This window comes from Nicotiana tabacum, chromosome 19 (assembly GCF_000715075.1).
Source record: "Nicotiana tabacum cultivar K326 chromosome 19, ASM71507v2, whole genome shotgun sequence".
In the NCBI taxonomy this organism is placed as follows: domain Eukaryota; kingdom Viridiplantae; phylum Streptophyta; class Magnoliopsida; order Solanales; family Solanaceae; genus Nicotiana; species Nicotiana tabacum.
In genome coordinates this window covers 50,367,958-50,435,919 of record NC_134098.1, presented here as the reverse complement: position 1 = coordinate 50,435,919, position 67,962 = coordinate 50,367,958, and the positions used below count along the sequence as shown (strand labels likewise).

Here is a 67,962-nt window from a genome sequence, read left to right as displayed (position 1 = left end):
CTGCGAACTTCCTCCTCATAGACCTTTGGACTCTGAACAGTAAAGAGGTGAGTCCATTTTTGGAATTCGCAGATTTCAACCAACTGCCTCATGCCTGACTTGTCAAGAATGTCAGTATCAAAAACTCTACCCCACGGGACTTTTTGCTTCTTCAGCTTTGCTTTCCTTTCAATTTCAGACACATCAACTCTAGCCCTCTTTGAGAAACCAGGTTCCTCACTGCCGCTTGGCTTTCTCTTGTGAGACTTCTTCTTCCCAGCACCTTTCTCCTTCCCAGCAGGCTTTTCCTTCTCACTAGATTCCTCCTTCTCAGCACTTTCTTCCCCACCAATTTTCATAACCTTTACAGATGATACCTTCACTACTAGAAATAAAATCTTTTCCACAGAAGAATCGGCGAAAAATCTGTGTGAAATTTAAATATTCCCACAACATTCCCAGGGGAGATGCTCAGTGAAAAAATGGCTGGTGGAAAAATAATTTCCCAGGACATTTGTGGGTAATTCCCAGAAAGTTTCTCATAGAATATTTTACGAGAATTTGGTGGGGTCACATAGAGTATTTTTCCTGACTGTCATGGAAAAAGTAAGAAAATATAATAATTTAATTTTGTTAAGTTTCCCACCGAATCTGTGGAAAGTATTACAAATAATTTAGATTTTTTTTTATTTTACCCATGGAAGCAACGGGAAATATGCATAACCTGGAAATAAATATATGAACATTTCCACAAAAATCAGTGGAAAATATTAAAATTCTTAAAAAAAATATGGACAAAATTCCCACGGAGTCGGTGGGAAATCTGAAAAATATTTTCATGGCCAAATCTGTTTTTAGAGCTACACCACCTGCCAACAGAAAGTACAACCAACAATACAAGACTAAATACAATTAAGCATTCAAATACCAAATTCAACATTCAATCCAATTCATTTCATAAACAACATCTAATTCAATCTATTTCATAAACAATATCCAACTAAACAGAGAGTAGAACAAAAACTCAAAAAATCCAGCATTCAGTATTCAACATCGAAATACCATCCAAGACAAATTAATAAAAGAAACTACTCATTAGTTATTATCAGATGCTGTTGGAGAACGGGGCATAAGAAATGCACTAGATGCTAAATGGGAGTTTATCTGAGACTTGAGACTTTTAACATCACTCGTGACAAGTCTTAATGCATCGTCCTTTCGCCTCATTTCTTCCTCCCTTCGCCTATCTTCTTCCTCGCTTCCTACCTTCAAGACTAATTCCATTTTTATCCAAATATTATACACATCAAGTACCTCAATATTTGCTTCTTTTGGTAAAAGAAAATGACCCCTTCGATCAAAATCAGATTCTCTCACCTTCAACCGCTAAAGAATCAAATACCTATAAACAATGAAAATTCAAATGAAAATGTTAAGCTAAGACAAGAACTCAAATAATAAAATTATTCTCAAATAGACACATTCAAGCACTTAATGAAATAAGCCATGAACTCATTAATTTCTCCTCTTTAATTATGAAAAATATTAATAACTTTTGTAACAAATGTTTGCAATAATAATTTCTCCTCTTGTGCAATGATCTTTTGTTGATGTATTGTAAAGAATGAGTTCTAAAACTTCATCAAGAGTAGCCTTGCTACTCAACTCATTGCCACACTATATATACTACATATATGGCTAATAAATCCAAAATCATTTCTTATTAAGAAAATCACAAAAGATTACTTGATATTTTCTTTATAGTTTTTAATTAAAAACATAAGTTCATAACTTTTGCACGACATTGATATTTTCCTCTGAATTAAATCTCCTTAACCATTTTCACATTTTTTTTGTAAGATTTAAGATCTCTAACACCTAGACCGTCAAGTCTTTAGGTAAATATTTGGCAGTAAGGGTAAGACAATTATTATTCTTAACCAATCTCCAAATGTTGTGCCATCTAGATATACTATTATTAGCACATAATGGATCAGACTTAATAGAAGTGACAACACATACTCTACCACCTAGGAACCTAGATATAGTATTATAACCACAGAAGCATTATTATGAATAGAAAAGGATAATCAAACCCTAAGCTCTCTTTCCTTAGGAAAATCTTACAGAGATGTATCTCCAGGAGGTTGAAGGCAATAAAATTGAGCTTCAATAAAATTAAGGAAACACATCCTTTGGAGCTTTAGGAATCATTTGGGTAGATGATGCTTTTGCAAAATGGAGCATTGAGGAAAAGGATGCTATGTTCATTCGAGGGAACTCCCTAAACAGGCAGTAGGAGACAGTATAGCCTTATTTACCTTAGAGTAATTTATCTTTTAGTGAAAGTTTACAAAAAATCATAAACAAAATCACCTACTAGAAGTTCATTTTTTCAGATTTCAAAGCATGAAAAAAAATCCAATTGTTAAGATTCTTGCAAGGCTCAATACAACTTATTTCAATTACACTCAAACTGTATCATGATTCCCCATTTAATAATGTAAACAAATAGCTCTCAACCATATTGATTCATAATTCCACTAAAAGATAACTTACACGAAAAAGGACTCATTTAATTCAATCTGTAAGACATTCAAAACCCACTAAGTGCAAAGGGTCAAAAGTTTCAAGAACCATTAATTCACGCTACAATTCCAAATATCCATATAAAAAAAATAGATCTGAAAAATAGACCAAACAAACAAGAATAAACCAACCCAATATTGTCTTTTAACAAATTAATTATTTCTAAGATGAAACAAATAAAGACTTAGGGTTTAATTAGACCATATATGCGCAAGAGAACAACATTAGTTTTTTAAACCTAGGGTTTGAAACTATAAAATCCCTAAGTTTCGAAGATTTTTGAGGAAAATCAAAAACAAAAAAGGAGAGGGTGAGTGAGTGAGAAGGGGAGAGAGAGAGAGAGAGAGAGAGAGAGAGAGAGAGAGAGAGAGAGAGAGAGAGAGAGAGGTCGACTTACCTGGGAATGGAGTGAAATGAGAACTCGTCCGTGGAGTGAGAGAGACAGAGGGGAAAAACACAATGTGAATAGACTGAGAGAAAACTTCAACGTTATGTGAATAATAATAAACTTTCCCACTACTACCGTGGGAAAGCTCCGTGGGAAATATTTTTCATAATTATAAGAAAAATTTAAAAATTCAAAAAAATTCGTACACACTGAGTCTGTGGGAATATTAAAAATATTTATTTATTTATTTTTTAATTTCCCACTGTCTTCCCTGGGAAATTTTTTCAGTTTTATATAATTATTTTAATGAGTTTTCCAACAGAATCAGAGGGAAGTAAACAACGCGCATTTTTGCGCCAAAATATTCCCATGGATAGTCAATGTGAAATGTTATTATTTTTTCTAGGAAAAGAAATTTTAGTTTTCTCATTGAATTTCGGTGGGAATTGCCACTGATAATTTTTTGTGGGAAAATGCTGTGTTTCTAGTAGTGCTCTTTTTGTTTCATAGACACAGTCTTCTTAGAGGATTTACGAACAAAGGAAGCAGGTTCCTCATTCACCTCTTCATCCTCAAATTTCACACTATTGGTCGGAGTCATATTCTCCTCATCAACTAATCTACTCTTCACGAGTTTTCTTCTATTCTTTTTCTCCTTATTCTCTTTTAAAATATTTTCAAGGGAAACTTTCTTTTTCTACCTAGTGGTGGGTATTTTAAGAACAGACTTTTTAGAAGCTGTTCCACCACTCCTAGCGGTGATCAACCTGACTACATGCGCATTGCCATAGTCCTCCTCACTTTTATCTCCTTCTTCTTCTGACACAAACTTCATCTCAGGATACACAAAGTCTAAAGGGGTTGCATCAAGGTGAGGGGAAGGAGGAGGGACAGTACTGTCTAGGGGCTGTTTAGTAGAGCATGGAGTTTCATCCCAAGTAGGAGCAGAGAACTCCTCTTGGACAGAGGGACCAGGTCCCTCTGTTGCCTCCCATGTAGTACTGACTGGTGCCAAGTTACCTTGAGGCACCAGGTCCCCATTGCTGTCCCCATTCCCTTGTTCTTCCTCCTAAACCCCAACACTCACACAACCGGACTGCCTTTAGCAGCAATAGACAATATATTTCTAATAACTTCTTTTTCACCTAAATTTTCCAACAATGCAGAATCAGTAAGAGCGAGTGGAGCATTACCTGATGAAAGATATAACATTCAGATCAAAACTTTGAACAGTGGGGGTGTCAAACACACCAGATGCTGACACATCTCCACCAAGACCAGTGACAGCCACTTGGTCCACACTTTCTTCCTCAATCCGCTGACTCGAGACCTCTGTACCTTCTTCTCCTTCCACCAGTCCTTCTACTTCCATTTTTTCTATTATAGCAGAAGGAAAGGTCGAAGCAACAACCTTCTTAGGAGTTTGGCTTTTCCGGCTACAATGGGAATTAGAACTCGATGGAGTAGGGGAGAACACAGTGGGTGGTGGTTAGTTGGAGATATGGGTTTCAGTAGGTAAAGGTTCGGGATACGATCCTGATGGTTGTGCTTCATAAGACGAAGACACAATAGGGATTTCAGTGGTGGCCTTTGGAGACTCTGATTACTGTGAAGACATGGTAAATATTTAAGAGTGAAGACATAGAAGAGAGGGTTTTCAGAGAGAAAGAGAGAGTTTGATGGCTTTGATGTAGACAATTATGTGGGAGACTTGTCTTTTGGGGTTATTTAGAGGGAAAAGGATGGACCGGTTACAAATAGACGTGATTCAACGGGTAGACGGGTCGATTTGTAATGGGTGTGACATTTGGATTTAAGAGATATGGGAAAGGGCAGAAACAATTAATGATGTGGCATACTAGCAGTGTAGTACTGACTAGTGTCGTGTCCCTTGCAATTTCCATGTGTGTTTACCTGACTAATTTTGCAAATATGAGCACCATCCTTCTAACAAATTGTAATGTCATTAGCTGCTTGTTTGTCCTGTAATTGCCATGTGTGTTTACTTGTAACGATATAGAAGTGAGTTAGAAGTTGCCAGAAAATACTTTTTAGCAATTCACCTTACCATCCTTTCATAGCCAGTCACTGAGGGACCAGGTTCTCAGTTCAATTTGATCAATCCCAACTCCTGTCGATTCTTTTCAAAATGCTCTCTGCTTAGTGCTTTGGTGAAGATATTGGCTATATGGTCCTATATTTTGCAGAACTTCATACAAATGAGACCCTTTTCAACATTGTCCCTCAGGAAATGGTGTCGCGCATCAATGCGCTTTATCCTCTTATACTGAACCGAGTTCTTTGCCATATTTAGGGTAGTTGTGTTGTCACACACCAGTGGCACAAAGTCAAAAAATATACCAAAATCTTCTAATTGTTGCTTGATCAACAACAGTTGAGCACAACATGAGGCAGCTGCTACATATTCAGCTTATGCAGTGGAGAGGGGCACATAATTTTATTTCTTTGTATCCCATGAAATTAAGCATGATCCCAGAAAACGTGCCAAACTAGATGTGCTCTTCCTATCCACCAGATAACCAGCATAATCAGCATCAGTATAGCCAATTAAGTCAAAATAAAGGACCAGTTCCTGTATTCCTTTGAGATATCTCAGAATTCTTTTAGCATCTTTCAAATGAGATTTTTTAGGACTTGATTGAAATCTATCACACAACCCAACGCTGAGCACAATGTCAGGTCTGCTGGCTGTTAGGTATAAGAGAGAACCAATATACTCCGATACATGGTTTCACTTATAGGGGAACCAGGTTCCTCCATGTCTAGACGAGTGGCGGTGGCAATAAGAGTATCAATGGTCTTTGAACTTTTCATCTCAAACCTCTTCAGAAGCTCCTTAATGTATTTTTGTTGACTTATCACCGTTCCCTTAGAGGTTTGCTTAACTTGCAGTCCTAGGAAGTAGTTCAGTTCCCTCATCATACTCATCTCAAACTCGCTTCCCATAAGCTTGGTAAACTCCTTACACAAGGAATCAATTATTGCACCAAAGATGATGTCGTCAACATAGACCTGCAAAATTAGCAGGTTCCTCCCTCTTTTCTTTAGAAAAAGAGTGTTGTCAATTTTCCCTCTAGTGAAGCCATTCTCTAGAAGGAACCTGGACAATCTTTCATACCATGCATGAGGGGGCTGCTTTAATCCATATAAGGCCTTGTCAAGCTTGAATACATGTTCCGGATGCTCATGGCATTCAAAACCATGTGGTTGTTTGACAAAAACTTCTTCCTTCAAATATCCATTTAGAAATGCTCTCTTAACATCCATTTGGAACAATTTGAATTCCATATGAGATGCAAAAGCAATAAGAATTCCGATGGCTTCCATTCTTGCAACTAGAGCAAAAGTTTCATCATAATCAATTCCTTCCTCTTGATTATTGCCTTGAACCACCAGCCTGGATTTATTTCTTATTGTATTACCAAATTCATCAAGCTTGTTTTTGAATACCCACCTAGTTCTAATAAAAATTCTATCTGAAGGCCGAGGAACCAGGTGCCACACAGTGTTCATCTCAAATTGATGAAGCTCTTCTTGTATAGCAGCAATCCAATCAGCATCTTTCAATGGTTCCTTGATATTATTTAGCTCAATTTGAGACAGGAAAGCCGAGAAAGCAAACATGTTTTTTTGTCTTTGATCTAGTCTAAATTCCTGAATCCAGAGGGGTGATTACATTTTGGAGAAGATGTGAGCTTTTGTGCTTCCAGTTAGACACCTGAGTCTTAGGGTGTGAGGGACCGGGTTCCGCCATGTGAGACCCATCATTAGCATCCATGGAAGTGTGAGTACCACTTCTCTGCTCAGCATCAGGGGTGCCTAGCACAACATCAACAACTCTATTTTCAGCTTCAGTTGCTCTAATGGAGGGACCAGGTTCCTCTGAATCAACTAGATGTTCTGTTGCATCTTCTTCACTAGATTCCTTGACCTAACTCATTAGATCTTCCTTCCCGTTTACCATATCAATGACCTCTCCAGGGACCTTTGAATATTCTCCATCTTGATCATTTTTATCATGTGAATCCTTCCTACATAAGTGGTGTGATTCATCAAAAATTACATGTATGTTTTCTTTTTCGCATTGAGCCCTTTTGTATTAGACCTTGTATGTTTTACTTTGTGAAGAATAGACAAGAAAAATTTCCTCATCACTTTTAGCTTCAAATTTTTCCAACGCTTCCTTACCATTATTGAGAACAAAACACTTGCAACTAAATGCTCTCAGGTAAGTCAGCTTTGGTTTTCTACCGTTTAGCAATTCATACGGGGTCTTGTTTAGGAGAGACATTATCATGCACCTGTTTATCATATAGTAGGTAGTGTTCACTGCCTTAGCCCAAAAGCTCTTTAGTACGCCACTGTCAATTAACATCGTCCTTGCCATATCTTCACGAGTCCTATTTTTCCTCTCCACAACACCATTTCTTTGGGGTGTTCTGGGAGCCGAAAAATTATGACTTATACCATTTCAGCACAGAATTCATCAAATTTTGCATTGTCAAACTCGGTACCATGATCAGATCTTATGCTCATAACATTATGGCTAATCTTCACTTGAATCTGCTTCACAAAGGCAGCAAAGACATGAAAGGTTTCATCCTTGGTTATGAGGAACAAGGTCCATATGAATCTGGAATAGTCATCAACAATAACGAAGATGTACTTCTTTCCTCCTCTGTTGGACATCCTCATAGGTCCACACAGATCCATATGGAGAAGATCCAGTGGTCTTGAGGTGCTTACTTCCTTCTTTGGCTTGAATGAGGATCTGACTTGTTTCCCTTTCACACATGCATCACACATCTTGTCATCTTTGAACTTTGACGTTGGCAGCCCACGAACCAGGTCCTTCTTGATCAACTTGTTCAATAGAGAAAAGCTTGTATGTCCCAATCTCCCGTGCCAAAGTTCAACGTCATCATCAACAACACTCAAACATGTAAGATCACCACTGTTCAGAGACTCAAAGTATACAACATATAAGTTTCAAAATCTTTTTGCCACCAGAACTACTTCACCAGATACAAGATTGGTGATAGTGCACGACTTTGATAAGAACTCCACTTTGTTTCCTTTTTCACAGATTTGAGAGATACTCAGCAAGCTGTATTTCAAGCCATTCACATAATATACATTTTTAATTGAATGAGTGAATGTCTTCCCAATTTTTCCAACTCCCAGAATGTATCCTTTTTTGCCATTTTCAAAGGACACACTCCCACCTTGCAGGGCTTTGAGTGAAAGGAAATCATCAGTATTTTCAGTCATATGTTAGGAGAAGCCACTATCCATGTACCATCTTTGGATGTTTCTTTTCACTGCTGCCTGCACAATGAAATCAGAGATTAGACTTAGGAACCCAAACAAGTTTGGGTTCCTTGTAGTGAGAAAATGGGCGAATTAAACTTCTTTTTGTCCAAGTAGACATCACACATTTCTTTTTGAGAGAACTAGGTTCCTTAGTAGTAGATACTTTTTCAACAAAAACTTTATTTTTTGTTGGGACTAAAACCTTGCTTTACAAGAATCTTTGAAATGGCCAGTGTTGCCACAATGGGTGCAAATTCAGTTATCAGACACAATAACATACTTGCTATGTGGGTTGTAGGGAGCCTTTTCTTTTTGGAACCCGATTCCCTGCCTGTTCCCCCCTATTAATTTTATATATATGGAAGTGATTGTCTCAGAGGACCATGTCCACTTCAAAGATTTATCTAGGTCATTTTTAACCCTGCTTAGATCTTCCTGAAGTTTTCTATTTCTTTCAAGTTCAGCACAAAGACTCAATTTTGCCTTTTTGAGTTCATTTTCAATCTTAAGGTGTTCCTCACTCGTCACTTCCATTCCTTTGAAGAGTTAATGCAATTTTCCATTGAAGGTTTTACAGAATTATTTTCCTTTTTTAAATCCTCTATTGTCTCCTTCAGATCCACGACTACTACCAACAAGTCATCTTTCTCATGTCCTATCTCTCTAATTCTCTCACTTAGAACATCTTTTTCTTTCTTTAACTCCTTTATTGTTTCTTTCAAATCAACAATTATGACCAGTAAATCATCTCTCTCATGTTCTATTTCTCTTATTTTCTCAGTTAAAGTATTTTTATTATTGATGATATTGTGGTAAACATCAACTAAGATATTAGCTAAAGATCTCAGCTTCTTTTGAGAATAAGACTTCAAATTTCTTTGAACGTCTAGAAAGTTTACCTCATTATCATCATCATCTTTATCCTCATCAGATTTTGCCATCAGGGCAAATATAGAGTCATATTCAGCTGCTTCACTTTCAACTGCCATCATGGAGGTATCACCCTTATTCATCATCATCCTCAGATTCACTAGAGAAATCTCCCTATGCAGCAAGAGCTTGTTTTACAACGTTATCAGTGGCATCTCTTCTCTTAAATATTTTGTTGGGGATCAGGTTCCTCTTAGCCGTCTTGCCTATGTTGTGCTTGTAATGGTCCTGCTTGTGGAGAGGACAATCTTTGATGAAATGTCCTGGCTTCTTGTATTTGTGACAATAGTCATAACCTTTTGTGTTTCTGCTAGAGCTGTCCTTTTTGGGAATGCCTCCATTTCTGCGAACCATTTTCTGAAATCTCCGTGTAAGATAGGCCATGTCAGCATCATCACCACTAGAGTCACTGTTGTCTTCCTTGACAACTAGGTTCTTCTCCTTTTCTGGTTATCTTCTTTCATGATATTTCTTCTTCTTCATTTCGTAAGTCTTCAGATTTCCAATGAGTTTGTCAATCGTCAGCTTTTGCAGATCTTTAGCTTCCGTGATAGCATTGACTTTGCTCTCTGATGAACCAAGTAACACACTGAGTATTTTTTTGACCAGTTTGTTCCTTGGGATAATCTCTCCTAGAGAATGAAGCTCATTGATGATGAAAGTGGAGCGAGTATGCATGTCCTGAATAGACTCATCCTTCTTCATCTTGAAGAGTTCATACTCAATAGTGAGCATGTCGATTTTGACTGCTTGAATTGAGTGGTACCTTCATGTGCAGTTTGGAGAGCTTCCTAGATCTCCTTGGCATATTGACAAGCTAAGATTCGCTTGTACTCGTCTTGTCCGATACCATAGAAGAGGATCTTCTTTGCTCGAAAGTTTTTCTCAATGGCTTTACGATCGACATCATTGTACTCCTTCCTTGTCTTTGGGACTGTGACTGTTGTCTCGCCAATGGTCTTGATAGGGACGAAGGGTCCATCACAGATGACATCCCAAAACTCTGAATCTTCAGCCATGATAAAATCATTCATTCTTGTCTTCCACCAGCCATAGTATTGTTCATTGAATTTTGGTGGTCTGTATGTTGATTGGCCTTCTCCAAAGTTTTGTGGTGCAGCCATGTAGATCCTTTATAGGTGTTATCCTTATAGAAAGAACCTGCTCTCATACCAATTGATGTAAACTAAGAGTCTACCAAACCATGACCTATACTCATAGGATTTCAACTTCACTAACCGAGCAACTTTAGATTACAATCTATTGTAACCTAGGAATTAAACTCTTAATCCCTCACCTACTTACAATAACTATATTGCAAGCCTCTTTGTAATAACTCTATTACAAAGCTAACCACTTTGACTAACTCTATTCAAACACAAACACAAGATTTATAGTTTACAAAGATATCGTACGAGATGCTTCTAAATAAGCTGAGTAGGAGTTACAAGTGAATAACATAAACAAAGACACAACAATATTAAGGACACATGATGTAATCAATGCTGGGATCTGGTCCTTTGTTATATTGCTGCTTTGTTCTTCAATGCTTTGGAGTCAAATGAAGGCGGCTGCACACTTGAGAGTGAAATGTGTTTTAGGGTTTGCAAGTGTATGTAATCCCTTGCCTCATGTTGGTAATATACAAGTGAGGTCACCAAGGATGATGCAAGCAAGTTTCAGGTATACAACATGCTTCAAAGTGACTGATGCACTGTTGCGTGTGCAGTTCAACAGCTTTAACAACTGTAAAGAGTTGACTTGTACTATGATAGAAGCAACTGATATCTATCTGTTCCCTCTGCCGTTCCCTTAACTGATTTCATTTAAACTTGTGGAAAACATTTGACTTGTTGTTCTGAGCACGGGGAGGCTTTGTATCAGGTTCCCTATTTGCTTCTCATACGAAATTTGTTAAATCATCAAAACAAAAAGGCACATAACTTATCATTGGTGATGTTGCATATAATCTTGTTAATCGAATAGGTGATTTTGGATTAGCTCTCGATTTAGGACGTTATTTTTCTCCCAGACCTTCAAATACCAGACATAATGCCTTCCTCTGATTCTTGGAATGAGAGTGAGCTTGCATCTTCAATGTCGTAGTCTTAGTCTAGGAATGCGCTAGTAAACTGTAGCGAACTCACCAGAGATGTTGTTTTTACAATAATTCATAAGCGATAGCAACCAACAGGTATATGTGGACATATTAAGAGCGATTTGATGGATTAACTTTTATTACTGTTCATTTTAGCTTTTAGTTATCTTCAAATCTTGATTCATAGATACTTTATAATTAAGAAGTTCTCTTGTCTTGATTACGTAAAATGAAGCAACTGCTATTTTCAGCAAGACTTGAAGAATTTGATTGCTCTCTTCTCTTGTCATCAATCCAAATCTTGATTATTTCCCGAAAAACAATGGATCACGGGAAATATAATTGAAGATCGCTTAGCTAGCTCGTATAGACATGAGCGGATAATTGTCATTTGGAATAAGTTATTAGTAAAATCTTGATTATCTTTATTAAAAAATATTTGTGTCGGATCCTCAAAAATTAAAAAGAGGGAAGCAATCATTGACCAAATTTTAGATCTAGAATGTCATAAATGTATTAATAGCTGAAGAAGAAAATGGGATGAAGCAAACTCCATGTTATGGCGTTGCAACTGTGGAAAAATCCTATTCGCATAACATTTTCCTTTTCCTTGATTTATCTATAGATGCATACAGTGTACTTTCTGTCTTTTCGTATACAATTGTCAACTTTTGGAAATTTCAGGAGTCTTTTTCTCCTCGTTGATTTCACGTCATCTCTAACTAATAGCTTTTCATTTAGTATGACGATGAGCTATGAGTATAATAAGTCAAATACCTTTTAAATATTTTGAATTTTTAATTATTGTGACTTATAATATTCTTTTTTATGTAGTTTTTAGATGTGTAAATTTTATTTTAAAAAACTTCAAGAATCTATGTTCAAATTTACTATCAAAATTAAAAAGTTTGATTCTTAAAATCTAAAAAATATCATTCTTTTTGGACTGGGGGAGTACAAGAAAAAAATAATAATACGTTTGTCCTCGTAGGAGGCTTTCGCCTTTTTCTTTTCTTTTTCTTCTTTTACAAGATTATAATATGGGCTTATAATTTGAACCGGAACGGGCTAGATTATCAGTTACGAATTCAGATGAATTCAATAATTTTTGCTTAGATTTATTTTGTATAAATATTAAAAAATAATATATATAGTCCATTAATTAAGATGAGCTATTAGTATGATAAGTAAAATCTATAAACTTAGCTAGACGCCCAAACGTGACATAGCTAGACGCCTTAATAAAGAGTTAAAGACGAAGAAGTGAGACGTAGCCATCCCTAATTCGGATGTGACAGTTTTTTTCTTGAAATGGCAGCAGTATGATGTGATGGAAATGCAAATTCCAAATGTCAATTTTGATAATAATATGTGGGGATTCGTTTAACACGTTTGTTGGGGTAACTCATAAGTTAATCTCCACATATAAATCAATATAATTTTTTATAATTTATGATAACTTAATTATCAATATTCACTACAATGTTTAGTTTCATATATTTTTTTTCATAACAAATACCTGCATATGTTATGTGAAAATTTATGAATTATTTTATGCGAAATATATGATGGAATAAGAATATATGAATTAATAATAGATAGATTAAATCAACTAAATGAAAAATAAGCTTTCATGTTAATAACAAACCAATAAGTGTTAACATTTGGCAAATTAATTAATTTCGTACTTGGATAAGAGAAGATGATTGCAATAAGCTAACGTCAAAAATAAAAATACTCAAATTAGTAATGTAACGGCCAGTTCGTTTTCTCTTAAATTAAAACAAGCCACCTTTATTATGTTGCCCCCATAATTAACAAAAAGTAAACGAGAAGGAAGGCTATATACACCATAGTTTGGCATGTCAAACTCAAATTAAACGTGTAATGCTTAGCTAGTAAGCAAATGAAATTGACATGAATAGTATTATGAGATACTATTCATATAACGAACCCTAATTACTTTTGGGTGAATATTATGGCTATTGATTGCTGCTAAGATGGATAGAAACAATTCTTAAATGGGACAAGGCCCAAATTTGCCCCTCTATTTTCTAAAATAGTCTATATTTAACTTTTATTATACTTTAGGGATAAAAATATCCCTACCGTTAGCAAAGTTATTAAAAATACTCCTATCTTTAAACAGAACTCCAGCTAGGACGGGAAAAAAATTTAAAAACATATTTTTGCTGACATGGCTACTTATGTGACCATATATTTTATTTTTATTTAATATACCACTTTTCTTCTTCCCCAAATTCGGCTTCCTCCATGGCTGGGCCTCAAGCTTCTTCTACAACAATTTCAGAGAAAGAAGAAATTTGATAAAACAGATATTTAGGACAATAAAAATTTGTAAGCAATCAAATGCAATAAAAATAAATGTCGAAAAATATAGATACCGGTTAACTGCGATTTTCCTCTGGTATCTACCAAGCTGATAAACTTGTGCTTAATAGAAGAGAACACAGAAGACTTACTTCCATCATTGCAATTGTTGACTGAGAAAATCTGACGTGGCACCTTCTCAGGAAGAGTTTCAATTCCCAAAATCTCCTCCTTAAGCTCTATGGTGGAAGAAATCAGAGTATTTTTGGTAACAATATTTTGATTTGAAAATTTCTGGCCATTGAGTATCTTACTACAAGAGCTCTGGTCCTACGACAAAGGTCTCATGAGGAACGGGAGCATTGATTTGTACCGCTGCATTTCAAATTGGTGAGGTTGTAGGGGAGAGAGAGAGAGACATCGAGGATAATTGACGGGATAGAAACTTGTTATTTTTAATTTTAAAATATATAAATCTCTCAAAACCTGAAGCGATCTGAGTTGTGTATTTGATGTTTTTAATTTGTAATGTGATGCCTGATTTTGTTCTTTGTGAAGGCATCTGACGTACTTGAAAAGATTTTCTCTAAAATTGTTGTAGAAGAAGCTTAAGGCTCAGCCATGGAGGAAGTCAAATTTGGGGAAGAAGACAAGTGGTATATTAAATATAAATAAAATATATGGCCACATAAGTAGCCATGTCAGCAAAAATATATTTTTAAGTTTTTCTTGACGTCCCGGCTGGAGTTCTATTAAAGATATAGGTATTTTTAATAACTTTGCTAATGGTAAGCATATTTTTGTCCCCAAAGTATAACGGAGGTTAAATGTAGACCATTTTAGAAAGTAGAGGGACAAATTTGGCCCTTTTCCCTTCTTAAATTTTCCAAGTCCCCCCACCCTCGTGTTTCCAAGTGTTTTTTTTTCGGTTTCTCATATTCATATTTGTCATATTTGGTCCCGTTTGACCAAAAATATAGATCTTGGTTTAACTAATTAAATTTATACAAATGAGGGTTAATCTTGGTTAATAATAATATCCTAAACATAAAATTTTCGATAGTGTGATAAATAACACGTAGATCTATTTCAAAAGGTATAATGATGTACAATAATCAATATTTAAGAACCCAAATAGAAGTAATGTAGCATTAAATAATTATGAATAGCAATAAATGACATTTATGCAAATAGAACGAATGAGTCACCCGAGAAAGGATGAAATCAACGGATGTTCTTTCTGACAATGATTAATGATGGATAAGCCCTTGAATATCCGAGTTATTCACGGATCCAGTGGAAAAGTGTGGACAAGAATCTTAGTGAAAAGGTTATTTTTGTAGGCTTGCAATAAGACCAGATTCTTCCTTTAAAGTCAAAGTGTATTTTACAAATGAATATCTCATGTTCTCTATCATTGTGTCTCTTTCTATTTATAGGGAACATGTTCCTAGAAACCTTAATAGTATAAGTGCAGAGAATATCCACTAGAATATTCTCTTTAGTGTCCTATCTTGAAACTAGCTGTTATAACTCTGTCAAGGGTATTCGACCTCGGCCTCGATCCTTGATGACTCCTCGACTTCAGCTCTTGCTGACTCTTCGACCACAACCTTCATTATTTCTTAGATCATTTCGACATGTGGCGGCCTGAGAATGTTTTACTAATACCATTTTGACTTGAGTATTCTAGAGATAGATTTTGACCCATATAGTTAGTCCCTCCACTTATTGAGGCCGGCTTCACGGGCGGGCTCGATGAGTGAATCGTGTTGTTGGTGGTCGAGCTAACCAAGCGGACTACACGGGTCGTGGTTGTTGCGGCAAGCACGCGACGTGGCCCTCTATAGGCCGCACATTTCAAATGCTTCGAATTTTTCAGGTGATTTGCTAGAGTTATGTTGTCCATAGGTTAAGATGACGTCATGATGTCAAGTGTCATTATGATGCATATTCGTGTGATCTTTGATTAGACCTACCGTTTCGGTCCCGGTGCCAATCATGATAAATCTTTTTCAGTTTCAGTGCCATGACTTTTATAAATAGAGACCCTTGAATCCGATTTTGGAGTTTTAAACCCTCTAACATTTCGAAACGCCATACCTTTCTCTTGCTATCTTTTTCTCTGAATTTCTTTTCTTTGTTTTAGTGACCTATCTTGTTCTTAATTTCTTCTCGTTTGTTAATCTCCTCCACTACGTTGAATCATGTCTAACGCATTTTCTGATGCTAGTGAGGGGAGTCGTGTTGCTCCCTTGGCAGTGGTGTTTCCCTCCCATGGGGAGAGCATTTCCACCATTATTAAGGATGAAACCTTCCCATTGGTGGTGGAAATAGTCCAGCTTAATCCTGAATCCAGATCCGACCTTACCAAAGTACCAGACGTCACGCCTGGAGTCTTTAAATCAATGATGATGCCTAAGGAATTGGCGGAACTTAAGGCCAAATTTGGCCTTCCAAACCATGTTGAGCTGATTCTGGCTGAGGGGGACGTAGTACAGGTCCATCGTCCTTGGCACTACGCTCTTTATGCCTATTCCTTTCTCATCGGCTATTCTTTCCTCCTCCTCTGTTAGTGGAGGAATTATGTCATCATTATGGCGTCTGCCAGGCTCAGCTTGCGCAGTACGTCTACAAGGTGATTAAGATGCTGACCAAATTTGCCGAGCTGGCCGAGGTCGAGCTGACATTACGACACTTGATACATTTATTCATCCCTGGCTTTTATAGGGGGACAATGCTGAACCTTCATCACCGAGGAGCAAATGTTTAGTAGTGAAGATGGACGACAAAGCCAATCGTCAGTTTTGTCTTAACTTCTTCTTCGTCAGGACCGAGTACATCGTGGCCAACTTCAACGGCTTTCCTGAAGCTTGGAACTACACTCGTGAGTGCCCACTTTATTTTTTTTTCTCTTTTTTTTTTGCGTTTATTTTTGGTACCGAATTTTAATGTTTTTACTTTTCTCCTTTGCAGCTAACGACCAATCTCCTCCTCTGGTCTCTCATATCTCTGACTGGGTTGAGCGACTCCTCCCCCACATCGTAGGGATCTGTGATTGGCCAAGTTTTTTCAAGAAATTCAAGCCTGCTCTCTCTTCAACTGGTGATCTCCTTTCTTTAATCGTGGCCGCTTCATTTCCTATTGTGCAAGGAATCATTTTCTAACTTAATGTTGTCTTTTACTCAGGCAGGGGTTCTTCGAGAAGTCGGGCCACCAGTGCCCTCTTTCAGAAGGGCGACTGTTGCATCCTCGGCTTCGGCTCCTGTTGCGCCTACTACGTCCTCCATTCCAGTCTCAACCTCAGTTGTCGTAGTTCGGGAGCCCGTCTCCGTTCCATCTGCAACTTCTGCTCCCCAACTCTATTCGCTGGTTGATGAGGATGATGTCTCTCCTGATGACGGTGGTTTAATGCCTCGTAAGAAGAGAGGCCGACAGCCGTTGATGTGGGAGATTGTGGCTTTGTCCTCCGAGAAACTGTCACAGTGCATATTGGAGAGAGCCCCGAGGCCCCTCACTTGGAAGAAACGAGCATGTGTCCTGTGGGCGACACGGTCGAGGGTGTAGTGCATAATGACAACCCTGCACTCCAGAGGCGCGAGTAGGCCTCATCTTCCGGGGTCTCTGGCGAACGTGCCTTCTTCGACTGATGACAAAAGGAAGGTTGTCGCTGAGGAGGATGATGGGTCGGACTCCGACATGGATATGGACGAATTAATAATGATCAATGAGGGACTCACTCAACTCGAAGTGAGGTTGGATGTAGGTTTAAGGACTATTGTGATCCCGATGGATCATAACCTACTTGTAAACAACGAGGGAATAATCCCCGCCCTTGGTCCTCTTTGTCCTGAAATTGAGGGTACGACCCTTGATATGATAGATGACAACACTCTGTCCAATAACATTCCTGGCCGTGCTCTCCGAGTAAGTACAACCATTGTCCATTTTTTTCTTTATGTTTTGCTTTCTTTTGTAAACTCTAATTTCCTTTCTTTGTTTTGCAGACGGTTATTTTGGAGATCTAGAGTGCTCGTTAGGAGAATAAGCATAAAGAAATTTACGTGAAGTTGAAAGACAAGTATTTCAAATGTCTTGAGAATTACCAGGAGCTCCGGTGTCGGCTCCATGAGGGCGGTGATGTGCAACAGCTGAGGGAGGATTTGAAGGAGCAGGACGAGGAGTTAATGTGGGTCATGGAGAAATATCGCGCCTTGGAAGGGACGTTGAGTGAAAAATAGGAGGAGCTCGAGCTTAGCAGGGAGGTAGAAGCCAAATGCAGTGATCTCCAAGCCCAAGTGCTCTTGCTGCGAGGCCAACTCGAAGAATGTTAGTTTAGGGCGGAGGCTCTTAGTGGCGAGGTCACCGAGAATCAAGATGAGCTAGAGAAGGCGGAGTCCTTTCGGTCGGAAGCTCTGAGGAAGGCGGAGTCCCTTAAAGTGGTGATCCGAACTCTCCATTCCGAGTGAGAAAATGACTTGTCAACGGCAAGGCTTAAAGAAGAGCGGTTTCATGAAAGGATTGGGGAGTTGGAGAAAGAGACCTCTGATCTTTATGATCGGTTGCTACTCTGGAGGCCGAGAAGGCCAAACTACTTGAACGACCTTCTTCATCTGTGGCTTCTGGCTTCCCCAACATTCCTTGTGAGTTGTACGAACAATGGATTCATGTTGAAGCCCGACTGGATGTGCTTCGTGAGTTGCATGTAGCGGGCTTCATTTATGCTGCAGACTTCGAGGGTGCTCGTGTCAAGGCTCGGATTACTTGTGGTTATGATCTGACAACTTCTCGTCCTGGTGATAAAGATGAGGGCGATGAGGATGATATAGATCGCCTCGAGGACGAGGCATGGTATGATTCGATATACCCTCTGGGCGAGGATGGAGAGGGCGCTGAAGGTCATACCGACGAGGGTGTTGCGGGGTGTGATGGTAGTGATCAACAATAGTTCTTTTTTTTTGCTTTTTCTGAAGTTTTTGTGTATTTTCGTTGGCATCTTTGCGAGCCTTTGCAAGAAACCTTTGTTTATAATATATAGTTAGCTTTTGCTTTATTTCACACCTTTCTTATTTGCTGTGGTTTGTTTCTGTACTTTGTGTGTTTTGATCCTTCACGTTTTTGTCGTTGTTCTTGTATATATCAAGGTTTGTCGGAACGAGGCTGAAGCTTAATAGGCGTTATTCAAACTTGGTCGAATCTTTACCTTTTTAAATCGTGACCGATGGCCGGTAGGTGTTGTTCGTACTTGGTCGAACTTATCTTTTGATAATCTCGAGCAAGGGCCGGTGGGTGTTGTTCAAACTTGGTCGAACTTAACCTTTTCATAATCGTGGCCGAGGGCCGGTAGGTGTTGTTCGAGTGGAGTTGAACATAACCTTTTCATAGTCGTTGCCGAGGGCCGATAGGTGTTGTTCGAGCGGGGTCGAACATAACCTTTTCGTAGTCGTGGACGAGGGCCTATAGGTGTTGTTATCGAGGTCAAACATAACCTTTCGTAGTCGTGGCCGAGGGCCGATAGGTGTTGTTCGAGCGGGGTCAAACATAACCTTTTCGTAGTCGTGGCCGAGGGCCGATAGGTGTTGTTAGGAGGGTCAAACATAACCTTTTTTGTAGTCGTGGCCGAGGGCCGATAGGTGTTGTTCTAACGGGGTCAAACATAACTTTTTCATAGTCATGGCTGAAGGCCGATAGGTGTTGTTCGAGCGGGGTCGAACATAACCTTTTCGTAATCGTGGACCAGGGCCGATAGGTGTTTTTCGAGTGGAGTCGAATATAACCTTAACACAAAAACGGTGTCCTGATAAACGTACTTTTCTTATTATTTTGACATTGTTGCTTTAGTTACATAATTAGAGAGAGTTATAGATTTTGGGTGTTGGCTAGCGTTCCAGTCACAGTCCCAGTCTACCTAGTCCCTTCATTGTTTGGCTTGGAGAGTATCTAGGAGTCGAGCAATGAAAGAGTGAAAATAATCCCTCTCTCGCGTATTTCTACTCGAAGTGTTCCCTTTGCTGCCTCGTTAAAAACCTCCTTGAGAAGACCCAAATGGGACAAACTCAAGTGAGGGAAAACGAGTATGACTTGGGGGCACTTTTTCTCTTAGAAGTTGAAATATTTGAGGTGGCTGATGTTCCAATTATTTGGTAGTTGCTTTCCTTCCATTGTCTCTAGTTGGAATGAACCCTTGCTTGCTTTGGCTGTGATTTTGTACGGACCGTCCCAGTTTATTCCCAGCTTGCCTTCTCGGGGGTCTTTGCTCGCTTGAGTTTTGGCTTTCAACACGTAGTCCCCGACTTTAAGTGGTCGGACCTTTGCTTTCTTGTTGTAATATTGTTCTGCTTGCTGTTTTTGGGCGACCATTCTTATGTACGCCATATCTCTTCGTTCATCGATTTCGTCGAGTTCCTGCCTTCTACTCTCATCATTACTCGTACCGCTTTCATAGGAGTACCTTAGGCTGGGTTCTCTGACTTCGACTGGTATTACTGCCTCGATCCCATAGACCAAAAAGTAGGGAGTCTCTCCTGTACTCGCCTTCGGAGTTGTTTGGTATGCCCATAATACTTCTGGCAGTATTTCCGGCCATAGTCCCTTAGCGTCCTCGAGCTTTTTCTTCATGATGTTTAGTATAGACTTGTTGGAGGACTCTACTTGTCCGTTACCCGCTGGGTAATATGGGGTTGAAAGTATCCTCTTGATATGCTATTTCTCGAAGAATTCGGCGGTTTTCTTTCCCGTGAACTGGGGTCCGTTGTCACAACTGATTTTCTTGGGTAGGCCGAATCGGTAGATGATGTTCCTCCATATAAAGGTGATTACCTATTGTTACCGTATCTGGGCGAACGCTCCTGCTTCCACCCATTTAGAGAAATAGTTAGTTAAAACCAAAAGGAATTGTACATTACCTCGCCCCGCTGGGAGGGGCCCCACGATGTCCATTCTCCATTTGATAAACGGCCACAGGGAGGTGACCGAGTGGAGGTGTTCACCTGCTTGGTGAATCATTGGGGCGTACTTTTGGCATTGTTCGCATTTCCTCACGAAGTCTGAGGCATCATTTTTCATGGTGGGCCAATAGTATCCCGCCCGTATGAGGCATCTGACTAGTGCTCGATTGCCGGAGTGAACACCGCAATAGACTTCATGGACTTCTTCGAGGACACGCTGGGTCTCGTTTGGGCCTAAATATTTTTGCTAGAGGGCCGCCATAAGTCCTCTTGTACATGTCACTATGGAGGAGGTTGTATCTGGTTGCTTGCATTCTTAGTTTCTTGGTTTATTTCTTGTAGTCTGGGAGTGCGCCGTCTTGCAAATAGGTGATAATACGATTGCATTAATCCCAAGTTAAGTTTATGGTTCTTACCTCGATTTGGTCTAGTGAAAAGTTGAGAAGGTGGACTACGCGTTATCCCCGGTTGTGATACTTTTTGTAGCTGCGGCCAAATTGGCAAGGTCGTCCGCTTCGGCATTCTGTGCACGTGGGATTTGGTCGAGCTGGCATTCGTCAAACTCAGGCAGTAGCTTGCAGATCTCGGTCTGATATTTTTTCAACCTTTGTTCCTTGATTTGGAAAGTCCATGTGACTTGGTTGACTACGAGCTGGGAATCACATCGGAGTTTCAACCGCTTTGCCCCATACTTAAGTACTAGCCTTAACCCTGCAATTACGACCTCATATCCGGGCACCTTATGGACTGGAGAATTACTTCGCTTGTAGGGAACTCGAGTACGAGTCCCAGTCCGGACCTTGATGCGTTGGATGCACCATCGGTGTATAGGACCCAGAGGTCTTGTGTTTGGAGGGAAGCTTGGGCGACTTCCTTTTTGACTTCGGGCATTATCTTTGCACTGAAGTCTGCGACAAAGTCGGCGAGCACCTGCGACTTTATCGCCGTTCGCGACTGATATGTGATATCATGCTAGCTTAGCTCGATAGCCCACTTGGCCAGCCTCCCCGATAGCTCGGGTTTATGCAAAATGCTCCTCAGGAAAAAGTTGTAACGACCGAGGTGGGGTGGCACTAGAAATATGGTATAAGCTTTCTTTAAGCTACAACCGATGCCAGAGCCAATTTTTTGAGGTGCGGGTACCTCATCTCAGTGTCGACGAGTGTTTTGCAAATGTAATATATGGTAGATTACGTACCTTTATTTTCACGGATAAGGACTGCACTTAACGCTACTTCGAAGACGGCTCGATAGACAAGGAGATGCTCCTCAGGTTCGGGTTTTGAAAGCAGATGTGGTGATGATAGGTATGCCTTAAGTTCTTGCAGAGCTTGGACGCACTCGGGAGTCCGTTCGAGGCCGTTGTCCTTTTTGAGTATGCTAAAAAATTTATGACATCTATCATACAACTGCGAGATGAATCTCGATAGGGCGGCGATTCGACCAGTCAACCTTTGGACTTGCTTCTTGGTAGTCAAGAGTTCCGGTATCCCCTCGATAGCTTTGATTTGTTCTAGGTTGACCTCGATCCTCCGTTGTGACACCAAAAAACCCAAGAACTTTCCCGAGGATACCCCAAACGCGCATTTCTCCGGGTTTAGTTTCATTCCGTATCGTCTTAGTATGTCGAAAGCTTCCTTCAAATGATCGATGTAATCCTCTGCCTTTATGGACCTGACCAACATGTCATTTATATATATATCACAACCCAAATCTCCCTCCGTAGGATGTCGTGATGGCACCTAGTCTTAGGGACTAGGTAAGCCTAACATTTACTGAAATAATAACAATATTAATTAACGACTGACAAATGCAAAGTAGAAATCTCTATACAATACTTACAATCCCAAAACCGGTAGTACAAGTCATAAGCTCTACTGAGTTACTAGAAAGCCTACAAATACAATTATTTTGAAGTAGAGATAAAACAGTGCAAGTACAATATCAGAAGGTAACTCCAAAGCCTGTGAACGTAGCAATAGGTTTACCTTGAATCTCCATTGCAAGATCTGTTCAGCTAGCTAGCGGTCAACTGACTCCAAATTACCTAGATTTGCACAAAAATGTACAGAAGTGTGATATGAGTACACCACAGTCGGTACCAGTAAGTATCAAGACTAACCTCGGTGGAGTAGTAACAAGGTACAATCAAGACACTCACTAGTCTAATAACCTGTGCAATATAGTATACAAAAATATTGGAAAACAATAGCAATGATAGCAACAATAATCAACTAGTGATGTAAACAGCAAGGCAACAAGAACACCATAAATATTGTCCAAACGAATAATGAACACAATCACAACCAATTAATCAAGTCCTTCAAAATATACACCTTTTATCTACTAGTTTTTTATTCGAATAAAGATCTTTGGAAGAAAATCGTTTCAAATAAATATCTTATATCATAATCAGAAATACGGGTCTCAACCCCCTTTCATATTCTCACGGCACCTCGTGCCTATATCTCTATCACAACCACACGGACAACTCTCGTGCCAAATATATCAATACATAAAATCTGCACGATCAATTTATTTTCAATAAAGTAAGGTTACAATTTTTAAACCAAGTAAGAATTTAACAAAGAAGTGAGTTTATTTTAAAAATAGTTTGAATGAAGAAAATGACATTTCAATTAAATAAAGTATCAGATAAGCTACTGATTTGGATGTAAAACTTATTAAATTAAAATATAATAGTAATTTCTTTTATTTAAAACAACTCAATCATTTAGAACAAGTACAAACCAGAAATACAAATCCTCAGAGTCTCATACGAAAAAGCCAAAGCCAACACAATACTACAAGAAATACAAAACACTTAATGTTAAGTCAAATAATACATCATGGAGAACACATAAATTTATATATTACGGAAAAATAAAATAACCAAAGGCAAGTTCAGCCATAGTGAAATATCAACAAAAGGGCACTCCCGAGGTACCGCCTCGTAGTCTCAAATCATAAATAACAACAACAATGCTCCCAGGCCATCACAAGTCATCACAAATCAATCTCCGACATAGTCCACCTTGTCTCGCCACGTGCACAATAATAAAGTAAATGCCCGCCTTGTCTCGCCGCACGCGCATAATAATATTCTCATCTTGTCTCGCCACATGCGCAAATTCATATATATTGCCCGCCTTGTCACACCATATGTGCATATATCAATAGTAACAATAGCACGACAGAAACCTTGTGCAAACACCCGAACAAACCTCCCAACAATATCACGTGCCAATATCACAACACCTCACAAATTGTACCTCAAGTGCTCAAATATTATAACTTACCACAGAAATCAACAATACATTATTTTTCACAATAAGGAACCCATGGCTCGACCATAATGTGCACAAAATCTTAATAAAAATATCCGGGAGTGAACAACTCGACAGAATAATATTTCACAATTTAACACTTTGCCTCAATATGATTTACGGCCTTTATAACTCAATACCAATTTCAACAACATGAACTGGAAAGTAATTTATCAAGGAACAACGCCTTCTTAAATCCAAATTTTATATAATTATATTAACACCTCAATTTAAACTTATTTAATTAATTATTTGCAGATGAAAAATCCATAATGTGATTATTTCAAAGAAATATCAATTTAACCAACACACGAATTCACGTAAAAAGTTCAAGTGACAATCACACCAAATTATCATATAAAATACAAACTCGACAAACAAGGAATGAGGCATGACAAATCAAGGATTTACTAAATTCCAATAATTTTTCAATTTAATACATAAGGGCGTCTACTAATTTCAACCGATATAATTTGTACATATCAACTAAGTATGTACTCGTCACCTTGCGTACATAGTTTTCAATTACACAATTTTTACATAAGACTCAATGCCTAAGGGGTAATTCCCCCACTCAAGGTTAGGCAAGATACTTACCGTTTTGAAGTTAGGCTGATATTTCAAAATCGCCTTCTTGCTTGAATTGACCTCTGAACAGCTCAAATCTAACCAAATTAATTGTATAACTTCATTAAAATTCATTAGAAATAATTTCGGATAATAAAATGTCAACTTAAAATTTTACATTAAAAAAGTCAACCAAAAGTCAACGCATGGCCCGCATCTCGGAACCCGGCAGAATTTTCATGAAATCCAAATACCCATTCCGATACGAGTCCAACCATACTAGTTTCACTCAAATCCGACTCCGAATCGACATTCAAATCCCAAAAATTTCATTTTATGAAACTTCTACAATTTTTTCCAAAATTTTCATCTCAAAATACTAATTAAATTAAATGATGAAAATAATTATATATTCATGTATATTAACCAAATCCGAGTTAGAATCACTTACCCCGATGATTTTCTTGAAAAACCCATGAAACATTGCCACAAACCGAGCTCTCTAGGTCCAAAAATAAAAAATGAGATGAAAACCTCGTTTATATGGTACCACATCTGACTTCCAAAGTTCTGACCACACATCTTTTTGTGAGGTCCGCACATTTATAGTCTCTGCGGCCGTAATCCAAATTGTGCGGCCGCAATTTAGCAACCACTACACTACCAGGCTTCAGTAAATTGACCATAGCTTTTGGCACAAATGTCCAAATGATGATTTGGTACCTTTCTGAAAACTAGACTCAAAGGGTTACAACTTTCGTTTTTGGATCATTTCAAAATTCCTTATACATCAAATGATATAAGCTTCCGAAGTCAGACCATCGAACCTGCAGAATTCCCTTTCTGCGGCCGCAAGAGAAATTCTGCGGTCCGCACTTCACCTCTGCGGTCCGCAATTTTCCTTCTGCGGTCTACTCATGAGGATTTGCCTCAGTACTCCAAAACGTGCCCCCGCACTCCTACTATTCCCAGAACATCATTAGAGTGCCGAAATGCCCAAACTCGTTCAAAACTCACCCCAAAACACACCCGAGCCACTCGGGACCTCAACCAAATATTCCAACAAGTCCTAAAATATAACGTGGAATTGCTCGAGGCTTCAAATCATATCAAACAACATCGAAACTACGAATCGCACCACAAATCGAACTCATAAAATTTCCAAATCTTTCAACTTCCAAAACTCGTGTCGAAACATATCAAATCAATCCGGAATGACTTCAAAATTTGCACACGAGTCTTAAAAGACATAATGGACCTGCTCCAATCTCCGAAATCGAATATTGACCCCGATATCAATAAAGCCAACTCCTGGTCAAACTTTCTAAAAACTTCCATTTTTTAACTTTCGCCAAAATGCGTCAAATTGTCCTACGGACTTCCAAATCCAAATCCGGACATACGCCTAATTCCAAAATTACCATACGAAGCTATTAACATCATCAAAATTTTATTCCAGAGTCGTTTTCTCAAAAGTCAAATTCCAGTCAACTCTTTTCATTTAAGCTTCAAAAATAAGGATCGTTCTTCCAATTTAATTCCGAATCTTTCAAAAGCCAAACTCGACTGCACACGCAAGTCATTATACATATTACAAAATTTCTTGGGACCTTACGTCACTGAACGGGGCATAAGTTCTTAAAATGACAAGTCGGGTCGTTACAATATACTTCTATGGTTTTGCAAAGCTGGTCTTTGAACATCTTTGTGACCAATCTTTGATATGTAGCCCCTGCGTTCTTCAGCCTAAACGGCATGACCCTATAACAATATGTTCCTTGGTGGGTGATGAATGTGGTCTTCTCTTGGTCTTCTTCCTCCATAAGTATTTGGTTATAGCCTGAGTACGCATCCAAGAAACTCAATACCTCGTGCCCGGCCGTTGCGTCAATGAGTTGGTCAATGTGGGGTAACGGGAACGAATCCTTCGGACATGCTTTGTTCAAGTTTGTGAATTCCACGCACATACGCCATTTTTCATTTTTCTTTTTTAACCATCACTACGTTAGGATCCACTTGGGGTACTTCGACTCCCTGATGGAGCCATTTTCTAATAGTTTCTCCACCTCCTCGCGGACTGCATCATTGATGGTGAGGTTGAATTTACGCTTGAGTTGACTTACTGGGGGTAGAATGGGTCGACGTTTAATTTGTGTGTGGCGATTTTCCTAGGGATGCCCGACATATCTGCATGGCTGAAGGCAAACAAATCTGCATTAGTTATTAAGAATTAACTGAATTTACCTAGTTCCCGGTGTTTTCAGCCGATGTAGGCCTTTTTGCTACCATCATTGAGGTCTAATTGAATGGGGTCGAGGTCCTCTATGGTTGAATCCATAACCTCGACCATTTCGGGATCTACGATGACATCCTTAGTCTCTTATTGCATCGACCTCGGCCCTACTGATTGCTATGCCTCTTTCTCCTTGTTTTTTTCTGTTAGATTATCGTGTTATCTAAGGCAATACGGTAGCATTCTCAGGACGTGCGTTGTTCTTCGCGTATGCTGAATATTCCCCATGGTGTTGGAAATTTAATTACTTGGTATAGGCTGGAGGGGATGACTCTTAGGAGATGTATCCATGGTCGTCCCACTATGGCATTGTACGTAGTGGCCTGGTCCATAATGTGAAATTTCGTCTCCAGAGTCACGCCGCCTGCCAAGACAGGGAGTGTAATTTCCCCTGACGTCCGCTTAACTGCATTATTAAAATTGGTTAGCGTGATTCAGTACGACACTATCTTGTCCTCGAGTCTCATTTGGGTAAGGACTTGGGGATGGATAATGCACACTCCACTTCCACCGTCCACCATGATACATTTGACAACAGTATCTAAAATGCATAAAGTAATGACGAGGGCATCATTATGAGGGAAAGTCAAACCGTTAGCATCTAACTCATCGAAGATGATACTTTCTTCGAGTTTGTCATACCGTTCGCGGGTGATAGACCGCTTGAGCTTGTGAGTGGTGGTGAACTTCACGACGTTGATAGATGTGTTGTTACCACCGCCGATGATCATGCTGATAGTACAAGCTGGTGATAGCGGCTTCGGCGAGCCTTGGTATTTACATCCTTTAGTGAAGTTATTTCTCCCCTTGTCTCTTAACAGCTCTTTGAGTTGTCCTTGCGGCAACATATTTACGACATCTTGTCTAAGGGTGGTGCAATCTTCTGTTTTGTGTCCACGTTCCTGGTGGAACTCACAGAGGGTGTCAGATTTTCTGATGTTCGGATCGGATCTCATCTTTGGCTGCCACTTTACCTTTGTTCCGAGTTTCTCAAGAGCATAGACTATTTCTATAGGTGACACACAAAAATTGTGAGCAGATAATAAGGGGGTCATACCTCTCTAGTTTCGGTGAGTCCCTATCCTTGGCCTGGATGGGCCTTCTTCATAGCGAAGGGAATGTGCGACGGCCGCCCTGACGTATGGCTGGTATCGTTCCCTGTTGGGTCGCGAGACCGGGTAATCCCTCCTGATGTCTTCTCTTCGTTCTTTTCTGGATTCGGTTTGCACCGAGATTAGCCGATGAGTTGGTCCATTGAGGTCGTCCTCATCTGCTCGAACCTCGGCACAATAAGCATTATGGATTTTTTCCCAATTGGTTGGAGGACATTTCATCAATCGGCACAATAATTTTCTAGTTTCTCTCGAACCATCTCTACTCAACCCGTTCTGGAAAGCTACGACTGCCATCCCTTCGGGCATGCTCGACAGAGTCATCCTTATTCTCTTGAATCGGGCGAGGAAGTCCTTCAGCCCCTCTCCCAAGGACTGCTTGACAGCGAATATGTCGTTTACTCTTGGTTCGGCCTTCTTGGCTCCTGCATGGATAGTTATGAACTTATCGGCCATTTTCTCGAAAGTTTATATGGAGCGGGCTGGTAGCTGTGAGTACCATGTAAATGCCCATCCCGTAAGGGTTTCGCCAAACTTCTTCAGCAAAACAGAGGACATTTGTTCCTTGGCGAGGTCGTTGCCTTTCACGGCGGTGACATAATGGGTCACATGATCCTCGGGATCGGTCGTTCTTTTGTATATCCTGAAGTAGGGCAGAAATTTGAAGGTCTTTGGTATGGCGTGCGGGGCTGCTTCGTCGTTGTACGGCTGCTTTACGAACCTGCCGATGTCCCTTTTTGGCAACAACTTAGGAGCGCACGGTATCTTGTCAACTCGTTCTTGGTGTTCTTTCATCTGGTCTCGGAGTGCTTTGTTTTCATTCTCCTTTTCTTCCATCCTCTTTAGAACGGCACGAGGGCGCTGTCACCTACACTGTTAGAAATATTGTGAGTTATACCTATTGTCGAAGGATTTGGTCGTTACACTGTTCGTCTGCTCGTTGTATCATGCAATCTCTTGTGGTTTCTATGTTCATGCCTGGACCGGGCTTATTGAGCAAGCTCACTAGTGTGTCGGTCAGCCATGCTTCGAGGAACGTTTTAACAACTGGGGGTGTTCCTTCTTCTGCATACGTGGAGGCCTCTTTCCGCTAGATTTTGTTATGCTACAATGGGGGTAAGGCGACCTCTCGCACCTAGGGGAAGCGTTGGGTGTCATGTCCTCGCCAACTATTTCACAGCTTTCGTTGATAGCGTTCATGAGGTTGCTAGGGAAATCACCAGTTACTTTTGTCCTTTCTCCTTGATTACCTACCATGTAGGTTTTTGTACGTACAAAGAAAAAAGATCTTGGGGTCTATAAGGTTAGTGACCGGCGTTAGCTGTAGATCTAAAGAAAACTAAAAAATTAACTAAGAAATCACCACAGACGGCGCCAAATTATTTGACCAAAAATATAGATCTTGGTTCAACTAATTAAATTTATACAAATGAGGGTTAATCCTGGTTAATAATAATATCCTAAAGATAAAATTCTTGGTAGTGTGATAAATAGCACGTAGATCTATTCCAAAAGCTATGACAGTGTACAATAATCAATATTTAAGAAACCAAACAGAAGTAATGTAGCATTAAATAATGATGAATAATAATAAATGACATTTATGTAAATAGAACAAATGAGTCACCCGAGAAAGGATGAAATCAATGGATGTTCTTTCTCACAATGATGAATGATGGATAAGCCTTTAAATATTCGAGTTATTCTCGGATCTAGTGGAAAAGTGTGGACAAGAACCTTAGAGAAAAGGTTGTGTTTGTAGGCTTGCAATAAGACTAGATTCTTCCTTTAAAGTCAAAGTGTATTTTACAAATGAATATCTCATGTCTCATATCATTGTGTCTCTTTCTATTTATAGGGAACATGTTCCTAGAAACCCTAATAGTACAAGTGCAGAGAATATTCACTAGAATATTCTCTTTAATGTCCTATCTTGAAACTAGTCGTTATAACTTTATCAAGGGTATTCGACCTCGGCCTCCATCCTTGATTACTCCTCGACTTCAGCCCTTGCTGACTCGTCGAACACGACCTTTATTGTTTCTTAGATCATTTCGACACGTGGCGGCTTGGGAATGTTTTACTAATGCCATTTTGACTTGAGTATTCTATAGATAGATTTTGACCCGTACAGGTCCCTGACTACTTCGGATTCCTGGAAGTGACACTGGATGGACCCTAAACTATTATGTATATTTTGACCCCGTTAAGAAAAAAAATTTAAATTTTTTTTTTAAAAAATAACCCCACATCGGAATTTTATAACACGTTGGCCAGAATTTTGAAGCATCAGAAGTCTTAATGATCACCAGAATTTCCAGCCACAATGCGCGATATGTTTTAGCGATTGGTTAGAATTTTATGGCCAATTGCTCAAATATATAGCAACAGTCAAAAATTTGACAGTTGCCATAATTCCAATGCACAAAAATATTGCAACCATTAGAATTTTGTGACAATCACCATAACTTGCAAAATTATGTCAATCGTCAGAAATATGACGAATCACCATAAGACTTACCCAAAAATCTATTACCACTATGCTTCAATATTTTAACCCGAGACTATTTTCTCGGGACTTTCTCCTATTGGGTCAAAATTTCAACGGTGGCACCAAATGATCCTATTTGTGTCATTCTCTCTTAAGATTCGTGCCGTGTAACGACCATTTAAAGGAATAATACTTCCTACCAAAAAGAAATATTTTACCGTTATGACTAGTTAAAAATAGAGGGATATAATCTATTCCATCAAAACCCATGATAGTTTTTTCCATGTGAAGTTATGTTTTTGAAATTGCCATCTCTATTCCTTACTCCCTTTGAAACATAGCAACAGTTGGTTTTTGAAATGGCAACAATATTACGTAAGGGGAATGTGCAAATTCCAAATTTCACATTATTGTTGAGTTTCGTTTGAAACTAAAACCGACGATTATATTAATTGCGTATTTAACATTCTTCTTTCAAGCAAAGTTTGTTTTCTTTTCCTTAAAAATCACTTAATAAGTTTTTATGGAATCTGAAATATTTCGTCATTTCTTGACACAAATTTGTATGCGGATAAGTATTTACCCAAATTTGGGAAGAACAAAATTGCTAGGAATTCGTCTTGGGATCGATACATTGTGAAAATGTTGGCTGTGAAGGGATATTGATCGTTTATTTTTTCCTTATTAAAATAATTGAGATAAATATTTGAGTCTATTTTTGAATTGGAATTTGAACCGACTGATAGTTGCTCAAATTAAATTTGCCATAATTGAGGTCCAATCAAATAATTCCAACATAAGTTGAAGAAACAAACAATTTTCAGTGGTTATTAAAATGTCACCATACACACAATAAAAGCAGTAAAACTCTTATCAAATTCCTAATTTTTCGTTGAAATTTTCTCAAATTTGCACTAGAAATGAGAAATACTCCAAAATACACATATTCTTGATTTCCCTAAGTTTTTCTAACTTTTTATATAGATCTTGAAGATACTAACTCAATTTCCGAATGTGTTGTTAGTATTAGAGAATATCATAAAGTACCAGAAATGTCGAGCAATGTTACACGTGGATGGTTACAATTCTAATACTTCAACTAATAGCCTAGTAGGAGTAGGATCTCAATCCTACAAGAACCTAAAAAACTTTCAACTACAAAATTTCGTATGTCAAAACCAAATATATTTCTATTTCTGACCTTCGAGAAAATATCTCTCTTTTTCATCGATGACATTATGACATGCACAAACCAGAAAGTCACAACTTAGAAACATAAATATTTTTCATCATAAAAAGTTGTAATTTGTTTTCCTTTTCATATATAGTTTTGAATTATATATTTGAAACAAATTGAGACAGAAAGTTAAAAAACTTGATCCTTATACTTGAAACCTCTTCAGTAATAGTATAGTAGGAAAGGGATCCCAAGTCTATAGAAATTAATAAAATTAACAACCAGGGTTAAAACCAATGATAATTCTAATTCTAATCCACAGAAATCTTAAGCAGAAGTAAGAAAACAACAAGGATAAGGAGTGGATATAAATACAAAGCATCAACAGCTCAAGAGAAACAAAAAAAGATGAAGGGAAAACAATGCCATTCTTCATTGAAAGGAGGAAGAATTAGCCGTCCTTATAGCCATGGCTTCTCTTCTTCTCAAATCCAAACTATTGCTTCCTTTTGTGAAACTCTCATTCCTCCACTCCCATATGATCCTCAACTTGTATCACCTTTCAATAACAAAGCTCTTGATTCTTTCTTTTCTTCTTCTGCTTCTCAGCCTCCATTCCCCAATGAGGTAAATTTCACCCCTTTTAATATGATTGGGTTGAATGTATTTTTTTTTTTATTTTTTTTTCTGTTGATGTCCTGTTTTTATTGGTTGGTGAATAGGTTGCAGAGCTACTGGTGAAGAGAAGCAACCCTGAGGCAATGCTCATAATAAGGATAGTTGTGTTTTTGTTATCAACAAGATTAGGGAGTCTTGTGCTTTGTGGACGTGTATGCTTGGATAAGAGATGGCCTTTTGTTCACAACTTCTCTGAATTATCCTTAAAGCAAAGAGAACCTCTTCTGCAAAGATGGTCCAGAGAAAGTTTTCTCCTTCCTCTGAGAATTACTTTCTTATTGATCAAAACTGTGTGTTTATTCATCTTCTTCTCTTGGGTAATGCTCCTTTCTGCCCTACTTAATTATTGCACATGCTTTTAAAGTAGTATTTTCAAGATAATGACCTTGTATTTATCCGAAACTAGAAAAGGAACTGAATCTGATGAAATTAGTGATAAGCCTCAATTATTGGATAATTGGTTTTACACTTTCTTGCCTTTTGATGGTAACATGTTGGAACTATTCTTCACTATGCATACTTGGTTGGTTCTGTGCAGACTGATGAAAATTGCAAGAATCCAGCATGGGAAGCAATTGGGTATCAACCAGACACAAGACAGACTCCATCTGAAAACCATAAAGAAAGACCACTTGAAAAAGGGATTGTGGAAACCATAAATGAGAGTGATGAAACTTTGAAAGAATCCTTATCAAAGAAAGGTGTTCCTCTTACTGAGGATACAAAAGACAACACCTTTAAGATAAGGTGTGATGTTGTGATTGTTGGTTCTGGATGTGGAGGAGGTGTTGCAGCAGCAATCCTTGCAAAATCAGGTCACAAAGTCATCGTGCTCGAGAAAGGTCATTACTTTGTGCCAGAAGATTATTCTGGTCTTGAAGGTCCTTCAATGAATGAACTGTATGAGACAGGTGCAATGCTTACTACTGATGATGGAAAAGTAATGGTTATGGCTGGAACGACAGTTGGTGGTGGATCTGCTGTAAACTGGTCTGCTTCCATTAGAACTCCAACTGATGTTCTCAATGACTGGTCTGTGAAGCACAAGATTCCATGGTTTGGAACTTCTGAATATCAGTCTGCCATGGATGCAGTCTGCAAACGGATTGGTGTGACGGAGAATTGCGCCAACGAAGGACTTCAGAATCAAGCAATACGAAGAGGGTGTGAAAATCTTGGTTTGAAGGTGGAAAATATACCAAGAAATTCTTCAGAGAATCATTATTGTGGTTCTTGTGGTTATGGTTGTAAAACAGGAGACAAGAAAGGGACTGATACCACTTGGCTTGTTGATGCTGTTAACGCAGGCGCCGTTATCTTGACTGGATGCACTGCAGAAAGGTTCATACTGGAAGATGACATGAATGAGAAGATATGTATTGGAGTTATTGCGACAACTGAAAGCAAGAAGATCACTAAGAAGCTGCACATTGAAGCTCGCGCCACGATTTCTTCCTGTGGATCTCTCTTGACACCTCCCTTACTGATTTCCAGTGGACTTAAGAACAAGAACATTGGGACAAACCTCCACCTCCACCCTGTTCTTTTGGCGTGGGGATACTTCCCTGAATCCATGTCTGAAATCAAAGGTAAGAATTATGAGGGAGGAATAATGACAGCCGTTCATAAGATGGTGCCTGAAGAAACTAATGCACAGGCCATAATAGAAGCTACAGCTCTGGGACCTGCTTCTTTCGCCTGCTTTTTCCCATGGACTTCTGGGCAGGATATGAAGGAGAGGATGACAAAGTACTCGCGAACAGCAAATCTGTTAGCATTGGCAAAAGATCAAGGTTCAGGAGAAGTAAAGAAGGCAGGGAAGATAAAGTACAGACTGGATGAAATTGATAAAGAGAATATCAAAGCAGGTGTAAGAAGGGCATTGAGGATCCTGGTAGCAGCAGGAGCTGCTGAAGTGGGAACATATCGAAGTGATGGACAGAAAATCAGTTGTAAAGGGATCACGAATGAAGAGTTGGAAGAGTTTCTGGACACAGTTGGAGCTACTGGAGGGCCAAGCTCTAAAGGAGAACAGTGGGCAATCTATGGCTCTGCACATCAAATGGGAAGCTGTCGGATGGGGGCGAATGAGGAAGATGGAGCAGTGGATGAGAACGGAGAATGCTGGGAAGCAAAAGGCTTATATGTATGTGATGGAAGTGTGCTTCCTACAGCAGTTGGTGTCAACCCAATGATCACTATACAGTCCACTGCTTATTGCATTGCCAATAGAATAGCAGAGTCAATGCATAAGGAAAAGCTAGTTTCAGACATATGTAAATGACATACATTTGTTTCCCTCACCCCAGAATAACTTTGTGAACTTATCTAGAAAATAAAATTTACCATTTCCAATTTCAACCAATGCACTGAAAACAGAAATGCAACTAAACTGTTACCATTTTGCATTCAATGATAGCTATCCACCTCCATGCAAATTCAACCACTGCCTAACACACGATACTCGGATTACGCCGAAAAAGATGCTTGCCCTATTCATAAAGTAGATGGAGCAATTTACCTAGACGCATCAAATAGAATTTCTTGGATAGGGAACAAATCAATTTGAACAACTTTACTCGTGTATAATAACTGTTCCCATGGCTAACTGGGAGATATTAAAAGGCTTATTCTAAGTTTATCGACAAGACCACAAAAAAATATGGTTCTAAAGGCCAGTAATTTTTAGGATACTCTCAAAGTTCCAGAAGCTGGGAACAACACAATCATCAATAAAGAAAGGGTAAAATCAGAGGGGTAAGGATCAATAGGACCGATAGTTAGGTCACAGCTGAATAACATCTCCAAGTCTTATCAAGAAGAATTTAATCCCTATTTTCTTCTTGTACACTCGAAATGTGGACATTCAGATGTTTCCTGTCAAAAAGGGAGAGACTATGAAATAAACTATAAAAGTGGTTTCCACTCAACTAGCAGTTGCTTTTACTGCTTTCTCAGCCGCATCATCTAAATCTTCGGCAGTTATCAAGGTCATTCCACTTTCCTGCACAGACAAACCAGGGCAGAAAGCAATTACCACTTGAGACTGAGTTCTCTGATGGAAACAATAATTAGCAACTGCCAAGTGCAGTAAATAAGTTCCTGCCTAGAGGATGAAATTCAGAATTTACCTTTAGAATTCTCTTCCCTTGTTCAACATTGGTACCCTCAAGACGAACAACCACTGGCACTTTCAATTGAACCTTAAGAAAAAATGGAAGAATCAGCATATATGCATGAAGCTTCATGCAGTCTCAAGGTCATAGATGGAGTTAGACGTTTTAATTTCCTCTTTTTCTCTTTTTTCTTCATTAGGGGGAAAAGGGTGAGCTAAAAGAACTCCGGAAAAGACAAATCATTAACAGGAAAGGGGGTTTAGTAAAAAGGGCCATTCATTATCGATATCTGGCGAGAATATGGCAGACACCAAAAGCTAATTTTGAAAGAGAATGCATCTTGATCTACACAACCCTGATCAATCACCAAAGCTAAAACAACACTTAACCTGTTTGGCCGCATTGACAATACCACTGGCTATCACATCACACTTCATTATTCCTCCAAAGATGTTAACCAGGATTGCTTTTACCTTCTCATCTGAAGTCAAAATTTTAAAAGCCTCCACAACCTACTCCGAATACAAGAGAAAAAGTTAAAAGGTATTGAGGAATTTTAAACTTTGGAAAGAAAAGCAACACATTTTTAAGCCAAAAACTGAACCTCCGCTCTGAACGAATGTTGATTTATTATCTCTATTTATAGAGACAAGTGTTAAGTTATTATTAAGAGCAATTTCTGGAAAACATGAAAACATGACCACAAGCATTCTTCACGATGTACCGCCAAGAAATTAGACATACTTGTCCTTCAGAGGCATTACCACCAACATCAAGAAAGTTGGCTGGAGTCCCTCCATGAAGCTTAATTATATCCATGGTAGCCATTGCCAACCCAGCGCCATTCACCATGCAACCAATTTCTCCATCTAAGCCAATATAGTTCAAATCAGCTTTTGCAGCAGCAACCTGAGTTAAACAATAACAGTCAGCCCCAAAATGAGAACTTGTATATACTTGCGTAGGACAAAGAAGCATGTCATCATCAAAAGAAAGTATAAGGAGTACCTCACGAGGATCCTCTTGTGATGAATCACGGAGAGCAAAAATTTCTTTTTGACGGTAAGAAGCATTATCATCAAAATTGAGCTTAGCATCAGCAGCTACCAACTTGTTATCAGATGTTTCAGCAAGGGGGTTGATCTGCCCAGTGCCCAATAAATACCGGTACAGATTTAGGGGCATAGGGAGAGGCATGTTTTCTACAAACTCTAAACATGCGGAACAGTTGGCTCTAGGAAAGCCCTAAAGAATTCATGAACTGCTTACCTCTAACATTGTGCAGTCACATTCACAGAACATATTATATAACTTTTTCACTTGTTCAATTGAATCATTTCTGTCAGCTACTTTAGGAGCCAAACCATCAACGACCTTTGCAGCATCTTCATCAGTGATTCCTCTAAACACATCAATGGGAACCTGCAAATTACAGAATGAAAAAGTATTTTACTTGAGAAAAATAGCACGAAACAAAATTGCAAAAGGTTGGATTTGAACGTTGAAGCAAAAGCAACCTTTATAATCATGTCAGGAAATTTTTCAGCCAGGTCTTCGATACTGGTACCTCCCTTTGAACAGGCAATTATGAGCTGCAAGAGCAAGCAGCTTAGCTAAGAGGTTGATTTTAATGCAATAACCAGTATCTACCTGTTCAACTTCATCACTAAAAGAAGTACCAATTAGGGTTTTGGAGATGACAGCCCCACATAACCATTTAATTACTAAGAACTTAAAGCGAAAAGGGTTGTATCCTGAAATTTCTAATTTCTTGCAATCCAGATCCATTTTGCTCTTGGAGTGGAATGAACCAATATATATACTTGCCACCTTTTGCTTGACCTTCCTAAAAGATAAGCAGTTAGGAATTGTCAAATACGATCGGATGCCTTAGCAAGTCATCAAAAGGGCCAAGGTGAAAGCAAGCATGACTTGCTCTTGAATTAGAGAAGAGAGCGAGTTGTTTGGATAGAAACCTACTCATCAGTGACCAGATATGAAGAACATATGCATCAGGCACAGTTGATATTAACAATAAATATGCAATCAATTTCCACGCAACACTGAGCTACAACATTCTTAGAATGGAAAGATATAAAATGCAGCACATGCATCTAAATAAGTTTTCATTCATCTTCCAATCAGTATCTTATTGTAATTAATACTCCCTTTCATATTGGATGTCTTTATTTGACTTTTACATGATTATCAAAAGCAAAGTTGAAAATGTAGTATGTTCACTGTTTAAAAGAGGGAAATTATGCCAAGATGGTACTTTTGTTATCAACGAATATGATAGCGGAAAAAGTATAAATAGCAAACATGCGCCAATGTACATATGACTATTCTGTAGAGGATAATATGCCTGAGTTGCCCTTTCTAATAAAGTGGACGTTATTTTGACATGGACTGAGAAAGATGGATAAACATTCCATTTGAAATAAGGTTGGTTAAGAAAACTCTTTTTCCTTTTTTGACTATTTCATTCTAACTTTCCACTTTTAGTTTCTTTAAGTAGCTACAATGGTGTTGGGTGAATATGAAGTGATGCAATGGAAACAGTTAACAAGATTATGAATTTTGAGCAAACTCAAACATTATCATTATTCAAAGAGAACGTTGAACTGCCGAAGCAAGTTTTGAAACTTACAGGGCCAGCAGTTGCACGATCAAGTATGATAGAGAAGTACATTTCATTCACAAGGGGCATCTTCTCACAAAGATAAACCTGCACAATTCATATAAAAGAACATCAGAAATCCAAGTAACCCTAGTAATAGCAGTGGCACACCTGGTGCCAGTAGCACTGTAGCATTACTAGAATAGTGTTGTGTGATCAGAAATTACACCTTCTGACAAAATTAAATGAAAGTTTTGCTAACAATTATATTTAGATTATCTAGCAGTAACATCAACCAAAACATTAGTTAACTGTGGCATGTTAATCAATAATCTGTATTCCACAAGAGCTGATACTTGAGTCAACTTATGAAACATAAACTTGAAGTGAAAAGTATTTTTCCCTTCCAACTTAAAATCTTTTTGTTAGCAAATATTTTTTTTTCTCTTCGAAAATAAATATTTGTTTGTACATAAAAAACGACCAAAGATTGCTTATGGAATGCATGACTGTTACAGAATCCTTGATAGGTTGTATATTTTCTCTGCCAAAAAAAAATAAAAATAAAAAAAAATATTAAGTTAAATAGAACATGCAAGCAAATTCCCAGAATAGTCAATATTCTTTTGCATTTTAATTTGATAGCCGTAAACCTCAACAATGAAAATTTCAAACAGAAATATACAGATATAAATGCTCAATATCGGATCACTTTGAAGCTAAAGTATATCATCAAATAAGAGATAAAGATAAAGGGCCAGAGGGACAAAAAAATCACTGTTCCACGTGTCTTTGTAGAATCTATAGTAATTTTTATTTTTTTCTTTAGTTCATAGGTACTGTAGGAGTCAATTATCAAATCACTATGCTAATTCTTAGGAGCCGAGGGTCTATTGGAAACAACATCTCTACCTCCACAGGGTAGGGGTAAGGTCTGCGTACACACTACCCTCCCCAGACCCCACTATGTGGGATTATACTGGGTATGTTGTTGTTGTTACGCTAATTCTTAGGTGCTTGTGTCCTAGTTGTTTTTTATGACGATGGTATCCGGCCCAGCTTGCGAGAAAGAGTCGTCTTCCTGCCAAGTGCACCAGAGCCTCACTTATAAAAAATTCTAGTTTCCTAGTTGTTTCTGGAAGTATGTTATTTTCTCTTAATTAGTTTCTTGAAGGGGAAGAATTAGAAATTCCTCTTTCTTTAGGTCCTTTTTCTTATGAAATAGAGCCTGGGACAACTTTGCAAGCATATAATTCTACTAATAATAAGTGCCTACTGGAATTTGGCATTCATGTTCCTTTCCAACTGCTGAAAATATTGCTAAACCAGCCCCTTAAAAAGAGTTTTCCTTGGTTTCCTCTAATAAACTAAGGCTTAATGAAAGCCTAATATCATGCAGTCAAAAGAATATAACAAAAAAAATCATGCAGTCAAAAGAAAGAAACACCTCAATCAGCTTAAACTATTTTCATCCACCAGTTTGTAGGCATCAATTACCCTAAACTATTTTCTTTTGTGCAACTGACTGAAACTATGATTGTACTTAGAAGTGCAGTATAAAAAAGAAAGAAATTATATTTGAATATAATCTAACTAAAGAGAAGTGGGTTCATTGAACTGCTTTTGGAAGGGTTTAAACTATAAATCAAACAAGGGTGTCAACTGACAAAGTCAAGTGCAGATATTCTTAACAATCCAGATTTTATGAGTTATCATGCGATATGTTTGACGAGTAAATGGGGATAAAGACGGCAAACCTTGCTGACAACTTTTCCTTGAGCTCCAGTTTGTTTAGTAACAAGTATCTGTCCGAGCATCTTCCCTAAAGCCAAGTAGCCAACAGCATGAGCAAAATGGTAAACTTCTTTTAAGCATTTTACAGTGATAACTTTAAAAGTACCAATGCAAACAATGCTCATGCTTGTAACATGTTATGACAAGAATTCTCCAGGACATCTTTGAAATAGCCCAAGATAAACAGGTCCAGCATATTCTTTCACTTGAACATACAGGGCCTCAACCATGCATGGACATCTAGAATTCAATTTATCAGTTTCAGATCCCTTACTTCCAGGCTCCATTTAAGGAATAATATTATAATTCTTATCTTCACCAGCTCACATTCAGCCAAATGCCACTGAAATCAGTTTCAAATGCAAGGATGCTCCACTTGAGCACAACGGTGAACCATAATAACCTCACTGCACACACCACAATACACTTAAACAGCATTACAATTTCTTTTCCTTTTTTAATAGCATGGAAAAAATCACTTGAGGCAACAAGTCAAAACAATATAGTTTCCTTGGCAATCAAAATAAAATATGCACTAACACTAGCAGTGTAAAAGCACTCAATAAAGCCCAAGAGAATCCCGAAACACCCAAAGGTAAAATAACAGTATGTTCTATATTTGAGCCTCTTATGATCTTGAAAATGGTTTTACATTGCAGCTTCTCAAAAAAAGAAAATGATTTACGTTGCAACTTAACAGGACAAAATGATGCCAGCAAAAGCACAGCTATCTTCCGTTTCCAGGTAGTCTAACAAGCAAGATAAAGGTTCACCAAAGCTACTGAGCAACTAGATGTTATACAAACTAAGCTCTATTTCTTTTTTTCTCTATAAGTCTACTAGTTAGCACGATGATCTCATTATAGAAAAATTCTAGTAGAAGCAGATTTTTGTACCGGCTATGTCTTCAGCCTGGTCAGTCTTGACAATGTGAACTCCACCCTTAAATCCATTTTTGAAAGTTCCCAACCCACGTCCACCAGCAAGGACTTGTGCTTTAACAACCACCTGCATCTCCCAAAAGAGAAAAGTAGCAATCAATTACACTGCCCTGAGATGTAAATTGAAGTCGTACATTAGATAATAATACTAATTAAAAGAAGCATTGTTTGAACTACCTCGTTTTGGTCAGGTAATACGTCTTGAATTGCTCTTTTCACATCTCCAAGGGTAGTAACAGCAACACCTTTTGGAACATTGATCCCATATTTGCCCATCAATTCAGCTCCATAATTTAATAAGCAAGAAAAAAGTTTACTACCATGTACATCACAAAATTATAACACGCCAAATGATTGCTTTACATTTAGCAGCCATGCTATTTTTTCTTTTCTTTTTAATAACCGAGAAATCCCCATGGCCGGTGGCGCATGGTTCAAAACTCGGTGGATAATGTGTCCGCCCCTCTACCCTTCTCCACTTAAATACCAGGCTTTTATCTGTGGCAAGGATCAAATCCGTGACATGCACCTAACCCACGCATCACAAGCTGTGATGCGCTCTTACCACTAAACCAAAGCCCCGGGGGCCATTTAGCAGCCACATGTCAACACAAATGTTCCATTTCAGATAATCTTTATGACCCTTCTTTATTCAAAACTGAAAATTCAAACCAGATCAAAATTGATGTTTGATTATTATTGTCATATAGTTTCCAGATATACCAGAGTGAGATCCTATGCAATGGAAATATAAACGGCATCAGCAGCATATGAGAAACAAGCAAAACTTCACAAACAGCAAATGATTGCTTAACAGTTAGCAGTGACACAACAACGCAAATGATCCATTTTTTGTAAAGTCAGAGTAAATCAAAATTGATACATAGTTTTTTTTTTTTTTTTTTTTGGAACCTAAGCAACAAAGGCATACGCAGCATCAACATCATATTTACAACGGGAACAAATAACCTGAAACTCGTGGATGTTGAGGCGGCGGAGCTGTTGTTGCTGCCATTTTCCGGCGACGGAGAGTGACTGAGCGCCAAGCTGACGAAGCAAGCCTCTCACCATTGTTGAGATCCTCTAAAGATAATTGAGATTTTTTAACAAATCGAAACACTAAAAGCATGCAGAAGCAGAGAGAGGGCAGTAGAATTGTACCGGAAGCAAAGAGTACTACGCCGGAAAGTGAAGTGCTTACCTTTTATTCTTTTACTAGTATTCAGTACTCTATTTTTGCTAATCTAATTTGGTCCCTCTTACTTTCTACTGTTCCATATTCGTGCTGCAATTCTTTTCGTTTTTGACAAATGCAATCTTCTCTGGAAAACCATATTCTGTTTGGTTTATGAACAAGCTATACTGGGATTATAATGTATGAATAACAAATTAGAGATTAACTAATAATAAAATTATTTGATGAATATATTTTTACTAAAAAATACTTTTTGGATTATATATATATATATATATATATATATATATATATATAGTATAATATAAAATATGTATTTGATTTTACACTAATTAAACTTGGATAATTTTGTCCTTCCAGGGTCTATGTATTTTTCCATAAGCTCATTTAAAGAAAGATAAATTTCAAATATGTAAAGTAGGATGCTACCTTCATAAGAAGAACTCATTGTTGTAAGTTTACCTTCACTTTGAATTCAAATGGAGTATATATAATTTTAACAAGATAATTCAAAATACTGATAGAACGCCACTATCCAAGTTGTGGCTAGTTGAATGATGTCATTTCATCTATTACTCAAGTAACAAGGAATTGAACAATTAAGTTTTTTGTATGACAAGTTAATCATTCTTAAACTTCGTAGATGGCATAATAGGTGATTTGGAATTTCACCTTCAAATTGGTTGCTTTTAAGAAGAAGAATATTCGATGTAAAGAGATTGCTAGTCAACTGTGAAATGCTTCCTAAAAAATTATTATCATTGAGATTCGAACAAAAAAGTGTTGTTTAGGAATGCATATGTAATATTGCCACTTATGTGATTTTTGTTGAGGAGGTGTTTAGTAATTCCAATTGACTAAAATAAATGGAAATGGCCCGCATATTACTTTCTTTCTTTTCTTTTTTTAATTAAGGCCACCATCAGTGGGAGGTTTAGGCAGAACCCCAACATGTATATAGTCAAAAATAAGTATTACACAAAGAAGGACATAAACCTTAGCCTCCAAAACATGTTGAAGAATGATAACTATCATTCTTATATACAAATGGTAACAAAATGCATGACTAACCTGGAAGGTTTCCTCCATTACATTTTGTGTGCTATTAGCTTCACAAAAAGATGTTACGTTCACATTAAGTAGGATTATACAAGATCCAATACTATCTAGTGTTAGCATCATTAAAACAAAATGGTTCTTCCTTAGCCTTATTCTGAAGTTTGGAATGTTAGCTCGATCAAGTCTCACTGAGGCTTTAACTTCCTTTGGTAAGGAGATAGCTTCCTCAAATATCACTTGATCTCTTATCATTTCCCCAAAGTTAGCTAGATGATGAGCAACTACATTGCCCTCTCTGTAAGTGTGAACACAAATAAAATTACCTCTACTGGAGAGTTCAATAATCTGATCGATGATATCCTTAATCTGCCAAGGAGCTTTCATTTTGTTGTTAATCTAATTAATCATCAATTGAGAATCAGACTCTACAATAATATGCCAAAATCCCCTGCTTATACAAAGATTCAACCCATGTAGTATAGCTTTAGCCTCAGCCAAGTTGTTACTACTCTCGCCATAATACCCTGCATAAGCCAAAACAAAAAATCTCATATTATCTCTGATGATACCATCTCTACTAGAGCTACCTGGATTTCCTTTCGAGCACCCATCGACATTCAATTTAAGTCAACCTTCCTGAGGTTTATTCCACCTCACTATATGGCTCGAGACTAATTGTTTTGCCCTTTCCACATGATAACACATTTCAATCCAAGACTGGTGCATTTGCAAATTGAAAAATTGACTATGCAGCAAAATAGTCATGTTTTTGCACACTTTTTGGATAATGAATCTCACTATCATCTGCACATTCTCAAATCTAGCAGTGCATCTACTTTTTCAAATTTTCCAATATATAATTGTTTGGAGGCATTGTAGAAGTATTGCATGTGCTCCATTTTTTGCTTTGTATAACCACCAACATATAAGAAGTTGCCTAATATCACCATACTTGTTATTAATACCACAACTGTTACCAAAGAAAGACCAAACATGTTTAACAATCTGACTTCAACAAAAAAGGTGCATAGTCGTGTCTACTTTGTTATTGTCGCATCAAGAACATTTGGAGGGTAGCAAGGAGAATCTCTGTGAGGCCTCATCAGTTAGGATCCTGTTTTGCATCATTGTCATCATAAAGAAAGACATTTTGAAAGGGAGTCTTTTATGCCAAATTATATTTGTAGTAAATGAGTTGTTCCTATGCTTCCTCAAAGTTTGCCAAGCTGATTTACTGGTAAAGGTCCCAGTATTTTAAACTGTCCAAATGGCCCAATCTTCCCCTCCCTACGTGGATATCAATCTCTACAGTAGAATTTACAATGTTGAAAGGGAGGATCTCTCTCACCTTGTCGATATTCCAGACACCATTTTCAATAAAATCTTGGAGTTTAGTATTTTTGGAGGCATTTAGCAATTGAGTAGTTTTGTCCAATGCCCCCGCACTAGTCCAATTATCCCACCAGAATGATATTAGTCCTTTACCAATCTTCCACAATATATATTTTTCAACATAATTTTTGATATCCATCAATCTTTTCCAGGTGTGAGGTTGCCCATAAGACCATTTCCTGATCACAAAATTTTTTCTTTTGCAGTATTTAGCTTTCAAGAACTCCTTAAGCAAACCATTTTGAGTTCTAAAACTTCACCATGCCTTTCCAGAGAAGGCATTACCAATATCAAATAATGACCTAAATCCTGCCCCTCCCTCATGAGTGGGATAGCAAAGGTTACTTCAAGATATCCAATAGAATTTGTTCTTGCTTTCCCCCTTTCCCCAGAAGAAGTTAGAAATGATTTTTTCAATTTGGGACAATACAATTTTAGAGGGATATAATACAGATAGTAGATGAAGAGGAAGAGCATGTAAAATAGATTTGATTAGAATAACTTTTCCACCAAAAGAAAGAATCTTGCTCAGCCATCCATGTAATCTGCTAGCCACTTTAGCCACCATTTTGTTAAAGTGAACTATCTTTTTTCTTCCTCTGTAAATAGGACATCCCAAATAATGCATTGAAAAATCTAGCTGATTAAAATCGAAAATATCTTTGATCATATTAATATTGTTATTATCCAGGTTAGAGGATACATAAAATGCAGACTCCATCTTGTTGATCTTCTGGTCAGACATAGATTCATAAACTTCCAGTTTAGTCATCAATAATTTCAAGGATACTGAATCTCCAGAAGAGAATAGTATGGTATCATCTACATAACATAGATGGCTAATTATAGGGCCTTTCTTTTTAGTGAAGTAAGGAATGAATCCTTCCTCTAGTAAGTTGATCAACAGTCTAGATAGTAGTTCTGCTCCAATGACAAAGAGGAAAGGTGAAAGTGGATCCCCTTGTTTAATCCTCCTGCTGGATATAAAGAAATCATGTCGTGTGCCATTCAAATTGACTGAATACCAAACATTGAAAATTAATCTCCATACTCTATCAATCCACACTTCAGAGAATCCCATCTGCCTCAAAACCAAGCATAAGTACTCTCAATCTACTCTATCATAAACCTTCCCCATATCTAGCTAGGGGTGTGCATTTGGATCGAATATCCGAAATCCGAACCGATCCGCTCAATTTTGAATTTCGGATATTTGGATCGGATTTTAGATTATATTTATTAAAATTTTGGATATCCGGATCGGATTCTGATTGGTATAATTTTAACCCGATCCGATCCGAAATTCAAAATCCGAAATTATTAGGGCATGTATAAATACTAAACTCTAATTTCGGATAGCCAGTACTTCCTTTACATATTCCTCCAAGTTATTACCTTTACAATTGCTGGATTTAGCTACATTGGCACCATAGTACCCTTATAATTGCATAAACATAAAATCTTCTTGTTGTATTGCCTCTTCTACAAAGAAAATATAAGTATGAGTTTCGCAACTTAGAGGCATAACAACTCGGACCTCCAGAAAAATATTTTCTTAGAGATGCAATGCTAATAAAAGGAATGAAAAGTAAAGAGATATTTGCATTAGCACAAAACACAGAAGAAGCAGATAAGGCAGATGCATTAGCCTATTAGATTAGCAATAACCATAATAATATGTGTAATTCGATCCGAAAATTCGAAATATTTATCCGATCCCAACTTTAAAATTCGATCCGATCCGATATTAATTCGGATTGCATTTTATAAAATCTAAAATCTGAAATGTGCTAAAACTGATCCGATCCGATCCATACACAGCCCTAATCCAACTTAATGACTACATTACCCCGCTCAACAAAAGATGAAAGATGGTAGATATATTGGACCTTGAAGCTCATTTTGAGACAAAAATATAATAACAATCTGTCATTTGACACATTCAATCCAGCATCACGCCAGAGAAACAATTGTCACTAGGTTCAAGAATAATTAAATCAATGAAAGAAAAGGTTTTAGTATTTCACCTGTGAATTTGTTTTTCTTTTAAATGCAAATATATTTGTAATAGTGCGATGTATGTTTTGTTGGTAATTCTCCTAGAAATTGATTGTTTGACAAGTCTAATGCTTCTAGAGTTTTCATGCCACAAATTCTAAAAGATATATAGTACTCGAGACAATTTCTGCCTATATTTAAAATTATAAAATTCAGAAGTGATGAACTTATATTTGTTTGAAGTTACTGTAGACAATAAATTTGCGTAAAGAAAATAATCGAGACTGAAAAATATTGCAACAATCATAGTATTTTATTTTAAATATTTGAGTATTACAATCTCTATGAATCCTCTGATTCTTCTTTCCAATAGTAAATAAATTCAAGGGCCTTTGAGCTTGAGCTTGATCTTGAACCTATATTTGTTTGCACGAACGATGATCTTGAATTCAACTAGCACGAACTTTGATTTGAACTCGTACTCCTTGAATCTTGACTTGTTCTTCGTTCTTGAGCTTGAACTTGATTTCTTGAGCTTGAAGTTCTTCGTTCTTGAGCTTGAACTTGATTTCTTGAACTTGAACTTGATTGCTTGAAGTTTGAAACTTGTAGAGAAATTTGCGGCGTTTGATCCACGAGCTCTCTCTTGCTTCTTGTTATAACTTCTGGTGTCTTTTCTGGGTTATGAAGACCCCTATTTATAATTGTGGGATGGAAGAGTTACGATAAGAACAAACTCTTTCCGATTAATTAAATTGAAGTGTGACAAGACCGCATTTGATTGGCCAGAACATGTTACTTGCACACGTGGCACTGTTTCATTGGCCCTTTAATTTGACTTGGAATGCCTTGTCATTTTGACACGTGGTACAATCCTATTGGATCTTCTATCTGACTTGGCGTGCCACGTTATTTGACTTTGACACCAAACTGGACCTCTAAGAAGATGTCATCTTGGGCTTAATAAAGTGGGCTCATCACTTTAGCCCAATTAAATGGGCTAGCCCAATAGATTAAGACTTATTTATTTACTCCATATATATTAGACTTATACAATTAATTCAATTATATTAGCCCATAATATTTATTTGGACCAATATATCTTGAATTTAAATATAGTCCAAATTATTTTATGAATTTTAATTTTAATATAATTTATATGCCTACAAATACCCCCTACTTCAAGACTTGTCATCAAAGTATAAATGTGTCGATCTCAAAAGACTAGGCTTGAAGTATTAGTTGAGCAATGAATTTGGAGTCCAGATCAAATAAAAATTGTCCCGCAAATTATTCCTTGTCAATTCAAATTTGTATAGAAATAATACTAAGCTGCATAGGCATAGCATTCTTGGAACTTAAATCCAACATTATCCAGGATTTCATTAGAAAAGAATCCTACGTACGTTGGCATTGGATTCTTGGAAATTGATTTTAACCTTGCCAAGGATTTTATCTTTCCTTAATTAGAAAAGGATCCAACAGTAATGACTAGGCTAGGATAAGTTGCATTCACATGTTTTCATTCCTGTATCCATGTCATTCTGTTTGGCAATTTATTTTACATCGCTTCAGACTCAAACGTAGCTATATTGAAACTTTTTCCCATGATTTACTATGGATTTTCACGCTTTGAAAACTCTTTCTGCCAACGAAACTCCTAGCTTAGATCAGATTACTACGACTGCCTCAACAAGTCAAATCCTTGTAGGAAACCATTTGTAGCAATGTACCACATCGAAAATTATTTTTCAATAGCTGCCTTTGACCATCTATATATGGCTACATACTCTTCTCTCGTAAACACCAATTTTAGCATTTGTAAACCATTTTGAGTCTATTTTTGAAAACTTGGAAGCATTAACACGAAGGTAGTTTCTTCTTCTTTTCTTGTGATTTTCTTCTTTTGTCATTTTTTTGTAGGTCAAACAAGAAGGATGTATTATTGTTTAATGAGATGATCCATGGGTTTGAGGGGATGGGTACTCATCCCCGCCCAAATATCGAAAAGATTACTCTCAAAGTGGCCCGACTATCAGAGAGATTACTCTCAAGGTGGCCCGACTATCGGAGAGATTACTCTCAAGATGACCCGACTATCGGAGAGATTACTCTCAATGTGGCCCGACTATCGGAGAGATTACTCTCAAGACGACCCGATTATCAGAGAGATTACTCACAAGGTGACCCGACTATCGAAGAGATTACTCTCAAGACGATCCGACTATCGGAGAGATTACTTTCAATGTGGCCCGACTATCAGAGAGAGTACTCTCAATGTGACCCGACTATCAGAGAGATTACTCTCAAGACGACCCGACTATCGGAGAGATTACTTTTAAGGTGGCCCGACTATCAGAGAGATTACTCTTAAGGTGGCCCGAATATCGGAAGCCATTTCATCCATCTAGACCTTTGTGCTCATTCTAATATTCTTAAATTGGACTTTGATGACTTAATTTTTAATTATTTTTTTTGCAGCCCGAAGAGATGGCAAATTTCAGAGACTATACCTCACCTTCCTCCAAACTTAGATATCTCGTAATCGAGACTGAAGATGGCATAGAACAAACCAAGCTTTTGGTTCACACCTCACAAGCTGGCCGGTATGCAGCCTCATGGCCTTCTTTGAGGAACTCGCTTCATGTAGAAAACTGAACCTTGGAGCACAAGTCTACTTCTAATCCATTGTCCAAGATGTGGTCTCTCCAAGCGCGAATCCATCGCCACATAAACATTTCTAGCACCTTGCCAAACTTAGGGTGTCGCATAATTTAAGGAGAAGTACATTAGAGAAACACAACAACAATCGAGGGTGAGTATCGTCATGTTCCAGGATATTGGGAATGGGCTGAAGATATACTTGGTGGAAGCCAACAAACCCTGAGTACAACAAAGATTTATGATGTTGTATATGCCTCACTTTTCACTTAAGATCGAAACTCGAACATTTTACAAGCATTTTGTGAGGCTTGGTGCCCCAAGACGAACACGCTTCTTACATCAGTTGGGGAACTATCTATCTCTCTTTGGGACTTACATATCCTTGGAGGTCTGCCCATTGCGGGTTTTCAGTACAAAGAAGTGGTACCTGAGACAAGAGAACTCATCGGTTTGGACGAAAAACAGATGAGATTTATTACTCGATCTTGCGAGTATTTATTTGTTGCCTTCCATCACCTTAAAGAAGGTACGGGTATTAACCAAAAGGTCTCCTTGAGCTAGTGGACAAAATTTTGGTATAAGAAAGCTTTAATATATAAACATGCCCCACTGTGAAAGGAAAAGAAATCTGCGCGCCTAAAGTCGACACATAATCCTAACAGAATTATTTCCGAGACAACTAGGCGGTCGAGTGATCAAGAAGCTATATTCTCCAAGCTTAGGGTGAGGCCTGACAAGAAAGATGAAACATATATAGCAGCCTTCTTATCATGTTGGCTATGTGATTTTGTGTTTCCCTATAAGGCAGAGAACTTCATTCGTCCCGAGACTTTTAAGATGGCAAGCATGATGGCAAGCAGGCGAAAGATTAGCCTTGCGGTCCCAGTTTTGGCGAGTATTTATCATGGTTTGAATAAGATTTCGTCTTCTTCCCAACTTGATGAGGTAAAAGTTTGTTTTCCCATCCATTATGTTTATGGATGGCTTGCACATTACCTCAAAACCCATTATCCACTTGCTAAGGGTCTGTCTGTCCCTTTGATGGTGGCATATTCAGGAGAGGGAGCCGCGAGGTACTTTGACAAGAAGGATGCAAGAAAGCGCATCCACAATGGAGATGATATAGTTTAGATACCAACAATGTTAACTAATTCTCGTCCTTATTATTATGTGGATAACGAGGCCCCTCAAGAGTTGGAGTCAAATTACTTCATGAGCTTACCTTTTAACTACCTCCATTTGAGGTATGATAACTCATTCATTATCGAGCCATATAGCCCGCATCGATTTGGTCGTCAATTTGGGTTTTACCAGAACGTCCCTGGTTTTTTGGAGAATGATATCTGTAGCGCCTCTCTAGATGAAGGACTCAGATTTTGGAGGATTTGCACACTGTATCTGTCTATGTCACGTGCGGCTTTTCCCCTAACGGGAGATCCTGTGGAGAAGCTTTTCTCCACCAATTATATGTCTTGGTGGGAGAAAGCGCATGGGAAGTTTCTCGAGGATAATTTACAAGCTCTGGTAGACAATATTGGGCTAAAATTTACTACTCCTTTAGGAGATGAAGATCAAGGTGTTGGAAAGCCACTCTCAAAAGTCAAAGATCCACCTACTCCAATCCCAAAAGTAGTTACCCAACATAAGAAAAGGAAGCTTAAATCCTCAAAGGCAACTTTGAAAGAGGTGGTGTGCACTTCAACAGATATAGAGAAACACCCTCCAGTTCTTCCATTAAGCACGCAAGTTCCTCAAGATATAAGCCAGGATACCAATGAAGATCAAAATTAGAAAAGGAAACGGCCTAACCCAATAGAGATAGTAGAGGTTCTAAGTGTTGATAGTCCCTCGAGAACACATACAGCTTGTGACAAAGAGGTAAAATACAATCACCTCACCCTTTTCCCTTCTTCTTTTTTGACGAATAACTTCATTAAAAATTACTTACTTTCTTTGCCCTTTCCTTATGTAGTTAAATGCCATTGGGAATCCTATGGTGTTCCCAACATGACAAGCCGCAAGTGAGTGATGAGTCTATTTGAGGGCCTACGTCTAAGGTGAAGTTGTCTTTAAAGGAATCATCTGTTCCTCATGACAAAGCCCTAAAAAGACAAACTCCAAATGGGACAACTCACATTCCACCAATGACAAATACAACAGTATCTATTTTTGAAGGAAGGAGCATTGTCTTTAATCGCAAAAAGGAATTCATCTTGGGACTTTGGAAGGATATTTGCAATACTCTCCAAAACTCGTGCAGAATTGTTTTCATCTTATAGGGAGCAAATCACTGAGATTTTTGGGGATGTGAAAAAGGCAAATATTTTGGATCTTTCTCCATTAGAGTGCACTGGATTCTCTTTTCGAGCTTGCTGCTTCATATGACCTAGAGCAATCCAATTTGGCTGATAAGACGAGTGAAGATGAGAAGCTAAAGCTATTTCCAAAGCTAAGGAGCGTCTCGAATCGTTCAAACTTGAAGCAAGTGAGAAAGTCAAGAAGTTTCCTCTAGTGAAAAGAAACTAAATAGAGATGTGAAGAAGTTGCAGACATTACAACAAGAGAGGGAGAATTTCGAAGGTGTTATAGAAGCGACTCAAAAGGAGGTTGAAGAGATTCAAGCAAAATTTTCAGCTGCCGAGACTAAGGTCTCTTCATATGACAACGTAAATTTGCTGACTGTTGATGATTCGGCCAATCTGGAGGAGGAGAAGAAGAAGAACCTGGAGACTAGCTGTCAAGAATTGATCAACTACAAGTTCTGTTTAGATTAGGCTATCAACATTATCTCCCCTTTTATCTTTATGTTAGATTGACCTAGTAGATATTTATTTAATCTTAAATAATATTGCTTCTCTTTTTCTTTACATTGTCCGACTTTTATCTTAGTCGCATAATTTTCAGCTTTACGCGCTTAAAAGATTCATATCTTGTCGTGGGAGAGTCCAAATAATGAACCGTTTGATTTCTCAAAAATTAGACTTCAATATCTGAAACATATCCAAAACTTAAAATCAAACATCTTCAGAATCGCCCCTGATAATATTTTGAAACCAACTTTAGATTCCACCATATTGAAAATTTTAGATCTGTGCAGTCTCTCAAAAAACAAATCATATCTTGGTGTAGAAAAGCCAAAATCACGATCTGTTTAAGTTTTTGGAAAATTAACTTATAAATCTATAACATATCCAAAATGCAAAATTTAATGCCTTAAGGATAGTTTCAGATAATAGTTCAAAATCAATATTAAATGCTGACACGACGACGATTTTAGATTTGCGCGACTTCACCAAAACTTTTGTATCTTGATGTAGGAACGTCGAAGTCACAAACCCTTTGATTTCTTGGAAACTAACTTCAAAATCTAAAACATATCCAAAATGTAAAATTTAATGCCTTAAGGATAATTTCGGATGATTGTTCGAGGTCGACTTTGGTTTCTAATATGCTGACGGTTCCAAATTAGCACGACTTCACCAAAGTTTTTGTATCTTGGTGTGGAAACCTCGAGATCACAAAACTTTTTTAATTCCCAGAAATTGAAATTCAAGAGCTTCATTCTCACCAAATATCTTGGGTTCAAGTCTCACTATATTTGAAACGTCGTGCCAGGTAATCTTCCTTCTTATACTTGTGTTCCCTTCGACGTCTCTCTTCTCTTCCCTTTTTTTCCTTTTTTTAGGACAGTGAGCGGATATGAAGACCAACAAACTTGAAAGTTATATGAACATGAAAACGTAGCAAATCCCCAGACTTCAATGCAAATACTTTGTAGCCTCCTAAAAGACTATAATCATTTTATTGAAGACACCAATTTACCATAGCGGCTTGCCCCCTTTAAATCAAATGGGATCCAAAGTTTAATAGAAGAATAGTATCTCAACTCAATTTCCAAGTGCTGATTGAATGAATTACATTTCATCATACTTCATTCGGACAACGATTGGGGGATTATGTGTCTTTTGAACTTATGTGACTGAACTCATAATGAAACTCTAAGCTACCTACGTACCTCGGTGAAGAGGATCAAGTCATACCGTATTTCAGAATGGGTGATTTTTTTATTTTTTTATGTCCTAACTTTTGCCTAGGCCGCCTCTTTTGAGGTTTTCAACCTAGCAAACTTTTTTTTTTTTACTTTTGCCTAGGCCGCCTCTTTCAAGGTTTTCAGCCTAGTAGACTCTTTCTTTTTAATTTTTTTTGGTGGTGGGTCGTACACATATTGGACTCATGCGGACCGGGAGCATGTAGTTTCGGCTTGTGCGTCAAGGAGCGTTGCAACTTCAAGGATAATACTTCTTCAAAAACTTACCATTGATATGGTTGATTCTCATGCCACCTGCATCAACCAGCTTGTAAGCCCCACTTGAGTAAGCTTCTTGTACGACATATAGTCCATCCTATTTTGAAGTGAACTTCCCTACAGGTTTATGGGAAGTAATAATGGGTTTTCGTACGGCAAGTAGAACTTTGCATCGGCGAAGTGTGACTCAACCTCGGTGAATGGCTCGTCATCAACAATTATCTTCTTCTCGACTTCACCTTCGTAGTATTTCAAACATTGATGGTAGGTAGATGGAACCACTTTATTCTTATGTTTCCAAGTCCTTCCAAGCAAGATGTTGTATGAAGTCTTTGCATCGATCACATACAGCCAAGCACTTGATTGTATATCTTCAATGATGATTTCCAGCCTGATCGCGCATATGGCTCTTTGCCCCCCTTGGTTGAATCCTTGGATCATCACACGACTTTCTGAGAGTTCGTTCATAGGAATACCAAGTTCTTTCATAGTGCGAATTGGCAAAATATTCACTGAGGATCCTCCATAAACCAAAATTCGATTTACCCTTTCATCACGCATATAGCCAACCAGGTACAATGGGCGGTTATGAAGAGTGTCACCTAGCAGAAGATCGTCATTAGTGAACGTGACTTTTTCCTCATAAGCATTAACTTCTTGAGGAGTGGACTCGATGTGCTTTTTCGAATATGTTGCCAATGGTAGGTCATCACTCTTTTCTTTCCCTTCATCAGCATGGCACACAAGAGGCATCGATACCCCCATGGGAAATCTTCATGCGGAACCAACTTGGTAAAAACTCCTCCAAGGTCACTGGATTTCGTGGCTTTTGAGAGTGGTACACCTCCACTTTTGCTTTCTTTTAGTGTTTAACCGGATTCCATCTCCTTGGTCTTTTTACCATCATTTTCCTTGTTGGTTGTTCTACTGATTCTTTTTGTGGGCTTCTTCTGTGGTGCCTACGATGAATCACCAACGTCTAACCTTCATCATCATCAGGTTGATTGACTTCAGCTTTGTCGTTCTCCAGTAATTCTTCATCTTTACTTTCTTTAAAATCACCTAATTCATCCGGACTGAATGAGCCAAATGTGATAGAGACTTGGTTTGCGCTTGCTTTCTCATCTTCAAGCACGATCTTCTTTTCGCGAGCCAAGTCCATAACTTTGTCTTTGAAGACAAAGCACTTCTCCAGAGGGTGGCTCACAAGTCGATGGTATTTGTAGTAATTTGGGTCATTTGTTTTCCCAGCTTCATTTGGTCTCTTCATCTCTGGAAGCTCAATGAGATTTAACTCGAGGAGTTCTTCAAAAATAGCTGGCACATCAGAATCCAGAAATGGGTACTCTTTCTCTTGTATTTCTTTTAGAGTCAACTTTCCACTTGGGAAAAAAAGTGGATTTCATACTCTGCTTCTTGCTCACATTCGTCGTGAACTTTACAGGTGATGTGTTGACATTCATAGCTTCTTTACTTTCAGGCTTGGGTACGAACTTGCCCCACTTCCTGACTTCTTGCTTGTCGTTCCCCCTGCGAAGTTCATAGATGGGCAGCCTTTCATTTCCAGCAGAGGCCATGCTCAATTCCATGTCATGGGCACGAGTTACAAGTTCTTCAAATGTGCTAGGCTTGATACCTTGCAAGATATAGCGCAATCCCCAATGCATGTCTTGGATGCACATTTCTATGCCCGAAGCTTCACTAAGCCTGTCTTTGCAGTTAAGGCTTGCATCCCTCCAATGATTGATAAAGTCGATAACTGGTTCACCCTTTCGTTGACGAGTATTTGTAAGTTCTATCATACTCACAGTACGTCTCGTGCTATAAAAGCGATTGAGGAATTCTTGCTCTAGTTGATCCTAGATATCAACAGATCCAGCCTCGAGGTCCGTGTACCAATCAAAAGCATTTCCTTTTAATGAGCGGACAAACTGCTTGACGAGGTAATATCCATAAGTCCCAGCATTATTGCATGTCTCAACGAAGTGCGCCACATGTTGCTTTGGATTGCCTTTGCCATCAAACTGCTAAAATTTTAGAGGTTGATAGCTAGCAGGCATCTTCAACATATCGATCCTTGAAGTGTACGGCTTTGCGTAGGTAAAGGAGGACCTCAAAGCGACTTCATATTTGTTTTTTATAGTCCCTTCAATGAACTCCTTTAGTTGATTGATTGGAATCATCCCTTCCGAAGAGACTGGAATTTCCTTAGTGGATGCAACTTGTCGTGGGGGAGGATCAATCTCTTGAACTTCTGGGAGTTTCCCAGGTGCATGGGTGGATTCTTCTTCCATTAAGATTTCCACCATATCTGTTAGCTTGTCGATTCTAGCATCTTGATTTTGCATGTACTTAGTCAAGCCAGCGATTGCTTCCGTCAAGTTCGCCAACTGCTCTTCCACAGATGAAGTGTTTGTCACCATAGCTTGCATGATTGTTATAGATGATGGGGAGTGGCATAGATTGTCACACAGATTGATTCTCAAATGGCTCACGCTACGCGGTGTAAGTGGGGAGGATCCATCACTTGAAGCATCATCATCTTCCTTCACAGCCGAGTTCTTGGATCCGGAGAGGTCAACAAGAGCAAGAGTTTTCTTGATCTTTTCAGCAATATCGCTTCCTCATTCGGGTACGTTTGTGGAAGATCTTTCTCCTTTTGAGGATGAAGATCCGAAAACAAGGGTTGATGCGGACGACACTTGGGGTGCTTGTTGTCCTAACGAGCTTGCTTTGCTCCTCGTAACTGATCCAAAGCTTCCAAAGGTAATATCGAGGATGCTTTCCATATCAGCATAGAACCTGGAATTAGCAGTCTTGGTGAAAGTTGAACTGGAGTTGATTTTCTTTGAAGCCATTTCAATGTTCTTGAACTTTGGTGATTTAAAAAGTTGAGATGAGAAGTAGAGATCGTCCCACTGGGTGTGCCAGAATTTGTAGACAATAAATTTGCATCAAGAAAATAATCGAGACTGAAAAATATTGCAACAATCGTAGTATTTTATTTTAAATATTTGAGTGTTACAATCTCTATGAATCCTCTGATTCTTCTTTCCAATAGTAAATAAATTCAAGGGTCTTTGAGCTTGATCTTGAACCTATATTTGTTTCCACGAACGATGATCTTGAATTCAACTAGCACGAACTTTGATTTGAACTCGTACTCCTTGAATCTTGACTTGTTCTTCGTTCTTGAGCTTGAACTTGATTTCTTGAGCTTGAAGTTCTTCGTTCTTGAGCTTGAACTCGATTTCTTGAACTTGAACTTGATTGCTTGAAGTTTGAAACTTGTAGAGAAATTTGCGGTGTTTGATTCACGAGCTCTCTCTTGCTTCTTGTTATAATTTCTGGTGTCTTTTCTGGGTTATGAAGACCCAAATTTATAGTTGTGGGATGGAAGAGTTACGATAAGAACAAACTCTTTCCGACCAATCAAATTGAAGTGTGACAAGGCCGCATTTGATTAGCTAGAACATATCACTTGCACACGTGGCGCGGATTTCATTGGCCTTTTAGTGTGACTTGGCATGCCTTGTCATTTTGACACGTGGCATGATCCTATTGGCTCTTTTGTTTGACTTGGCGTGCTACGTCATTTCACGTGTGGCACCAAACTGGGCCTCTAGGAAGATGTCATCTTGGGCTTAATGAAGTGGGCTCATCACTTTAGCCCAATTAAATGGGCTAGCCCAATGGATTAAGACTTATTTATTTAATTCATATATATTGGACATATACAATTAATTCAATTATATTAGCCCATAATATTTATTTGGACCAATATATTTTGAATTTAAAATATAGTCCAAATTATATTATGGATTTAATTTTAATATAATTTATAAGCCTACAGTTACCCATTTAATTGATTTGTTGATATGTTGAAATACTTGATATTGATGTTGGGCATGTAAAGGATGATTAAATAATCCAATTTAAGCATTATTACTTAGGGACAATCCTTCAAGTTGTGTGTTATTCTCTAATTTAAGAAACTTCCTCCAAATCAAGGTATCTCAACTGATTTTGGTAGTAAGAAAATTTAGGCAACCGCTAAAATTGGCGAAAATTTATGCATGCGAGTGTACACAAACATAGCAAAACTAATAAAGTGGTGCTCGTCTAATAAAGTTAGACTAATTAAATAAACAATTGTCAGATACAAAATTATTCTTGCAAAAATAATTTATACACACAACATACACATGTTTTGCACGGAATTTTCTTTCTCAAAATTACTTTTTTAGATAGAGTTCCAATGAAATCATTATCAGACATGGATAAAAATCGTGAGAGATATCACAATTTCAGTGCTCGTAAGAAAATTTACATTGACTGGACTACCATTATTCATTAAGGATTATTTGGTCCAAATGGCTTAAATTGCCAAATGCCAAGTGCTTAGGCAAGTTAATGTAAATAAACATTACTAAAGTAGTGGTGGTTTGAAAAATAAACCTTAAAAAAAAAAACTAAAAAGCACGAGTATTTTTTTCTTCATTGCAATAATTTGATTAAGTTGAATATCATATAGTTCAATTTTTAACACTCGTATATGACTTGTATTTCATACTTTTTTACCTCTTATATTTTAAATGTCGTTAACCTTGTCGCTCAAATTTAACTCCTCCAAACTGCTTATTGCATCAATTCTGAAATAAAATACACAGACATAGAACCAATAGTAAATGATTAACGAAAATATAAATTATATAAAGGAGTACTTATGCATAGGATCCTAACCTTTTGTACAAATTGGTCCTTTCATTTATTCATAAAACATCTAGAGACTTTAGTGAAAAAAGCTCTTTGGGAGATGAAAAAAAATGATGTTATTGAACAAGTTCCCTCATAAAGGTAAAAACTCCAAATTTTGTAATCCCGAAGTTAAACTTGTATTGTAGAAAAATTCATTTAGAACGTGGCGAGATTGCAAGTTGTATCATTCATAGAAGGATCAAGGTATCTCAATTTATTTTGGTAGTAAAGATTAAAGAAATCTAGGCAATATTTGAAGATAATTACAATACAACTTGAAAAGGCATACAGTTGGAGTATTGGACCAAGCACGACGTTGAGTTTCTGGAATCCCAAAATTTCATTAGCATATACTGCAACAAGCCTTGAGTTATTAGCAAAGGCCTCTAAAGAAACCGAGATTCAAAGTTATTCCTCAAAATAAACATATTCAAGACATGTGAGTTTAGAAAATGCAATATTTCCAGTGAACTTATTATTAGCTCTTGGATGTTTTCACTTTTCAAGACCACACCAAACTGCAGAAGAGCAATCAACAAATTATTAAAGAAATAAAATCATAATTAAACAATATAGAGAACCAAATGTCAGATACAACAAATTGGACTATCATCATGGACAATCTGATCCATATTACAATAACCCCTTCCCAGTAAGGACAATTAAAGTTTTAGACTATCATCAAGGACAAACTGGTCAATATTGCTTAAATTGCCAAGTGCTTAGGCAAGATTACATAAACAAAAACATACTAAAATTAATAAAGTTGTGGTGGTTTGAAGTTAATTCAAGCAAGACTAGCTAATTACACAATGTTTGAGAACTTTGTCATATGAAGGATATTTTCTAGCTAAATTAATATTATACACAATGGGCCTGTTCTGTGACCCTTCGTTCACAGAATTCCCTGATTATTTGTGTCATTCTTTCTTTGTCCTCTCCACTTCCCTGCTCCCTCTACTACTCTCTCAAAATTTTCATTTCTTAGTTGAACAAACATATGAACAGAAACACAATTCCCTATAAGGGGTCGGTTGGGAACTAAGTTATCCCATGATTAATTATCGGGATTAGTTATTCCGAGGAAATACTACAATCCTAATAAAAAAAATATTACAATTTCGGGATTGTAGTATTTTTTATCCCCATGAGAGGGTGGGATAATTAACTCCGGTATAACTAATCCCGGAATTAGTTATACCACGATTTTATCTCAGCCAAACGTGGGATAAACTCATCTCAAATTTAATCATGGAATTAATTATTCCTTATCCATCATACCAAACGAGCGCATAAAGTTGTAGGGATGACATCATCATCATCATCAACAACAATAACAACCACCCAATGGATTCCCATAAGTGGGGTCTGGAAAAGGTAGTGTAACGATCCGGCCGGTCGTTTTTAGTATTATAACCCTGTTCCCTCATTTACTGCTCAATTTATGCTTTATAGTTATTTTACGACTTACCGGGGTAGTTGGTTCGGGTCCGGAAGGAATTCGGAGTGAAATGAGACACTTAGTCTCATAATTGAAAATTTTAAGTTAGAAAAATGGACCGCATATGGACCTATGTGTAAACGACCTCGGATTTGAATTTTGATGATTCTAATAGTTCCGTATGATGATTTTGGACTTAGGAGCGTGTTCGGAAAATTAATTGAAGGTCCGTAGTGGAATTAGGCTTGAAATGCCAAAAGTTAAATTTTTGAAAAGTTTGACCGGGAGGTTGACTTTTTGATATCGGGGTCGAAATCCGATTATGAAAATTTGAATACCTCCGTTATGTTATTTATGACTTGTGTGCACAATTTGAGGTCAATCGGACGTGATTTGACAGGTTCCGGAGTTATTTGTAGAAATTAGAAATTTCAAAGTTCAATAGGCTTGAATTGGGTGTAATTCATGGTTTTAGCGTTGTTTGAGGTGATTTGAGGATTCGACCAAGTTCGTATGATGATTTAGGACTTGTTGGTATATTTGGTTGAGGTCCCGAGGGCCTCGGATGAGTTTCGGATGGTTAACGGATCAAAAAATGAACTACAATAGCTGCTGCAATTTCCTTATGCTGGAAATTTCTTCTGCCAGATTCGAGCCCTTAATCGAGCCACGATCGAGCCTAGGGTCGAGGGCCACGATCGAAGGCAGGGTCTAGGAACATGATTGAAGCCATGATCGAGCACATGCTCGAGGGCCACGATCGAAGATAAGGGTCGAAGACATGATCGAAGGCCAGGGTCGAGAGCCATAATCGAGGCCCAGGATCGAGGCCCATGATCGAGGACCTCGATCGAAGGCCAAGATCGAAGACTAAGATCGAGGCAGAACCGAGGCTGTCTAGGCAGTATTATAAAAATAGGGACTTCGTCCCATTCGCCATTTTTGACAAATTGGAGCTTGAGGAAATGCGATTTTTGATAGATTTCAAGGAAAACTTGAGGTAAGTCCCTTGTGATCATTTCTACTCCATAATATTGAATTATCATCGCATAATACGACTAGATTACATGATTTTGAGGTATAAATCGGAGATTGGAACTTAGAATTTAGAAATAAGATTTGTAGATTTGAAGGTCGAGTTGAGGTCGGATTTTGGTAAAATTAGTATGGGTAGACTCGTGGTTGAATGGGCTTTCAGATTTTGTAACTTTTGTCGGGTTCTGAGACGTGGGCCCCATGGACGATTTTTGAGCTAAAATTCAGATTTTATGGAAAATTATAATTATCTTATGGCACTAATTTCAATGAATTTTATTGACTGAAACGAATTATTTATGGCTAGATTCGAGGCGTTTGGAGGCCAATTTATGAGGAAAGGATATTGCAGAATAAGAATTTCACCGCTTGAGGTAAGTAACAGTTATAAATCTGGTCCTGAGGGTATGAAACTCTGGATTTTGTGTCATGTAATTATTTTGGAGGTGACGCACATGCTAGGTGACGGGCGTGTGGGCGTGCACCGAAGGGATTGTGACTTGGTCCGTCCCGTGAAATTGTAAAGTTGAATAACCTGTTGTTAGCTATAAGCTCTCTTTGTGTTGAAGAAATTTGACTGTAAATCATGTTAAAAATCATGTTTAGGCTATGTGATAGTACTGTTGGGACCTACAGAGGTCGCATACTTATTGAATTATTTGCTAATTGCTATCTTGTACTCAGTCATGATTTTACTTATGCGTCATACCTCAGTCTTTCTTGATATTTGTTGATTTACTATGTTATCTTTGTTTGGGCTAATCTTTGTGATTTTCAAGAGCCCGAGAGACTAGAGAGGTTGATGACTGAGTAAGGCCGAGGGCCTGTCAGTGAGGTAAGGATATATGGCACTGAGTTATCCGTGCAGGATATTATAACACATGAGTTGTCCGTGTAGCACGTGAGTTGTCCGTGCGGATTATGGCGCTTGGGTTGTAGGAGCCCCTCCGGAGTTTGTACACCCCCAGTGAGCGCGGGTACCCATTGAGTGTGAGTGTTGAGGGATGAGAGCTGAGTGGTTGAGCTACTGTGATGAGTTGAGTGACTATCGCCTGAGAGGATGTACTTGCTTTATATTTGTTATTGCACTTGATTGCTATCTGTCATTGTTGTGAAATCTCTGAAAGATTTTATATCCAGATTACATGAAATTGAACTGTATAAAATTGATTTGATTTAAACTATCAGATTTGAAAGCATGTCTATTCTTTGCTGGAATTACTGAAAATGAACTATAACTGTGTAGCTCGTCATTATCTTCAGTTTCTTAGTTATTATTATTACTTGCTGAGTTGGTTGTACTCATACTATACCCTGCACTTCGTGTGCAGATCCAGGTATTTCCGGACATAGTGAGTGTTGATCATTTCGCGCAATTGATTTTCAGGAGATTTTGAGGTAGTTGCCGTGTTCCGCAGACCTTGTCTCTCCTTCTCTATCTCCTTGTTTACTGTATTTGGTCTCAGACTATTATAGACCGTATTTTCCAGACTTGTCTTCATATTAGATGCTCATGTACTGAGTGACACCAGGTTTTGGGGAGTGTTCGTGTTAGTATTTATGGAATTTTGTATTGTATTAAATTATTGTATTTTCAAACTTAAGAGAAATTATGGTTTATCGAGATTATCGGCTTGCCTAGTACCGAGATAGGCGCCATCATGACAGGTTGAGATTTTGAGTCGTGACAAGTTAGTTTCAGAGCCTAGGTTACATAGGTCTCATGAGTTATGAGCAGGTTTAGTAGTGTCTTGCGGATCGGTACAGAGACGTGTGTACTTATCTTCGAGAGGCTGTAGAACCTTTAGGAAAATTTAACTCTCTTGATTTCTGTCGTGCAAATTTGTTGATTCTGGAAACTAAATTTTTGCTATTCTATTCTCTCACAGATGGTGAGGACACGTACTATCGAATCAGATGATCAGCCACTAGTGCCACCAGTTAGGGCCGCGAGAGGTCGGGGCCGTGGTAGAGGCCGGGGCCGAGGTAGAGGTCGAGGTATAACTCGTACCACAATTGGACCAGCACTTGTAGTACCACCAGTTGCTCCAGCCCAGGAGCAGATTCCAGATATAGCTGAGCCGACAGGATCAGCTCAGGCACCAGCTGTGCCCATTGAGATTCCAAGCCTTCAAGAGACTTTGGCCTAGATATTGGCAGCCTGCACTGGTCTGGCTCAGGTGGTTTCGGCTCAGGCCGCACCTGCCACTTCTCAGGCCGGGGGAGGTACTCATACCCTTGTAGCCTGTACTCCAGACTAGGTAGTACATGGACTTCAGATACCGGGGGCACTACCAGCCCAACCAGCTACAACCACTCAGCCCTCGGTAGTTCCTGTAATGGAAGATGATGAGCAGAGAAGACTTGAGAGATTTGAGAGGCTTCGACCTCCACTTTTTAGTGGTGCTAAGTCAGAGGATGCCCAAGGGTTTTCTAGATAAGTTTCAGCGGATGCTTCGGACAACGGGTATTCTAGAGACCAGTGGGGTCTCATTCACTACTTTTCAGTTTTCTGGGGCTGCCTTCAGATGGTGGGAGTCTTACAAGAGGCGTAGGCCGATCGGTGCAGCACCCCTTACCTGGCAGCAGTTCTCAAGTCTATTCCTGGAGAAGTTCGTGGCTCAGTCCCGCAGAGAGGAGCTGCGCAGGCAGTTCGAGCAACTTCGTCAGGGAGATATGTCCGTGAATCAGTATGAGATGAGATTTTCAGAATTGGCCGTCATGCTATCTGGTTGATTCCCACAGACAGGGAAAGGATCAGGAGATTCATAGATGGACTTATTTTTCATCTACGATTACTCATGAGTAGAGAGAGGGTGTCTGCTGCTACTTTCGACGAGGTGATCGACATTGCTCGTCAGATTGAGATGGTTCGCAGCCAGGATCAGGTTGAGAGAGAAGCTAAGAGGCCTCGTTGTTCCGGTGATTTCAGCGGTGTTCCTTCAGAGGGTCAGTTTTACCGCGGTAGGGGCCGTTCTTACAGACACGCTCATGCGGGTCGTCCAGCTCATCGTGGTGCATCAGCTAGCCACGGTTCTTACAGTCCTCACTCAGGCCAGTCTTCATTCAGTGCACTACCAGCACAGAGTTCTCATCATGCCTCGTCTGCTCAGGCTTCTACAGGTAATTTTTCGGGTTATCAGGAGCAGCAGTTCCGTTAGAGGAGGGGTTGTTTTGAGTGCGGAGAATCGGGTTATTTCAAGAAAGAATATCCTAGGCTGTTGAGTGGAGCTCCACAGCAGAGTTCTCGACCAACGACACCAGCACCAGCTGTTACACCACCCCGCCCAGCCAGCTCAGGGTGGGGGTGAGGCAACTAGGGGTCGCCCAAGAGAGGGAGGCCGATCAGGTGGCGGGCAGGCTCGATTCTATGCTTTTCCTGCCAGGCCAGATATTGTTGCCTCAGACGCAGTGATCATAGGTATTGTTTTAGTGTGCCACAGGGAGGCTTTTATATTATTTGACCCCGGTTCCACTTATTCATATGTATCATCATATTTTTCTCATTTTTTGGATATGCCCTGTGAGTCCTTTGATTCACCTATATATGTATCTACACCGGTGGGCGATATTATTACTGTGGATCGTGTGTATCGGTCGTGTGTGGTAACTATTGGGGAACTGGAGACTAGAGTTGATCTCTTATTACTCGGTATAGTTGATTTCGATGTAATCCTGGGTATGGATTAGTTGTCTCCATGTCATGCTATTCTAGACTGTCACGCAAAAATCGTGACGTTAACGATGTCGGGGTTGCCAAAGGTCGAATGGAGATGTTCTCTAGATTTTGTTCTTAGTATGGTAATTTCTTATTTGAAGGCCCAACGTATGATTGGAAAGGGATGTCTGTCATATTTGGCCTTTGTGAGAGATGTTGATGCAGATACTCCTATTATTGATTCAGTACCGGTCGTGCGAGAATTTCTGGATGTATTTCCTGCAAACCTGCCGGGTATGCCACCCGATAGAGATATTGATTTCGGTATTGACTTGGTGTAGGGCATTCAACCTATTTCTATTCCTCCGTATCGTGTGGCACCAGCTGAGTTAAAAGAATTGAAAGAGCAACTTCAGGATCTCCTTGAAAAGGGGTTTATTAGGCCTAGTGTGTCACCTGGGGTGCATCAATTTTGTTTGTGAAAAAGAAAGATGTTACTATGCGGATGTGCATTGATTATAGGCAGTTGAACAAAGTTACAATCAAGAATAAATATCCATTACCGCATATTGATGATTTATTTGACCAGCTTCAGGGAGCGAGAGTGTTCTCCAAAATTGATTTGAGGTCTAGGTATCACCAGTTGAAGATTCGGGATTCGGATATTCTGAAGACGACATTCAGAACTCGTTATGGCCACTATGAATTTCTTGTGATGTCTTTTGGGCTAACCAATGCCCCAACAACATTTATGCATTTGATGAATAGTGTGTTCCAGCCATATCTTGATTTATTTGTCGTAGTATTTATTGATGATATTCTGGTGTACTCACGTAACCAGGAGGAGCATGCACAACACTTGGGTATTGTATTACAAAGGCTGAGAGAGGAGAGACTTTATGCAAAATTCTCTAAGTACGAGTTCTGGCTTAGTTCGGTGGCATTCTTGGGACATATAGTGTTCAGTGAAGGAATTAAGGTGGATCCAAAGAAACTAGAAGCAGTTCAGAGTTGGCCCAGGCCATCTTCAGTTACTGAGATTCGGAGTTTTCTCGGCTTGGCCGATTATTATCATTGTTTTGTGGAGGGATTCTCGTCTATTGCATCGCCTATGACTAAATTGACCCAGAAAGGTGCTCCGTTCAGGTGGTTGGATGAGTGTGAAGAGAACTTTCAGAAGCTCAAAACAACTTTGACTACAGCTTCAGTATTGGTGTTGCCTACATGTTCAGAGTCTTATACTGTGTATTGTGACGCATCGCGTATTGGTCTCGGGGCAGTGCTGATGCAAGACGGTAGAGTGATTGCCTATGCGTCCAGTCAGTTAAAGGTACATGAGAAGAATTATCTAGTCCACGATCTTGAGTTAGCAGCTATTGTTCATGCCTTGAAAATTTGGCGGCATTACTTGTACGGTGTCCACTGTGAGGTATATACCGATCATCGGTGTCTATGATATTTGTTTAAACAGAAAGATCTTAACTTGCGACAACGAAGGTGGTTTGAGTTGCTTAAGGATTATGATATCACCATTCTCTATCATCCCGAAAAGGCCAATGTGGTGGCCGATGCCTTGAGTCGTAAGGCGAAGAGTTTGGGCAGCTTAGCATACTTACCGGTAACAGAGAGGCCTTTAGCCTTGGATGTTCAGGCCTTGGCTAATGAGTTTGTTAGATTGGATGTTTCTGAGCCAAATCGATTTTTGGCCTGTGCGGTTTCTCAGTCTTCTTTATATGATCGCATCAAAGAGTGCTAGTATGATGATCCACATCTGCTTGTCCTTAAGGACACGGTTCAGCACGGTGATGCCAAGGAAGTCACTATTGGAGATGACAACGTATTACGGATGCAGGGTAGGCTATGTGTGCCTAATGTAGATGGTTTGCATGAGCTGATTCTCCAGGAAGCTCATAGTTCGCGGTACTCTATTCATCTAGGCGCCGCGAAGATGTATCAGGATTTGAGGCAGCACTATTGGTGGAGGCGAATGAAGAAAGATATAATTGGGTTTGTAGCTTAGTGTCTAAATTATCAACTGGTAAAGTATGAACATCAGAGGCCAAGAGGATTGCTTCAGAGACTTGAAATTCCGGAGTGGAAGTGGGAGCGTATTACCATGGACTTCGTAGTTGGGCTCCCACGAACTTTGAGAAAGTTTGATGTTGTTTGGGTGATAGTAGATCGGTTGACAAAATCAGCGCATTTTATTCCAGTCGGTACTAATTATTTTTCGGAGCGGTTGGTTGGGATTTATATTCGCGAGATTGTTTGCCTACACGGTGTGCTGGTGTCCATTATTTCAGATCGGGGTACGCAGTTTACCTCACAATTTTGGAGGGCAGTGCGGCGAGAATTGGGCACACAGGTTCACTTGAGTATAACATTTCACCCTCAGACGGACGGACAGTCCGAGCGCACTATTTAGATATTGGAGGATATGCTACGTGCTTGTGTCATTGATTTTAGGGGTTCTTGGGATCAATTTCTGCCACTTGCGGAGTTTGCTTACAATAATAGCTACCAGTCAAGCATTCAGATGGCTCCGTATGAAGCTTTATATGGGAGACGGTGTCGGTCTCCGGGGGGTTGGTTTGAGCCGGGTGAGGTTAGACTATTGGGTACTGACTTGGTTTAGGATGCTTTAGAGAAGGTCAAAGTAATTCAGGAATGGCTTCGCACGACACAGTCTTGACATAAGAGTTATGCCGACATGAAGGTTCGTGATGTTGTTCACATGGTTGGGGAGAAGGTTCTGCTCAAGATTTCACCCATGAAAGGTGTGTTGAGGTTCGGGAAAAAGGACAAGTTGAGCCCTCGGTATATTGGGCCTTTTGAGATACTTAAGAAAATTGGGGAGGTGGCTTATGAACTTGCTTTGCCACCTAGTCTATCAGGTGTTCATCTAGTGTTCCATGTATCCATACTCCGAAAGTATGTCGGGGATCTGTCTCATATTCTGGATTTCAGTACAGTACAACTGGGCAGTAATTTGACTTATGATGTGGAGCCGGTGGCTATTTTAGACCAACAGGTTAGAAAGCTGAGGTCAAAGAGCATAACATCAGTGGAGGTGCAGTGGAGAGTCCAGCCAGCCGGAGAAGCTACTTGGGAGCTTGAGCAGGAGATGCAGAGCAAATATCCACACTTATTTGAGACTCCAGGTATTGTTCTAAACCCGTTCGAGGACGAACGTTTGTTTAAGAGGGGGAGAATGTAATGACCCTGGCTGTCGTTTTGATTATTATAACCCTGTTCCCCCATTTACTACTCAATTTATACTTTATAGTTATTTTATGACTTACCGGGGTAGTTGGTTCAGGTCCGGAAGGAATTCAGAGTGAAATGAGATACTAAGTCTTATAATTGAAATTTTTAAGTTAGAAAAATGACCCGGATATGGACCTATGTGTAAACGACCTCGGATTTGAATTTTGATGATTCTAATAACTCTGTATGATGATTTTGGACTGAGGAGTGTGTCCGAAAAACTAATTGGAGATCCATAGTGGAATTAGGCTTGAAATGCCAAAAGTTGAATTTTTGGGAAGTTTGACCGGGGGTTGACTTTTTGATATCGGGGTTGGAATCCGATTCTGAAAATTTGAATACCTCAGTTATTTCATTTATGACTTGTGTGCAAAATTTGAGGTCAATCGGACTTGATTTGACAGGTTTCAGAGTCATTTGTAGAAATTAGAAATTTCAAAGTTCAATAGGCTTGAATTGGGGTGTAATTCATGGTTTT

At 38.7% G+C, this 67,962-nt stretch overlaps 3 protein-coding genes across 5 annotated transcripts; 1 reads left to right on the top strand and 2 right to left on the bottom strand.

Moving 5' to 3' along the window:
* Positions 1-27,216: 27,216 nt before the first annotated feature.
* Positions 27,217-28,350, bottom strand: LOC107820512 (uncharacterized). The gene is made up of 2 exons (XM_075239073.1): positions 28,152-28,350; positions 27,217-27,791 (listed from the first exon to the last, which is right to left on the bottom strand). The coding sequence occupies exons 1-2, from the start codon at positions 28,348-28,350 to the stop codon at positions 27,217-27,219; spliced, it is 774 nt and encodes a 257-aa protein (XP_075095174.1).
* Positions 28,351-31,852: 3,502 nt separating this feature from the next.
* On the top strand, positions 31,853-34,601 carry LOC107820526 (long-chain-alcohol oxidase FAO2). The gene is made up of 3 exons (XM_016646822.2): positions 31,853-32,189; positions 32,285-32,557; positions 32,779-34,601. Exons 1-3 carry the CDS (start codon positions 31,971-31,973, stop codon positions 34,522-34,524), a joined length of 2,238 nt encoding a protein of 745 aa, XP_016502308.1. The 5' UTR covers positions 31,853-31,970; the 3' UTR covers positions 34,525-34,601.
* A 179-nt stretch (positions 34,602-34,780) lies between these two features.
* Positions 34,781-42,369, bottom strand: LOC107820527 (succinate--CoA ligase [ADP-forming] subunit beta, mitochondrial). 3 transcript variants are annotated; one of them, XM_016646823.2, is made up of 13 exons: positions 42,336-42,369; positions 41,681-41,794; positions 40,889-40,956; positions 40,667-40,778; positions 39,734-39,798; positions 38,007-38,084; positions 36,874-36,948; positions 36,626-36,778; positions 36,365-36,499; positions 36,101-36,265; positions 35,746-35,868; positions 35,372-35,443; positions 34,781-35,244 (listed from the first exon to the last, which is right to left on the bottom strand). In XM_016646823.2, exons 1-13 carry the CDS (start codon positions 42,352-42,354, stop codon positions 35,167-35,169), a joined length of 1,257 nt encoding a protein of 418 aa, XP_016502309.2. In that variant the 5' UTR covers positions 42,355-42,369; the 3' UTR covers positions 34,781-35,166. The 3 variants fall into 3 exon arrangements, with proteins under 3 accessions (XP_016502309.2, XP_016502310.1, XP_016502311.1); XM_016646824.2 differs by lacking the exon at positions 42,336-42,369 and adding an exon at positions 41,913-42,051; XM_016646825.2 differs by lacking the exon at positions 42,336-42,369 and adding an exon at positions 41,873-42,011.
* Between the last annotated feature and the right edge of the window lie 25,593 nt (positions 42,370-67,962).

Coding starts and splice junctions, on each gene's coding strand:
- LOC107820526 (XM_016646822.2), top strand. CDS start 31,971: ATGAAGGGAAAACAATGCCATTCTTCATTGAAAGGAGGAAGAATTAGC. Junction 32,190..32,284: donor AGCCTCCATTCCCCAATGAG/GTAAATTTCACC, acceptor GTTGGTGAATAG/GTTGCAGAGCTACTGGTGAA. Junction 32,558..32,778: donor TATTCATCTTCTTCTCTTGG/GTAATGCTCCTT, acceptor GGTTCTGTGCAG/ACTGATGAAAATTGCAAGAA.
- LOC107820512 (XM_075239073.1), bottom strand. CDS start 28,350: ATGGCCGATAAGTTCATAACTATCCATGCAGGAGCCAAGAAGGCCGAA. Junction 27,792..28,151: donor GAACGGGTTGAGTAGAGATG/GTTCGAGAGAAA, acceptor TGTCACCTATAG/AAATAGTCTATGCTCTTGAG.
- LOC107820527 (XM_016646823.2), bottom strand. Junction 38,085..39,733: donor AAGGAAAAGTTGTCAGCAAG/GTTTGCCGTCTT, acceptor TGAATTGTGCAG/GTTTATCTTTGTGAGAAGAT. Junction 36,949..38,006: donor ATCGTGCAACTGCTGGCCCT/GTAAGTTTCAAA, acceptor TTGCTCTTGCAG/CTCATAATTGCCTGTTCAAA.